The 72,089-nt window shown below is 36.5% G+C and overlaps 3 protein-coding genes and 1 pseudogene across 4 annotated transcripts in view; all 4 read left to right on the forward strand.

Annotated features, from left to right (window-relative positions):
- Positions 1-35,880: 35,880 nt before the first annotated feature.
- On the forward strand, positions 35,881-38,056 carry LOC113288858 (AP-2 complex subunit sigma-like). Its single transcript, XM_026537988.1, has 6 exons — positions 35,881-36,084; positions 36,173-36,271; positions 36,360-36,410; positions 37,122-37,295; positions 37,393-37,452; positions 37,769-38,056. The coding sequence occupies exons 1-6, from the start codon at positions 36,082-36,084 to the stop codon at positions 37,808-37,810; spliced, it is 429 nt and encodes a 142-aa protein (XP_026393773.1). The 5' UTR covers positions 35,881-36,081; the 3' UTR covers positions 37,811-38,056.
- A 407-nt stretch (positions 38,057-38,463) lies between these two features.
- Positions 38,464-47,498, forward strand: LOC113291309 (annotated as a pseudogene).
- Positions 47,499-49,997: 2,499 nt separating this feature from the next.
- On the forward strand, positions 49,998-50,795 carry LOC113286046. Of its 2 annotated transcripts, none has more exons than XR_003329076.1 (2): positions 49,998-50,343; positions 50,468-50,795. XR_003329076.1 is itself a non-coding variant. In XM_026534765.1 (2 exons), the coding sequence occupies exons 1-2, from the start codon at positions 50,068-50,070 to the stop codon at positions 50,665-50,667; spliced, it is 471 nt and encodes a 156-aa protein (XP_026390550.1). In that variant the 5' UTR covers positions 49,998-50,067; the 3' UTR covers positions 50,668-50,795. The 2 variants fall into 2 exon arrangements, 1 of the variants encoding a protein (XP_026390550.1); XM_026534765.1 differs by having other exon boundaries at positions 50,473-50,795.
- A 7,845-nt stretch (positions 50,796-58,640) lies between these two features.
- The window catches only part of LOC113288859 (transcription-associated protein 1-like), a 21,873-nt gene continuing 8,424 nt past the window's right edge, over positions 58,641-72,089 (forward strand). The window contains exons 1-24 of the mRNA XM_026537989.1: positions 58,641-58,935; positions 59,067-59,872; positions 60,068-60,193; positions 60,275-60,360; positions 60,571-60,679; positions 61,344-61,439; positions 61,552-61,614; positions 61,724-61,783; positions 62,029-62,097; positions 63,255-63,336; positions 63,469-63,521; positions 63,601-63,699; positions 63,790-65,022; positions 65,430-66,419; positions 66,529-66,864; positions 67,507-67,765; positions 67,851-68,073; positions 68,167-68,566; positions 69,092-69,241; positions 69,362-69,583; positions 69,695-69,916; positions 70,658-71,311; positions 71,648-71,911; positions 71,997-72,089. The exon at positions 71,997-72,089 is cut by the window's right edge and continues 258 nt beyond it. Coding sequence (XP_026393774.1) covers positions 58,857-58,935; positions 59,067-59,872; positions 60,068-60,193; positions 60,275-60,360; positions 60,571-60,679; positions 61,344-61,439; positions 61,552-61,614; positions 61,724-61,783; positions 62,029-62,097; positions 63,255-63,336; positions 63,469-63,521; positions 63,601-63,699; positions 63,790-65,022; positions 65,430-66,419; positions 66,529-66,864; positions 67,507-67,765; positions 67,851-68,073; positions 68,167-68,566; positions 69,092-69,241; positions 69,362-69,583; positions 69,695-69,916; positions 70,658-71,311; positions 71,648-71,911; positions 71,997-72,089 — 6,774 coding nt within the window. The 5' untranslated portion in view covers positions 58,641-58,856. The remainder of the gene's footprint in view (positions 58,936-59,066; positions 59,873-60,067; positions 60,194-60,274; positions 60,361-60,570; positions 60,680-61,343; positions 61,440-61,551; positions 61,615-61,723; positions 61,784-62,028; positions 62,098-63,254; positions 63,337-63,468; positions 63,522-63,600; positions 63,700-63,789; positions 65,023-65,429; positions 66,420-66,528; positions 66,865-67,506; positions 67,766-67,850; positions 68,074-68,166; positions 68,567-69,091; positions 69,242-69,361; positions 69,584-69,694; positions 69,917-70,657; positions 71,312-71,647; positions 71,912-71,996) is intronic.

Here is a 72,089-nt window from a genome sequence, read left to right on the forward strand (position 1 = left end):
AATTCACAGACGTGAACTTTCCGCTAGTATGCGTGCGGGTACGCGTACTTTAGGTAACCGCGGATGAGTTTGGTTTTGGTTTTCAAACTCAGCAGAAATTCACGGACGTGAACTTCCGCCAGTATGCATACGGGTACGCATACTTACCCAGTTTCCTATAACCTTTTTGTATACACACAAGCATGCATACTTTAGGCTCCCGGTTTTGAACTTATACACGAATGTGCGAACACACTATGCTTATATCCAAAGATGGTTACAGGATTCTAAACTCTTTATTTCAGTCATTGAAACATTCTTCTATAATGACAATAGTCGTTTTCACACACTCTTAGCATCAAAGCAATTTTCAAGATATTGAAATAATCATTATCGAAACATTCCAAGTCTTACACCAAATGATTGTATCACACAAACCATGTAAGATGCTACTCGGAAATTTTCTCATGATATAGGAAGAACTTGGTCGAAGCAAAAGCTTACAAACACATATTTCGAGAAATATGTAAGCGAGATATACTCAGCTCGAAATCTCAAATGTGTATAGAGGAAACTATATCATAACACAACTTATGCCTCAATATAGGAGATAGAGTAGAAATAGACATTCCAAGTGATATATGAGTTTAAGTATCCACATACCTTTTTTCGATGAAGTTCCACAAGCTCTCCTTAGTAGTTCTTCGTCTTCAAGTGATAAGGGTCGTGAAGTCTAAGCTCAACTACACAAACTATGTCCTAGTCCGAGACATCTATAAATAGGCTAGAAATCAAGACTTATAGTTTTGATCACTAACATTGACAAACATGCTTGAGATAACAATGCATGCGAGTTCGACCGAGCAGTTCTCTAACAATCTCCCCCTTTGTCAATTTCAGCGACAAAACTATCAATACATATGGATTACAAAATAAATAAAAATTGTAGCTTCTCATCCAAATGCTTGATCTCCTTGGCATCTTCAACACGACTCGAAATCTTCGTCACTTCCAATTACTCCATGATCCTAAAGGTTGTAAGTTCAGCATCATAGTTGTTGAAGATCCGAAGCGATAACAATGAGAAAACAAATGCTCTCAATCATTGTTATACAGTGTCATAGTATTATTACACAACATCAAAGTTCAATCGTATCACAACTTTGACAACATTACTATGGTGATATGTATCACTCCCCCTTAGTCAATACTTCCTCTCGGCATGAAAACCACTCCCACTTACATAATGATCCGTAAACCATATGTATTTGTAGTGTCATACTACACATTAATTCTCCCCCTTTTTGTCAATATAAACTGGCAAAGGTACGAAAACTAGTGGGATCCTCATGAAATTTTCATAGAGATACTTCATGACCAAAAGAGAATATCATATCAACTTATTTAGATGTCATCATAAAGCCGAAGATAAATGCATTCATCAAGGAGTTTATAAAGATACAAGATAACCCCTATAATATTCCACAGCCGCACTCCCCACAGAGATTTGGCAGTGAAGCACGGGTTCAAAAGGACCCCTCCCCCATAAAATGTCATTCCCGAAAGAACAATAAAGGCGACCTTACTTTCACAAGAAAAGAAGGTTTTCTTTGGACAAAATCAAATCACATGAAAACATGAATTTGAATCCAAAGTATTCAATTGAATTATCCACAAAAGAATTCACGATTAATCCAATCGAAGTGCACAATTAAATTAACCACGATAAAACCCATAATTAATTCAACCGGAATTACAAAACTAAATTAACCACAAAAGTGATCAATTCAATTGGTCATGCTCGTCATAAGAGAACTTACAGAGCAACAAATAAACTGACCACAAGAGAATGATCAATTCAATTAGTCATGCTCAAACATAAGAAAACTTATGGAGCAACACAGTATATGCACAAAAATGTGGATCGGAGATCGACTAATACTACAGAATAGACAATGATTCATTATATTTTCCATCACTATTTGCACAATGACATATAATATACTTTATCCTTGCAAGCAAAAGTTTTATCCTTTCTTCTATCAAAACAATGACATAAAAGGCTTTAACTTTTGTAATGTCAAAGGTTCGTTTTATCTTCTATCAATACTTTCATACCGGCATAATTAAGATAACTTTTGAAAAAGTATGGGACGGTCACAGGTTCACAGATGTAAAAAAACATATCCCATAAAAATTTGCAATATATAAAATCATAAAGATTAGAATTGCAAAAATCATCTTCCAAATAACTTAGAATTTAAATAAATAAATCTAAAAACATTGAAGATGAAAATTGTTGGACATAGCTATATGTACTCACAATAATGGCTATTCCAAACCCTAGTTATTATTCTAAAAAACCTAAAGAAGATTTACTAGAAAATCAAATTTCCTTGAGAACCTCATACCTTTCAATAAATCCATCATAGAAGGTGTCACTGATTTCCTTCACTCTTCTGACCGTAAAAACTCCATGTTCGTGACACAGTCCATGATGAGCTTCTTCTAATTCCATATCAGAATATTTTGATTTGCAAGGATTTTGGCCTGACCATCTAAGAGTTGATTTATTTTCAGTTGAAGATTTGCAAACTCGATCTTTGAATCGTTCTGAAAACGAGTTAAATCCTTGACAGAATCATCAATCCAGGAGTTGTGGTCCTTCATTGCAAACATCTTCTTTAGAACCAGCTCTTGAATCGACTCGCGTTCTTGAGTGTCTTCCTCCATGTAAAGATGCACAATCTCTTGAGATTTTGCAGAGTTCTCCATGTAATTTTTTGTTAGGGATGGAGAAAACAAAATATGTAGAACATATACATATGTGTTTGTAAACAGGAGAAGGAAACCCCTGTTATGGAAACCCTATGGACTCATTAGAGGAGGACACGAACGTTCATGGAGCGATCAGCAGAAAGAACACAAAAATAAAAAATATTGTACAATCATACTTGAGCATTCCTCAATTATCATCCTTGCAACTCCCAATCTAGATACAAGGATGAAAATACCTGGAATTAGGTGGTAGAGTGAGAAATAATCTCATTACGATCATTGGGGAAAGAGTTGTAAACAACATCAGAATGTTTAACCTTTGTGTTCCTTTCCTTTCTTCAGTTGACTTTCATCCCATATGAGTAGGACACAAGCTGTTTAACATATCCGTCAGAAAGATTTCTCTGAGGAGAAAATCTAGGACCTCTTGAGATTGGTTCAAGAGGATCAGGATTATAGAAATCCATTTCATAGACTTTGATTTACCAGACTCATTTTTATACACACAGGGGATGTGTTCATTAGTGGCACAAGAATTTATACCATTGAGATGAACATGTACCCTGTGACTATTTCTCGAAAGGAAATCATTTTTATAAGAGTTCTGGTTTTCTGTAGGTAAGAACCTCTCTTTAGATGTCCTCCGACGATCTACTCCAATGACAGTATAAAGAAGTAATTTATGCAGAACAAAAATCTGTTTCTTTCTGGCAAAACAATGAAGAGCATAGTGATTCTTTCTCCCACATAAGGAACAACATCGTGGATTAGAGACATGCTTGCCTTGATCCATAACTTCTTCTGCCACATGAAAATTTTGCAAGTGATTCACAGTGGGTAATATTGGAATAATCTAAATCAATATGCCTCGATGAATTTGCTAATTAAATTGATATTCTTTAGAAGAACTATTAATACTATGTAAAGCCTTGTGAGAAACAGAAGAAGGTGCAGGAGATGACTTTTTCATCAAAATAAAGTTTTCTTTTTTCAAGGTGTTCTCGGGAAAGTTGAAGAGATGCGACCAGTTTCTCTTTTTCAACACGATAGTTGTTTATTTCTGATGAATGAGCCTTGACCAAACGCTTTTCTCTAATTGAGTCTCCTCTAACAGTATCTTCAAGAGTACTAATCTTTTCACGTTGTAGAGTAGTTTCTTGAACCAGTTGTTCGATGTCGTTAGAGAGAGATTCAATGAAGATATAGAGTTCATGTTCCCTCTCAAGAGATTTCTCAAATTCATCCATAATCTGATCATTCTTTTATTTAAAGAATCTTAATTTTAGAAACTTGAAGATCAGCACGGTTTTTTAATGATCTGGTGAGTTCCATTTCAGGTTCTGACATTAATTCACTGAACTTGTTTTTCCCTCGGGATTCGGAAGAATCTACTAAGGAGCTATCCTTTGAGGCAAACCCAAGTTTTTTGTAATCAACATCTTTGGAAGACATATCAATATGTGTTATCTTATGAGATACTTCTTAGGTCCTCAGAACACAGATTGCTACAAACACAGACTTGTAAGGTCTTTAACGTGTTTGCCTTCTCTGATACCAATTGAAAATGTGTGGGTCTAACAACCACACCCAACAATTCATTTAGCAATCTGAGAGGACTTACTCCAATACACTTTCTGGAGAATCAACTAGACAGTTAGACTCAATCTAGAATAAAGTATATCAAAGAGTTTGATATCTCTGACTTTTAATTCAATCCGCAATCAGCAAATAGAAATCAGCGAGCCCGATTGAATATAAGAGGAATTACTTGAACGGTACCAAAGACCAATGTTCAAGTTTCAATCAATGTAAATCAACAACCAAAGGTTGTATATTCTAATTGATTGATCTTAATGCACAACCTGTGATATTTCAATTACATAACAAAATATAATATGGAAAAGAAATAACACAGACACCAGAATTCTGTTAATGAGGAAACCGCAAATGCAGAAAAACTCCGGGACCTAGTCCAGATTGAACCCCACACTGTATTAAGCCGCTACAGACACTATCCTACTACCAATTAACTTCGGAGTGGACTTTGATTGAACCTTAATCAATCTCACACTGATTCAAGGTACAGTTGCGCTCCTTACGTCTCTGATCCCAGCAGGATACTACGCACTTGATTCCCTTAGTTGATCTCACCCACAACTAAGAGTTGCTACGACCCAAAATCGAAGACTTGATAAGAAAATCTGTCTCACACAGAAAAGTCTATAGGATTGAATAAATTTGTCTCCCACAGAAATATCCAAGAGTTTTTGTTCCGTCTTTTGATAAATCAAGGTGAACATGAACCAATTAATAAACCGCACTTATATTCCCAAAGAACAGTCTAGTATTATCAATCACCTCACAATAAACTTAATCGACTAGCGAAACAAGTTAATGTGGAATCACAAACAATGAGACGAAGGTGTTTGTGATTACTTTTCTATCTTGCCTATCGGAGATATAAATCTCAAGCCAATTTTACAATTGCACTCAATCACGATAGAAACAACAAGATCATATCACGCAACTACAAAAAGAATAGTTGGGTGTGGCTTCACAATCCCAATGAAGTCTTCAAGACATTAACCTACAGGTTCTCTAGAAAAAAACCTAAGGTTAAAGGAAAATCGACTCTAGTTATGAAACTAGTAACACATAGGATGTGTGGGGATTAGGTTTCCCAGTTGCTAGAGTTCTCCTTTATATAGTTTTCAAATCAGGGTTTGCAATCCAAGATTCCAAGTTACCTTGGTAACAAAGCGTTCAATATTCACCGTTAGATGAAAAACCCGATTCAACCAAGATAATATCTTTCAACCGTTAGATCGAACTTAGCTTGTTACACACAAATGAAATGTAACCTCATTTAGGTTTATGTAACTGTACCTAAACGTGTACACCATGTTGGTTCACAAATAGTTAACCGAGGTTAGCCATATGATTACTCTCATATCAACCTTATTTATCTTAACCATAGCAAGTTCAAATGACTCAAATGAAACGAGTTAAAGAGTTGTTCAATTGCTATATTCTCATGGATTTATACAAGAATATAATTGAAGCCAAATCGGTTTGATTCACTCGAATCAATACATGAACATTATATCCACGGTTTATAAAGATTGCATTCCTTATTGATAAATGTTTTAGGTTCATGTACAACCAATCTTAGAAAGTAACCACTTAAGTATACGTACGGGTATGCTTACTTAGGTAACCGGATTTGAGTTTGTTTTAGTTTTCAAACTCAGCAGAAATTCGCGGACGTGAACTTTTCGCCAGTATGCGTACGGGTACCTGTACTTTAGGTAATCGGATGAGTTTGGTTTTGGTTTTTAAACTCAGCAGAAATTCACGGACGTGAACTTTATCCAGTATGCGTACGGGTACGCATACTTACCCAGTCTCCTAAAACCTTTTGTATACACACAAGTATGCATACTTTAGGCTCCCGGTTTTGGACTTATACACTAATGTGCGAACATACTATGCTTATATCCAAAGATGGTTACATGATTCTAAACTCTTTATTTCAATCATTGAAACATTCTTTTGTAATGACAATAGCCATTTTCACACACTATTAGCATCAAAGAAATTTTCAAGATATTGAAATAATCATTATCGAAACATTCCAAGTCTTACACCAAATAATTGTATCACAAAAATCATGTAAGATGTTACTCGGAAATTTTCTCATGATATAAGATGAACTTGGTCGAAGCGAAAGCTTTCCAACACATGTTTCGATAAATATGTAAGCGAGATATACTCAGCTCGAAATCTCAAATGTGTACAGAGAAAACTATATCGTAACACGAATTATGTCTCAATATAGGAGATAGAGTAGAAATAGACTTTCCAAGTGATAGATGAGTTTATGTCTCCATATACCTTTTGTCTATGAAGTTCCACAAGCTCTCCTTAGTAGTTCTTCATCTTCAAGTGATAAGCGCCATGAAGTCTAAGCTCAACTACACAAACTATGTCCTAGTCCGAGACATCTATAAATAGGCTAGAAATCAAGACTTATAGTTTTGATCAATAACTATCACAAATATGCTTGAGATAGCAAGGCATGCGAGTTCGACCGAGCAAATCTCTAACATTCTTATATTCAATCGGGCTCGCAAATTCCTATTTGTTGATTGCAGATTGAATTGAGAAAGAGAGATACAAAACTCTTTGATATACTTTTTATTAAGATTGAGTATGAGTGTTAGTTGATTCTCTTGAAAATATATTGGAGTTTGTCTATTCAGATTGCCAAACAAATTGTTGGGAGTAGTTGTTAGACCCCGATTTTTCAATTGGTATCAGAGCAGGAAAACAGGCTAAGACCTTATAAGTATGTGTTTGAAGCAATCTGATTTTTATGGACAGAAGTGCTATCTCTATAAACGTACCGCCAATCTTTGATGGCACGAACTATTTATGGTGGAAAATTGCTATGCGTGCTTTTATACAAGCCCGAGATTTTCAATCTTGGGCTCGTACTGTTAATGGCTATAATCCTCTATTAGTTATAGTAGACGGTGTAACTGTTGCAAAGGATATTGGTGATTCTAATGATCTTGAGATTCTATCTGTAGAGAAAAATTCTAAAGGATTAAATGCTATAATCCATGCCATTACCCCAGATATTCATCACCACGTGAATACGTGTAATAAATCTAAAGATGCTTGGGATATCTTAGAAACCGTATTCGAAGGGAATGCCGCAGAGAAAGAAGCAAGGCTTCAAAATCTAGCTTCTGACTGGGAAAACCTTCACATGTATGATGATGAAACCTTTGATGAGTTTAACCAAAGACTTTATCAAATAGTTAAATCCTCATATTCATTAGGAAGAACTATTCTTAAGAAAGTTATTGTGTGCAATATTCTCAGGTCTATACCATCAAGATACGAGTCTAAGAAACATGTCATCGAAGAATAAAACGATCTTTCTACACTCTCCACAAATACTCTTGTTGGAAAGTTAAATATCTTTGATAATGAACACCGGTCTGGAAAAGAAGTGATTTCTTTTAAAGCTGCAAGAAATTTTGAATCCTCTACGGATAAATATGGTTCGCCAGATGCTAAGGATGTTACTCCACGACAATTTAAAAAAATCTTGAGAGACAAGAAAAAGAGTTTCTCTAAAGGTGCAACATCTTCTAATGATGATGTACAATGCTTTAACTATCGTGGTTTCGGGCACCTTTCTTCAGTATGTCCGAGCTAGAGCCATAGACAATCGGCATATGCAACAGCTTTGCCTACTCTCGATGATGGACCCGAATATTATGACCACCAAGAGTACGCATGCGAGGTTGCATTAGCTTCTGGAAAAATTCTTTCGGATACTGATTCTGATTCTGACGAAGAAGTGTTCCATGTAGATCCAGTTGCTCATAATCTTCTTAAGGAATGTCATCAGATACTCTGGGAAGATGAAAGCACCATTTTCAGTGAGAAAGTTAAATATGACAGACTTCGTAGTTGGAATAAAGACTTGCAAGACCAACTTGATTCTATTGGTGCAAGATATTATCTCAACGAAATACGAACGCTTAAAGAAGAAATTGCCGGAAGTCGAGATCGAGAAATAACACTTCAAGCAAAGCTAGATAACTTGGAAAACATTGAGATGAACTTATAATTTTATTCGGAACGAGAAAATCTCAAAGTTCAATGTTAATCATCCAATAATGATCTAGTTATTGCGCTCGAAAAGGTCAAAAGGTTAGAAGAAGAAAACTCGAGCTTAAAAGAGAGTTTGTCTAGAAATAGAAGCTCAGAAAAATTAACCTTAATATTGGGAGCATGTAGAATTCATCGTGATATACGAGGATTGGGCTACGAAGGAATAGACGCTCCTGGTATTTGCAAAGAGGTAAAAAATTTCAGAGCTAAAGATTCTTCTAAACCAAAACCTTCCACGGTTGAAAAAAGTGAAGTATCTCTACCAACTGTCGATTACGAAAAGAGGAAATTATGTCAAGCTCCAAAGCAAGCACATACACATTCAGGTAACACTAAACATAACTTTTTCCATTCTACTGAACATTGCTTTTATTTTGGAAAACCAGGTCACTTGCAAAGGAATTGCAGATATCTTAAACGAGATAAAACCATATCTGATTCTGTTAAGATGACAAGATCTGATGTTCCAAACTGGAGATAAACCGAGTCTCATTATTTCAGTTCTTCTAGTATTACCTCCAAGAAGTTTCATAATTATATTGAGGAGAAAAATAAATACGTTGCTCCAAAAGCTACTCAGAAAGGGGTACCAAAGAAGATCAATAAAACAACGAGTACTATTAAGAAGGATCTCCCAGACAAGAGTTCGACAAGGGATAACATCTTAAAAAGGTATGGAACAGTTATTGAAAGTTTCAAGGAAGTTGTTAAATTCCTAGAGTCCATGCATGATTTTGTTTCGAATACCTGTGGTGAGCAAGATTTTGTTCACCTCTACACAACCTGATTGTGTTGGAAGTGCATCCTCACCAAGAAGCCCTAGTAAATGCGGTGAGGATTGAAAAGGAATTGGGGCGCACATATTATGTTGGGTAATTTTTGCATATGTGGAACAATTTATGGTTTCGAGATGAGTTTAAATCGCATACCAAGTTCATCTTTACTCGTGACGAAAGTCATGTTGATTATTTCAATAACTTGAAAATCGCTTTGATGAAAATAGTTTGTGAATAACAACTATTTTAACATCCTCCAAGAAAGTTTCAATGATTGAAATGGGAGTTTAGAACAAGTAACCATGTTTGGATATAAACATAGTGTGTTCTCATATTTATGTAAAAGTCCAAAACAGGGAACCTCAAGTATGCACACCCGTAAGCGTACCAACGGTTGTTGGAAATACGGGTTAGTATGCGTACCCGTACGCATACTGGCGGAAGTTTCACGTCGTGAATTTCTGCTGGAGTTTGGAAGTAAAAACAAACTCAATCCGGTCACTTAAGTATGTGTACCCATTTGCATACCTAATCAGGTTACTTTCTAAAATCGGTTTGTACATGAACTAAAACATTTATATAATAAGGAATGCAATCTCTTGCACACCGTGGCTATGATGTTGATGAATTGATTCCAGTGAATTATAATCGATTTTGCTTCAATTTTATCTTGTATACTTCTATGATATCTAAGCAATTGAACAAATCTCTAACTAGTTTCATTTGAGTCATTTGAACAAGTTATGGTTAAGATGAATATGGCTAAATACCACGTGTATGATTCTTAATTACCTAACTTGATTTGTGATTGAAATTCTTAAGTATAACAGGTTAGAAGAAATAATCAAAGCCATTGGATATTGGTTTTTATTGTCAAAGAAACTTTTTCATACACTTATGGTAACCATTCTTGGTGTAAATCCTTGTGGACAAGGTTGTTATTCCTTCTAAGCATATCAATTCTTGTTTATACAAGTTTGTATCTTAGAAAAGATGATCACAATACTTGATATTCATGATTGCATATTGTATATTACCATGAGATAGTTCTATTTTTTAGTAACACAATCTCATGAGAGACTTTCAATGATTGGTCCTTAATTAGCTTGTATTTTCTTGTGGGATTTCTAAAATCCGATATATAAATCCTTCTCTCTGGACAAATTTCATTCTTGTTGATTCTTTCGGAATGACATTTTATGGGGGAGAGTTCTTAAATGAACTTGTGCTTAATTGATATATCTTTGAGGGGAGAAGCGGTTGTGGAACATGTAGGGGTTAACTTGTATCTTAATAAACTCCTTGATGAAGTCACTAAGTTTGGGCTCTGTGATATCATCTAAAGTAAAGTTGATATGTTTTCTTTTAGTCATGAATAATCTCTTTGAGAATTTTATTATGATCCCACAATTTTCGTACCTTTTCCAATTTATATTGACAAAAAGGGGGAGAATTACTTTGTAGTTCACACTACATATACATATGGTTTACGGATCATTATGGGGAGTGGTTTTCATTGTGAGATGAAGTATTGACTAAGGGGGGAGTGATACATATCACCGTAGTATTATTGTCAAAGTTGTGATACAACTAAACTTTGATGTTGTGTAATAATACTATTATGGATCTTCAACAAGCACAGGATGAACACACGCATAGTTGAAGAACCAAGGAAATCAAGTATGTCGGATTTTGGAGCTGTAATGCTTTTAACAAGTACAATCCATATGTAAAATGGTTTTGTCACTAAAATTGACAATGGGGGAGATTGTTAGAGCATTGCTCGGTTGAACCCACTAGCGTTGGTATGTCAAGTTAGTTGAATTTTAGTTGCCAAAGTGCATTCTTTATTTAGTATACTAAAGATAGTTTCAGACTAGATTAAGTCTAAGAAGTAGAATCGAAGCTATCCTTGATGGATGGAGTTTGAAGACTACAAGAAGACATCAACAAGGACTTCATCAACAAAGGTATGTGGTAATTGATTTGTGTAAAATTTGTGTAAGCTTCGTAAGGTTGTTTTCCATGTCTTTTGTTCATCGTGAACAATAGTGAGGTAGAAGTATTTGTATTGGGGATCACAAAGCCGAGTTTTATTTAATCTTCATGATTGATCATACAACTTGTAATCTAGGTTTTTCACCTCTTGTCTATTATAAGGTTTTCTCTTCTCATATAAAACCATTCAAGAGTTGTTGATCATAAACCCTAGGTTTTGATAGATTTCAGTTTCCGATCGTATACCAACACTTGTTAGTCGAAATCGGAAGCTAAAAAAAAACTTCGATTAAGGTATCTCGTAAAAATCCTTAAGAAGTTTTAAACATCATATCTCTAGATTTATTCTAGTTGTTCTTGTTGTATAACTATTAGGGTTTTCTTAACTTGAAAATTGATCTTTGGAATCGCCCAAGTTCACTTATGAAAATCAGGTTCACGGACTCCTTGTGTGTATGCATACTGATTGTAAGTTAAAACCCTAATCTACAAGTTTGTTTCGGTATCTATACTTTTATCTGGTAGTTGTTCGAAACAAACATAAGATTTCCAAAACCTTGATTTACATCTAAAGGGAAATCAAATCGATGTTTTGTGAAAACAAGATATCGAAAAATATCAACCGTGTTGTTGTATCTTTTGAAGAGAACTTTGTTCTGCCAGAAGATTTTCAGAAATAACTTCTAAAGAGAATTTGTGTTCTGCTAGAAGTTATACGAGAAGAATTCCTAAAGAGAACCGCTAGGAGTTCTATAAGCGCTTGAATACAGCTTAAGCAGGTATTACATCTAGTCTGAATAGGTAGTAGGAAATTGGTGTAACAACTTATAATCAGTGTGTGTTTATTCTTGACTAGGTCCCGGGGTTTTTCTGCATTTACAGTTTCCTCGTTAACAAAATTTCGGTGTCTGTGTTATTTCTTTTCCGCATTATATTTTGTTATATAATTGAAATATCACAGGTTGTGCGTTTAATCAATCAATTAGGAAATATAACCTTTGTTTGTTGATTCAAATTGATTGATCCTTGAACATTGGTCATTGGTACCGTTCAATTTAATTTTCTTATATTCAATCGGGCTCGCAAATTTCTATTTGTTGATTGCAGATTGAGTTGAGAAATAGAGATACAATATTCTTTGATATACTTTTTATTAAGATTGAGTCTGACTGTCTAGTTGATTCTCTTGAAAGTATACTGGAGTTTGTCTATTCATATTGCCAAACGAATTGTTGGGTGTGGTTGTTAGACCCCCGCTTTTTCAACCTTGGTAACAAAGCATTGACGTAGCTTGTTAGACACAAATGAAATGTGCCTTTATTTGGATATGGATAACCGTACCTAAACGTGTACATTTTGTTGGCTCAAAAAAAGTTAACCGAAGTTAGCCATATGAACATTTTCATATCAACATTGTTCATCTTAAACACAACTAGTTCAAATGAAACTAGTTATAGAGTTGTTCACTTGTTTATATTCTCATAGAAGTATACAATAATTGAAGCAAAATCTGTTTCGATTCACTCGAATCGGTTCATGAACATTATAGTCACGGTTTGCAAAAGATTTTATTTTTTATTATATAAATGTATTTGTTCATGAGTATGTAAACATATAAAACCAATTTTATAACTTAACCCACTCAGGTATGCAAACAGGTATGCATATCTAAGTTCCCGGTAATGACCTTGTTCGCCAGTATGCAAACGGGTACGCATACTGTCGTTCATGAACGGACTCAGTTGAAATCAGTACGCATACGGGTATGCATACTATAGTTCTCGGACTTCAATTGTTGAATCAGTACGCATACGGATATGCATACTACATTCTCGGACTTGGAATACACTTGCAACAGTTAGCATACAAGTATGCATACTGTTTTATATCCAATCAAAATTGTTCTAAACTACCATTTCAATCATTGAAACATTCTTGGAAGACGAGAATAGTTGTCTCACATAAACTATTAGCTTTAAAGCAATTTTCAAGTGATCAAATGATCGATACGAAACATTCTTAGTCTACATCAAATGACTTTCTCACAAAAATTATGTAAGATGTTACCAGCCGATTTTCACATAATCATCTTTTGACTTTTGTCAAGAATAAAAGATGAACTTGGTTAAAGCGAAAGCTTACCAACACATATTTCGAGAAATATGTAAGCGAGTTAAAATCAGCTCGAAATATCAAATGTGTATAATGTAAAGTCTATATAGCTATACGACTTTTGTCTCAATAGGAGATAGAATAGAAATAGACTTCTGAGTGATAGATGAGTTCAAGTCTCCACATACCTTTTGTTGATGAAGTTATACAAGCTCCCCTTAGTAGTTCTTCGTCTTCAATCGATGAACTTCGTGAAGTCTAAAGCTCAACTTAACATTCTATCCTAATCCGAGACATAGCTATAAGTAGACTAGAAATCAAGACTTATAGTTTTGACAACTAAACTTGACAAACAAGATTGAGATAGCAACTTGCGAGTTTGACCGAGCAGTGTTCTAACAATCTCCCCCCATGTCAATTTTAGTGACAAAACCATAATACATATGGATTACAAAACAAATAAACTTTGTAGCTTCTCATCCAAATGCTTGATTTCCTTGGTTCTTCAACATTACTCGAAATCTTCGTCACTTCCAAGTACTCCAGTGATTATGAACGTGTTCAACTCAACATCATAGTTGTTGAAGATCCATAGGCATAACAATAAGAAAAAAATTGTTCTCAATTATTGTTATACAATGTCATAGTATTATTGCACAATATCAAAGTTCAATTGTATCACAACTTTGACAACATTACTATGGTGATATGTATCACTCCCCCTTAGTCAATACTTCAACTCGACATGAAAACCAGTTCCCCTTACATAATGATCCGTAAACCATATGTATCTGTAGTGTGAACTACACAATAATTCTCCCCCTTTTTGTCAATATAAATTGGAGAAGGTACGAAAACTAGCGGGATCATAATGAAATTCTCATAGAGATACTTCATGACTAAAAGAGAACATATCAACTTTGTTTCGATGATTTCACATAGTCAAAACTTAGTGTATTCATCAAGGAGTTTATAATAGAGTTACAAGAAAACTCCTACAATATTCCACAGCCACACTCCCCACAAAGATTTGGCAATTAAGCACAAGTTCAATTAAGAACTCTCCCCCATAAAATGTCATTCCCGAAAGAACAACAAGAGCGACCTTACTTTTGTAAGAAAATAATGATTTCTTTGGATGTTAACAAATTACATGAAACATGAATTTGTATCCATAAAACTCAATTAAATTAACCACAAAGGAACCTCAACGATTAATTTAATCAGAAATGCTTAACATAAGAAAACTTACGGAGCTGTACAATACTTTCACATAGAAGTGGATCAGGGAAAGATCAATTCTGCAGAATATTTAAAGATTCATTATATTTTTCATCAATATTTGCATAATGATGTATCATAGACTTAATCTTTGACATCAAAAGTTCATTCTATTTTCCATCACTATTTGCATAGTGATACAATAGACTTATCTTTTGACATATATGGGACAATCATAGTTCATGGACGTAAACACACATATCCCATAATATTATTTGCAATATATAAAATCAATGAAGATTAGTACTGCAAAATCATCTTTCAAATAAACTTTAGAATTTAAATAAATAAATCTAAAAACATTGCAAGATGGAAATCGTTGGCAATAGTGATGTGTAATCACAATATATGTTATTCCAAACCCTAGTTATCCTTCTTAAAACACAAGAATAAATTATCACAAGAAGTTTACTAGACATTAAGACCTCTGAAAAATTCTTTATCGTCCCCGAACTCCTTGTCGTCAACAACCATTGGAACATAAGGTTCATGAAGAAAGGAGTGAATTCCAACAAACCTTCTTGGCTGATGCCGAACCAGGGCCTTCTGAATTTAAAGATTTCTTAAAACAATAGCCTTTTTTTTATTGAATCTCCTTCTTTGTTTCTTTCAACTCCTCAAGAACACTAGAAAACTTCTGAAGATTAGAGGGGATAGCCCTTGGTTTCTTCATATTCTTCTTGTTTCTCTTTAAAGTTGTAGAGGAACGAGATTTATCTTTTTCCTTCATGATTGATGGCTTAACAATCATATTAACATCATTTTCATCAGCAGACATGATGCTTGGATCTCCATTTCAAATATGGGATTGTGAGATACACAAAGCAGACTCTACAAGCAGTCTTGTTATAAAAAAGAGTTTTCAAGGAAGGAAAAAGGAATGTAGGGTTACAGAACCTTTATACAAGTAAAAGGATTCACGTACGACCAATTCACATCCATAAAAAAGGATGAATTATCGAATTTAACCTTCTTTCAATAATCAAAAGGGAAATCCATTTCAATACCAATTTATGATATGAAAAGATTAACAGAATTCCAGAAAACCAAAAGAAAACAAAACAAACAAATTTTCTTTTCTTAAAGCCTGATTTGTGCTCAACTCTTGTCTCTTTGACCAGGAACATGAGAAAAGATGCACCTTCAACACGATCGAGTTGTTTAAAAATTAACTTTTTCACAAAATGTTTAGCCCTTATTCTTTTTCGAAGAGGTCTAATCAATTCTTTAGAAATTAACTTTTTCGGAGAAGAATTAAGTTTACTTACCTCAGATAAATTAGACTTCTGAACAAGTTTTAGCTTGTTTGCTAATCGGTTTGCTATCCGTTGAATTTTATTGACATATCTTATTTTATGCTTGTACTTGAAACACATAGAGAGTTCATGACCCTTAAAAGTACAATAAGAACATGTCAATGTGTAGGACGGTTCAGACACCATAGCTGAGCATGCTGCTAAACAAATTGCGGTACATGTGAAATAGAATTTTCAGTAGACATGGAAAAATTCATTTTGTCCTCCATAGTGGTTGACGAAGTTTCTCCAGGAAGAATATAAAGATGGATGTACATATTGCTACAATTATCAAAATCAATATTTTCACCAAGGAGTGCAGCACTTGACTTTTCATCATCGTTCGAATCACAGTGATCAGACATTTCATCAAGAGTTACAGCAAGACATTTGTTCCCATTGTATTTTCTACAATTTGGAAATTCATATGAAAAATGACCAAAACCTTTACACTTGAAGCACTGTGGAATATCCTCTCCATCAGTGTCGATGGAGTCTCTGTTTTTAGGAGGGGCACGGTCGTGAGGTTTGACTGATGACTTGGGTTTATCTCTGATGAACCGTTTACTTCTCTTAAACATAAGATCTCTAAACTGTCTTGTGATCAGTGAAACTGAGTTGTCAAGATCTTCATCTGATGAATCAGTCTCAATAGGATCAACTACGGAGTTGCCAACACTTTTACTTTTATCAAGTAATTTAGTGTTCTTTTGTGCTTTGAAAGCAATATCCTTTCCAGATTTGGATGTATGCTCGTGATCAAAGATCTTTAACTCCCCAACAAGAGTATTTCTGGAAAGTGTATTAAGGTTATTTCCTTCAACGATGGCATGTTTCTTAGAATCGTATCTAGCTGGAAGCATTCTAAGAATTTTCATCACAATGTCTTTTTCAGGAATAGTCTTACCCAATGCAAAAGATGCATTAAAAATTTCAGACACTTTGTAATTAAACTCATCAAAAGAATCTTCATCAGCCATACGAAGGTTTTCCTAATCAGAATTTAGGTTTTGAAGCGTAGCTTCTTTCTCAAAGGAATTTCTTTCGAATATAGTTTCTAAGACATCCCAAGCATCTTTAGACTTAGTGCACGTAGTCATATGATGCTGACGATCTGGCATAATGGCTTGTATGATAGCATTTAAGCTGTCAGAATTTTGCTTCGCAGCAAGAATCTCGTCAGTCTCATACCTACCAATATCCTTTGAAACAGTTACATCGCCTTCTTAAGAACCGAGGGATCATAGCCATTAAAAAAACGAATCCATGATTGAAAATCACGTGCTTGTAAAAAGCCACGCATAACAATTTTATACCAAGAGTAATTCGAGCCATCAAAGACTGGTGGTACGTTTATTGAGATAACACTTCTGTCCATAAAGTCAGATTAATACAAACACAGACTTATGAGGTCTTAAACGTGTTTGCCCGCTCTGATACCAATTGAAAAACCGGGGGTCTAACAACCACACCCAATATTTCGTTTAGAAAATCTGTATGGACTAACTCCAATATAATTCCAAGAGAATCAAAGACAGTCAGACTCAATCAAGGAAAAGATATCCAAGAGTTATATCTCAATTTCTCAAATCAATCTGCAATCGAACAGATAGAAATATGTGAGCTGGATTAATATGAGAAATAACTTGGATGGTACCAAAGACCAATATCCAAGCGTCAATCAATTTCAATGAACAACCAAAGGTTGGATTCACCAATTGATTGAACTACGCACAACCTGTGATATTTCAATTATATAGAAAATATTATGCGGAAAATAAATAACACAGACACCAGAAATTTTGTTAACGAGGAAACCTCAAATGCAGAAAAACCCCGGGACATAGTCCAGATTTGAACACCACACTGTATTAGGCCGCTACAGACTCTGGCCTACTACAAGTTAACTTCAGACTGGAATGTAGTTGAGCCCTAACCAATCTCACACTGATTAAGGTACAGTCGCGTCCCTTACGCCTCTGAATCTCAGCAGGACTCTACACACTTGATTCCCTTAGCTGATCTCACCCACAACTAAGAGTTGCTATGATCCAAAGTCGAAGACTTGATAAACAAATCTGTATCACACAGAAAAGTCTATTGAATAGATAAATCTGTCTCCCACAGAAATACTTACGAGTTTTTGTTCCGTCTTTTGATAAGTCAAGGTGAAGAGGAACCAATTGATACACCAGACTTATTTTCCCGGAGAACATCTTAGTAATATCAATCACCTCACAATAATCTTAATCGCATGGTATCGAAACAAGATATTGTGGAATCACAAAGAAGGAGACGAGGAGCTTTGTGATTACTTTTTATCTTACCTATCAGAGATTAAATCTCGAGCAAATCTTAGAGAAGATAGTACTCAATACGATAGAACAAAGTAAGATCAGAACACGCAACTATAGAGAAATTAGTTGGGTCTGGTTTCAGAATCCCAATGAAGTCTATAAGTCGTTAACCTATAATGATTTTAGGAAAAACCTGGTTAAAGGAGAATTGACTTTAGTCGCAACTAGTATCAAACAGGAGGTGTGGGGATTAGGTTTTCCAGTTGCTAGAGTTCTCCCTTATATATTCTTCAAATCAGGGTTTGCAATCAACGTTACCTTGGTAACAAAGCATTCAATATTCACCGTTAGATGAAAACCTGATTAGAGTTAATCTAATATCTTTCAACTGTTAGATTGACTTAGCTTGTTACGCACAAATGAAATGTGCATTCATTTAGATATGGGTAATCGTACCTAAACTTGTACACTTGGTTGGCTCAATGATAGTTACCCGAAGTTAGCCATATGAACATTTTCATATCAATCTTTTTCATCATAAACACAACTAGTTCAAATGACTCAAATGAAATTAGTTATAGAGTTGTTCAACTTTTTATATTCTCATAGAAGTATACAAGACACAATTGAAGCAAAATCGGTTTCGATTCACTTGAATCGATTCATGAACATTATAACCACGATTTGCAAAGATTGCATTCCTTATTATATAAATGTATTTGTTCATGAGTATGTAAACATACAAAACCGATTTTAGAACTTAACCCACTCAGGTATGCAAACGGGTACGCATACCTAAGTTCCCGGACATGGACACATGGTCTTGTTCGCCGGTATGCAAACGGGTACGCATACTATCGTTCATGACCGAACTAAGTTGAAATCAGTACGCATACGGGTATGCATACTATAGTTCCCGGACTTCAATTGTTGAATCAGTACGCACACGGGTATGCATACTAAATTCCCGGACTTGGAATAAACTTGCAACAGTTAGAATACAAGCACGCATACTGTGCAATATCTAATTAAAGGTTAATTATTATAAACTCCCATTTCAATCATCGAAATATTCTTGGAAGACGAGAATAGCCGTCTCACAAAAACTATTAGCTTCAAAGAAATTTTTAAGTGATCAGATGATCAATACGAAACATTCTGAGTCTACATTGAATGATTGTCTCACATAAATCATGTAAGATGTTACCAGGCGATTTTCACATGATCATCTTTTGACTTTCGTCAAGAATAAAAGATTAACTTGGTTAAAGCGAAAGCTTGCCAATACATAGTTCGAGAAATATGTAAGCGAGTTAAACTCAGCTCGAGATATCAAATGTGTATAATGTAAAGTCTATATAGCTATACGAATTTTGTCTCAATAGGAGATAGAATAGAAATAGGCTTCTGAGTGATAGATGAGTTCAAGTCTCCACATACCTTTTGTTGATGAAGTTCCACAAGATCCCATTAGTAGTTCTTCGTCTTCAATCGATGAACACCGTTAAGTCTAAATCTCAACTAAACATTCTATCCTAATCCGAGACATAGCTATAAGTAGACTAGAAATCGAGACTTATAGTTTTGACAACTAAACTTGACAAACAAGCTTGAAATAGCAACGCTTGCGAGTTTGACCGAGCAGTGCTCTAATAAATATATTGACATCTTATGAACATTCCAAGAATCCAGGTACATATTGAATGTTTGCAGAAACCTGCAGATAACAAACATATTGAAGATGTAAACCAAGATTAAACTTTTTCAGGATTAATTATGAATTTGTATTGGTCCTTTGCACAAGAGATCGACCATGGGATCGGTCCTTACCAGGGATCATACCTAAACTTAGAATCGGTCTTGAATTCAACTTTCAACAACGGAACAAGTTTCATAAGTCTACTTCTTTTAAATATGTTTATGAAATTGCTTTCAAATATAATTTCATGGTTTCAATTCATCCCGAATTTCAATATATCAAAGAATAACCAATTACCAACTAGTGTCATGTCAATCTACGAAGTTCATAGATAAAATATACTTCGTAACTCTATAATATATATACTCAAGTTGTATAAAACAAGTAGTATATCCTTCCTTGGTACTTTGATCATAATAATGACCAAGTCACCAATATTAGATACAACTAAACAAACTCTACTTTATATGTTATGTTTTTAATGAATATAAATTTGAAATAAAAAAAAGATAGAAAGGGGAAGTCAAGTTTATTGTTAATAACCTCGAACTGAATGATGATGATAATACATCTTCAGGTTGTTCATGAGTAATTAGAGCAAGACTCAACATTTTTATATTTCTAGTCTATCCTAACGAAGTTGACTCTAGTAATCAAATCAAACATCTTCAAGTTTTGGAACTAAATTTCACAATTAAACTTGACATACCAATGTTTGGTGGGTTTAATCAAAAAAAATTTAATAGTTGTAATGCTTACCTTTGTCTGAATAGTTTAACCAGAAGAGGGCGAAAAAGAAGTGAGTGTTTAAGGGATCAACGGATGTGAAGTGCGAAATCACACATATGTTTTACAACAGTTTTGAACTCAAATTTCGATTCTCAGAGGTATGTTTGCGTAAGATATGAGTAATAGGATAATATTAGTGAAAGTTTATGTGGAACCCATGCTTCCATCTTAGGTATTTAGAAACTCCTTATATTTAGAATTTCATATATGAAACTCATAAGTAAGTTTTTCACACATAAAATAGTCTTCTATATTTACAAAAACAAGAATTTCAATAATAAGCCAACTAATAGGTTTATGATCCTATTTTATCAATAAACACAAGTAAGCTTTTAGAATGTCATTTTTTTAAAGTAAAATAGCCAACTAAAAGGTTTATATCACTATTTTATCTCCCACAAAAATTATCTAGATCCGACATTATGAACCTAGCCTGTTCGCATAAAAATGCCTACGAAAACAACAAAAAATTATAGAAGAGTTATGTTCACTTTTTGCTTGGTTATCATGTCAGCGTGTTTAGCGTGAAATTTTTTTTTTCACCTTTTTTGTGCGAAAAATAATCATTTTTTATTTTCCTTTTATTTGAAATTTTTGTGTTTATCTATGGTTCTTCATATCTCCAAATTAGGTAATAATTTAAATCTTTTGAATCTCTATTCTCCATGGATTATCTAGGTGATAACATGGAATATATTCTTGCAAATAGTTCCGCAAATCATCAATATAATCACAACTGGTGGATTTTCCCTCATCAAACTCTTTTAATGGGGACTAAATTTCGTACAACTGAACATTTCCCTGCTAAAAAGGATTTCTCTGCATCGATTGATCCCGTAACTATGAGAAGCATAGTATTAGAGTTACGTTTATAGTTTTTACGATTTTGGAGGGAAAGATAAAATGGGAATATGTAGAAGTGTGAGCTGTCCTAGGAGTGTGAATATGAGATCACGTGAATACTGAGTCCATGCACGTGACATTGATTATACTGTCACCGTTTGTAAGACACTGAATATGATTAGATTTCGTAGTTAAACAACCAATTAATCAAAAACATCTGTAATGATAATGAAACTTAACATATTTTCATGAGATAAAGCAAGATTTGAATCTCAAAGCTTTCCTAAATAGCGCTTTCTTCCTGGTTACTACTTATTACCAACATGGAGTATTTTTTAACTCATGTTGCATTGGCCTAGTGTTCTGTTAAACCCCATTTTCCCCTAAAATCTGAACAGATTCACGTTGTTGTTGTTTTTGTTTATATTGCAGTATTTAATCATTTTCCATTTCATCTGGTTGGTCGAAATCTAACGTCTTAAGGAAATTTGATTGATGATAAAGCATATATGGGTGCACCAGTACTGTTATACACGTAATTATGGAAGTTTCTATTCAGCTCATGAAATCATTCTAAATTGTTATGTTCAACTATTTGAATCTAATGGGGCAATATTAGGAGACTGGTTGTTATGGATGAAGCCTAGCTTACATTAGTACAATACTCTGTTTCACCTTTTAATCGTCATAGAGCATTATTTCTTCCCAATACCTTATATGATAGATGAATATGAAGAGTTTCTCTTCCAACATTTTTTATTGGGATGTCCATTTTAGTTCGAAAGATTAATCCCATTTGTATTTCTCAGTGGTCGGGAGATGCCGAGCTGACAATAGGTGTTACAAATGTGGGCTAACGTATAACAATATTTTACCATTTCACTTACAAGTTGGTGAACAAATATAAAATAAATAAAATGGGTCCTATTTGGGTTTAAAAAGTTATTAATATTTGTAATGGCTCGTATTATGCAGATACAACAGTCCGAGTTTGAAATAAATACATCTGAAGGAGGGTCATTAAAAATGTGTTTGGAGTGTCGAAAAGAAGATTGTATTATGCTAGAAAAGAAGAACCACCTACCAGCATCACCTATGATGCAAGTCTGGTAATTATGTTTCGTTACCTTTTAACATAAAATGAAAAAGAAGATGAAGAATTCTCAAAAGGTGTATTGTATTAAACATCAGCAATATTATATCATAACAGTAGAGCATAAATTTCAATTTACATTAGTAATATGGGAGAAAAATATTTAAATTATGATCGTGGATCCCAAATTGAGGATCCCAAGATGAGCAAAACTTTCAAGTTACCCTGAACCCTCGAGTAAATGCTTCCACCGCCGGTTGACCAAAATGAGGATCCCAAATTACATGCACAATCGATCTTACATGTAAAGGGTCTTTTACCTATGACTCAAGATTTTCTTGCCAAGCTACATGAAATAGATTTCCAGAAGTCCAAAGAAAATTATTGCTAACTGCCCGAAGTGAGAAGCAAAAATATTCTGATAAAGACGTTCCTCAGTAATATCATCATGACTCCCAAAGTCATGTTCGGTAGCAATATCAAACCAAGTACGACGATTAGTGGTATGATAGTTGTAGTCATATGTCGGGGTTTGTATGAGTACTAATATTAGACATGAGAATAAATACCGATATTATTATATAACAGTAAATCGACCCTAAATTATAGTAGTATAACAGGTACAAAATTACAATTGTCACACACAAAAAACACGTGAAATTTTGGGAAGTTAGTGAAAATATATTAGGTTATAGTTATCATCTTGCTAACTTCGGAAGAGGTTAATATTTGAGATTGATTCATTTGCTATTCTGAGCAACCACATTTATGTTCTTTCATTTCCTAGTAGATTGCACATAAATAGTTTTCTTATTTCACAAAGTACAAGATTTGCAACTAGCTATATAATAGTACTAATTCCAATGGGATGTTGTACATATTCTGTATTATATTTATGAACAACAATATGTTTGTCTTAGTTATAGATAAGTTATTTATTTAGTATCATAAAAGAATATCAAGATAGAGCTAATTTTGGAAACGAGCATTAATGTGTATAATTCGATTTCAAAAATCATTCATCTTGTTTCCATAACAAGCCTTGGTATAAACACTATAAATAGTTGAGTTATGTTTTCTTACAAACTCCTCTAAGAACATACCAAACTGTGTGGAAGTTATCGAAGAACGAAACAATCATCGTCGCAAACGGTTATTGAAGAAGAACAAACTCTTAGCACAACACAAGCAGAAATGGCTCTGATTAGGTACTTTCATATCAACTCGATACTCAAAATTAGGTTTTAACAACAAGCATTCACTCAAAAATTGTTTTTCTTAAATCAAAGTTTTATGGGTTTACCAGAATCGGTCTACGTTAATGCAGTTGTATACCGATTGCTTTCAGGCAACGGTCGTTGTTCATGCCAACAACCGCTTGTTGTAGATGTGGTTGATGTGTCATATGTAGAGAAATAATCGTGTTTCTGTTGGTTATTTTTTATAGAAATCGAATTATTCCTATGTTCACATAAACCAATTATATATCCTGTGAATTCTAGATTTCTAGTCCCATAATCGGTTTATGTAAATGTCCATATAAACCGATTCTTAGTGGAGAAAATTCCCAATTTTTTTGTATAATTTTTTTACCTATAATCGGTTTTTATAAGTACTTAGATAGACCGATTCTTTTGTTGAATAGTTACGAACCGGTCTTTGTGGAAGTATCGTGCTAACCAATTCTGTACTTGGATTTCGTAAATATACTTACATTTGATTTTTGTTTATGTTGTATCCCCATAATCTCTAGGGACAACAAGAAAAACTAAAAGCAAGACGAAAAAAGAGAAAAGAAGAAACATGATCTTGCTTCTCCTAAGAGTTTGGAACCTCGTCAAAAAGACGAAATTTATTTGGCTGCTTCCCACGTAGGGACTCGACAAAGCTTAAGGGATCCAAATCAATGAAGAAAATCCAGTGATCATGCCAACACACGAACAATCTGAATCTCGTATAACAAGTGAAGAAGAATTTGGTGAAGAACAAATTGGTAATGAAAAAGTTGTTGAAGGACAAAAGTGGCGACGAAGAATTTGATGAACAAGGAGGAAAAGAAGATCAATAAAAAGGTTAATAACAACAAGGAGAAGGCTCCAAATCGACCACCAAAGGTAAAGAAAAATCTCCAAATGGACCACCGAAAAATAAAGGGAACCACATGCCTGAGTCAGAGAAGATGTTCCCTTGCAGCCCTAATGATCGTGTTTATGGGTTACCTGGTGAGAAAAGAGAGTTGTTTTGGAGGCACAAACAGAGTTGGTTTGTTGTCGTCTGTCATACCATAGTAACTATCTCAACCTTATGTTATGTTTCGAACTTGTATTGAGATAAGAATTTATTATCCGTTTAGTTTTTTGATTATTGTATATCAGTATGTGTCGAGTTGTGCGTCCTCTTAAGCCGGAACGTCAACGAGTATAATGGCCTTATGGGCACCGAAAGAAGACGCAAAGAAAGTCTTCGATCTAGTTGACGCTACATAGTTTTTGGTTGCAGTCGAGAATTCAGTGTTTGGATATGAAAAACCTTCTATTTCTGCCTTCACCAAGAGATTTTACGGGAAAACGGATACTTTCCATCTTTCGGTTGGCTAAATGACAATAACTCTAAATCATGTGCAGTTGATTACTGGTCTAAGCATAACCGGTAAAGCCGTGATAAGGGACGACTACGTGAATGAGCTTGAATGGAAGAAGACTTACGAGTTACCCAAGAGGATGTTCGGTAGGAATCAGGAGAAGACTAAGTCGGAGATGCTAGTGGGTTCGGCAAAGAGAGGTCATTCATCAAGGACCGAGATAAAGCAACTCTGGATTACATTCCTTGGTCCCTACATGTTTCACATATTTGTTTGATACGATTAACAGAGAGGCCCTTCATCGATGACCGATATAGAGCACTCGATGTTCTAGTGCATATTGTTACTCCTTTATGATTTTATTAATGGTTTTGACATGATTTGTTGAATGTTTGTTGTTTGAAATGAAAATACAAAAGACGAATCAACATTGTACAAACCAAGTAAGAGCATGTATAGGGTAAGGAATAAAGATTAAGGAGAGTGAATAAAATATTGCATATTTGAACATTTTGGAAGATGAAAATGCTGGTGCATATTCTGGGGAAACGGTGGAAAAGACAAGGTCAAACAGAAAGAAATTTACTTCGAAAAAGAGCATTTGGGGTGAATCAAACACCAACCAACATGATACTGGCGGTAATAATGTCGGCGAAGAACGACCTGCTAAACCAGGACAAGGTGGTTGTAGCGGTGGACGTGGTCGTGGTCATGGTGGGGATATTGATTGTGATGAAGATGATGATGAATGAATGAATTCTTTGTTTTCCAAACTTATGTCTTTAACTATAGATAATTACAGAGTCAAAACTTATGTCTTGAATTTATGTTTGTTCGGATTATGTTATGTTATTTTCGTTAGCCCATCAATTTATGACTCTGGTTGGTTTTGAAATTGTTGTGTTTACCTAAGACAAAATAGAAAAACTATAATTTGGGAAAAAAATACAGGAATTCTGGCTGGTTATTTAGTACCTTTATAAAAACCGATTATAAGCTTTCACAAGAATTAAAAGTTTAGAATCAGTCTATATAGTTTACCACATATACCCATTTTGTGAATTCAATCCCTTATGTTAGAGCATAGCTCGGTTGAACCCACCAAGCGTTGGTATGTCAAGTTTGGTTGTCATATTTTAGTATCAAAACTCATCTAGAGTCGCTTGATTAAATACTAGAGTCAACTTCGTTTAGGTTAGACTAGAAAGTATATGAATGTTGAGACGTACTAGTATTACTCCGAAGACCCTAAGAATGATAAGAAGTAATGACTACAAATACAACATCATCTTTCCACTTGAGGTTAGTAATATTGACTTGATCTTGTTTATATTCCTAACGTATCTTTCAGGTCATGCTATATTGAAATATAACATGCGAAGCTGTATATATTGTATATAATACTCAAGTGGTGAGGCTTGGTCATAATTGTTAGAGCATTGATCGGTCGAACTCGCATACGTTGCTATCTCAAGCATGTTTGTCAATGTTAGTGATCAGAACTATAAGTCTTGATTTCTAGCCTATTATAGATAAATCTCGGACTAGGATAAAAAGTGTAGTTGAGCTCAATGACTTCATGGCGATTCATCATACAAGTAGAAGAACTACTCAAGGAACCGGTGGAACTTCTCGACAAAAAAGTATGTGAAGACTTGAACTTATCTATCACTCAAAAGTCTATCTACTATATTTTCTACTCTTTGAGACAAGAAGTCGTATGCTATATATATAGACTTTGATTATACACATTTGATATTTCGAGCCGATTATACCTCGCCTATCTATATCTCGAAATATGAGTTGGCAAGCTTTTCGCTTTAACCAAGTTTATCTTTACCATTTGACGAAAGTCATGATATGTTTCAATCATCTTGAAAATTGCTTTGGCGAGAAATGGTGTAACAACTATATAACGTCCTCTAAGAATGTTTCAATGATTGAAATGAGAGTCTAGATTACATAACCAATGGTGGACATAAACATTGTTGTGGAAACACATTTATGTATAAGTCTTATTCCTTGAACCAAAGTTTGCGAACTTTGTTGATCAAGAGAACCGGAAGAATGGCGTGAGCCAAGTCCGCGAACTGCCGAAGTTCTCAAACCTGAGAATTTCGGCTGGAGTTGACAAACTACTTGAGTGAAACTAAGTCCGCGAACTCAGTCCGCGAACCCAGTCCGCGAACCGGCGAAGTTCTCATATCCGAGAATTTATGCTGGAGTTTGTAAATTATGCCTGATAACTTAAGTCCGCGAACCTAGTCTGAAAACTTGAGAAGGTTATATATCTGAAGATGATTTCTGAACTTAAACTTAAAAAGACTAAGGAATGCAGTTTGCAAACCGTGGCTATAAAAGTTCATGAACCGATCCAAGTGAATCAAAAAATCTTTTTTTCGATTGTGTCTTGTGTAGTACATGAGATTTCCTTGCAATTGAACAACTCTCTAACTAGTTCATTTGAAATCATTTGATCTAGTTATAGTGAAGAAGAACGTGCTTAATATGGAATGCTCATATGGCTAACCTTTTGGTTAACTATTGTTGAACCAGCAAATGCATACCTTTGGGTACGGTTAACAAACCTAGAAGCGTGCATTGTCAAGTGTGTGTAACAAGCTAAGTTTTCGATCTAACGGTTGAGAAATATTAGCTTGAATCTAAATCAGTTTTTCATCTAACGGTGGATATTGATTGATTTGTTACCAAGGTAACCTAATTGCAAACCCTGATTTGAAAGACTATATAAGAGGGACTCTAGTATCTGTGCAAAACTAATCCCCACACCTCACGTGTGATACTAGTTTGCATACTAGAGTCGGTTCTCCTTTAACCTTTGGTTTTCTTCTTCTAAAACCAGGTTAACGACTTAAAGACTTCATTGGGATTGTGAAGCCAGGCCGATACTACTTTTATCGTAGTTGTGTGATTTGATCTTGCACCTTCTATCGTACGAGTACAATCAGATTGATTGGCTTGAGATTAATATCTCCGATAGGCAAGATACAAAAAGTAGTCACAAACATCTTCGTCTCATTGTTTATGATTCCGCAACATCTTGTTTCGCTACCATACGATTAAGATTTTTGTGAGGTGATTAATTTATCTAGGCTGTTCTTCGGGAATATAAGACCTTATTATCAATTGGTTCTTGTTCACCTTGATTATTATCAAAAGACTGAACAATTTTAGGGTTTTTCTGTGGGAGACAGATTGATCCTTTGATAGACTTGTCTGTGTGAGACAAATTTGTTTATTGTCAAAGCCTGCGATTTTGGATCGTAGCAACTCTTAGTTGTGGGTGAGATCAGCTAAGGGAATCAAGTGCACAGTATCCTGCTGGGATCAGAGGCGTATGGAGTACAACTGTACCTTTGATCAGTGGGAGACTGATTGGGGTTCAACTACAGTCCAGTACGAAGTTAGCTTGGAGTAGGCTAGTGTATGTAGCGTCTTAGTACAGTGTGTGTGTAATCTGGACTAGGTCTCGGGGTTTTTCTGCATTTGCGGTTTCCTCGTTAACAAAATTTCTGGTGTCTGTGTTATTTCAGTTTCCGCATTATACTGTTTTATCTTTATAATTGAAATAATACAGGTTGTGCGTTAGATCATAAATTAGAGTAATTCAACCTTTGGTTGTTGATTGTCATTGATTGATCCTTTGATATTGGTCTTTGGTACTATCCAAGTTATTCCTTGCATTTGATTAGAACTCGCAGTTCCTGCTTGATCAAATCAAATCAAGAGAGATATAAACTCGTTGATATACTTTTAATTGATTGAGTCTTGTTGATTCTCTTAAAAGTATATTCGAGTTTGTCCATACAGATTGCTAAGCGAAATATTGGGTGGTTTTGTTAGACCCCCGCCTTTTCAATAATAGTATGATAAAAGTGTCAAGGAATACATTTTACGGAGTATAAACGCTTATCTTTTGGAACTTCGTAAATACGACACTGACATAATCTATTGTATATAGTTATTGGATTATGTGTGCATTATATAGGTGTGATTTCATCCTAAAAAACTATGGATCTTTACATGAGTTTAAGGAAGTAGATATATGAACTTGTTTTCATAATCTAAATGGAAATCATGATTGGTCTATCTATTCATTGAATATCTTTTGGACTTTGGTAGAACCTATCTTAACTTTGTTGAGACTTGAGGTATAATCAGTCATAGCTATATAATATAGCTAGTTGTAATCGGTCATGAGTTACATTAAAATTCAAGGTATAACCGATCACAAGCTATATTGGAATGCAAGTTGTAACCGGTCATAAGTTACTTTTGGAACCAAGGTATAACCGGTCACAAGATGAATTGGGAAGTTAGTTGCAATCGATCACAAGCTACCTTTGGGAAGCAAGGTGTAACCGGTCACAAGCTAACTCGGAAAGCAAGGTGTAACCGGTCACAAGCTACTTTGTGGATAAAGGTGTAACCGATTACATCATGTAATGTGAATCATGTTATAACCGGTCACAACATATTTTGGAGTAATGGTTAAATCGGTTTCTTGTACAAAACCAATAACCATGGTTCACATATTTCTTCATGGTGTGTGTGAATTAGGGTTTTGGGTTTGTCAAGATGAGAAGATACCATATGTTGACATATTTGAACATGTACATAACTCTTATTTTTCAAATATATTCCTTGATACTCAAGGTAATACCTAGTCCGAAAAAGTGAAAAGCAGTTAATTATGATTTTCATCATATATGTTTTAATTACCAGCAATTAAAGCATATCCTTTGGAAAATACTATTAGTTAATGTGCTAGACTAATAATAGAAGTTTTTCAATGAGAGTTTTTGGAAATGTTGGTTAACATTAATTGGAAATAGGAAAACCGAATTTAGGTACTTTAATGCATATCTTGATAATATTTTCGATTTTGGAATTTTCATGTTGTCCAAACAACCTTGGTCTATAAATACTTGAATTTTGCATTTCTTACAAACTATCCTAAGAGCCATGCAAACTTCATTTTCTGTTGTTTCTGGTGGAGCCGTCTTTTCGAAGAGGAAAGTACCCTAATTAGGCGAAATCTCTTACGACCACTCTTTTAAAGACTTATGTGGGATCAAGAAGCTGTACGAGTACCGTTGGTGAGAATCTAGATAATTGCAGTGTTATTAGTTTCGATTATTGATTTGATTGACTAACGGTTGTTGTAAATTTGATTGCACCTAGTTTGTTTATTCTTGAGAACATTCTCTTCTGATATAAGGCTCACTCAAACTAGATCAAAATAGCAATGGGATCTTTAGAACCATCTTCAGATCTAAAGACATCTTGTGATAATCTGTTGTTAACAGACTCTGTTCTGGGCGTGATTGATCACAAGAAGATTCAAGTGTTGTTGTGCAGGTATTTGAAGGCAATAGAATATTTGAAGACGAAGAAGAATTCTTATTAGTTTTCTTATCTTGTGGATTTAGTGCACAAACCTTGATAGGCTGGGATCGAACTAGAATCGGTTTATCTTTGATAGACTTGATTGATTATGAAAATACGAGGGTACCCAAATATACCTCAATCTAAAACTTTTCCACCTCTAAGTCCTTTCTCCGAAAGTGATTTTCTATGGACTGAGTCGAGACAATACAACAAATCGGTTCAAACTTCATGTGACCGTCTATGGATACGAGATCGAGACAATACAACAACAAAGTATGTTTACTTGATAAAAGGTTCGGACTTAACCAAACACAATATGATTGCTTATCAAGTAAATAGGAATTAACATTTGTGTAATTTACTTTAAATTATAATAACAACAATTATAATTGCGGAAAATAAAAGTAAATGACACAACAAGATTTTGTTAACGAGGAAACCGAAAACACAGAAAAACCCCGGACCTTGTCCAGAATTGAATACTCTCAGGATTAAGCCGCTATACAAAATCAAACCAACTTCGTATAGTTGAGACCAAGAAACTAAACCTATCGTTCACCTAGTTTTGTCTGTATTCCCACGCCTCCGACCTATAATAAGTCACGTACTTGGAACAATTTCTTTGTTTTGTATTCCAAATAGTAAAGGAACAACAAATCTGTTTGGTATCAACTCTTTTCAACCAAGTGATGTGAGTTCGACAAAGGCTCTTCTGTTTATCTCAATAAACTCCTTCGTCAGGTTTTTAGATTTATCTTATTATCAACTAACGAAGTAATTGTTAAGATTTTGTAATCAATACTTTTAATCACAAAGAATTGTATTAATGCTGATCTACACAACTAATCAATATAATATACCACAAGGATAAACCGATTATAGTTGGATCCTCTTTTACTGTAACAAGTATTGTGCACACCAAAGATTATGAATCCCAAATAAGAAATCTTCAAAATCTTCTTTGTCTTCAAATCTTCTTTGTCTTCAAATCTTCTTAGATCTTCAATAAACACCTGCACACAATCAACTTGAATCTCTTGTGATCAATCACGCACAGAACGGAGTCTGTTAACAATGGATTGTCACAAGGCGTCTTTAGATCTACAAACAGTCTAAAGATCCCCGTCGAAACTTCGATCTAGTTTGAGTGAATCTTATATCAGAAGAGAATATTATCAAGCATAAACAAACTAGGTGCAATCAAATTTCAACCACTGTTAGTCAATCAAATCAATCGAAAACAAAAGACAAACCGTAATTATCTAGTTTCCCACCAACAGTACTAATAGAGCTTCTCAATCCCAAGAAAGACTTTAAATTGCGCGGCCGTAAGAGATTTCGCCTGATTAGGTTACTCTCCTCTCCGAATAGGCGGATTCACCAGTAGCAGCACAACTGAGATAAATCTTGTTGAACGAGGATTAGTTTGCTCGAAATGCAAACTTTCATATTTATATACCAAGGAATTTCCAAAACCGAAAATATTCTCAAGATATGCAATATATTCCAGATTCGGTTTCCACAATTCCTGGAAATGCTTTGTCCAAATATTGGCCGAAAATCTCTTGGAAAATATCCAACTAGTAAATGCACATTACTAATTTTCATTTTCCTAAAATAAAATTAAAAACCTTAAATAAAAGATTCTCAATTTATTTTATTCGATCTGGGATTTTCTTCCTTTAGCTATTAAGGAATAACTTTGAACAATTAAAGATAAGCGTTACTGCACATGTTCAAAGTATGTCGACATCCTTAGTTTGTAAGTTCTCTTTCATACTTATAATCTTGAAACTGATTTGCCACACTTCCAAATAAGTTTAGAATTGGTTCATCTGGCTTTCAAGAACTATGTGATTGATCAAGAACACTCAATCACAAATCATGGGTTTCACGGTTCTACCAGAACAAGTTTCGGTTCTACCTCCATGTGAGTAATGTGCATGGTCACACTAGCTTTCCAAAATTCGGTTGACTAGGTACTAGGATCGGTTCCCCACATATATATGGTATCTAACTTGTACTTGCTGCACATGTCCATAGGATCGGTTCCCCTTTCTGCTAAAAACTTGTTGCACCTCATACAAGGATCGATTACCCTTTGTGATAGGTTGCACCTCTTACTAGGATCGGTTCCCTTTTACCCAGAGTCAGTCATACCAATAACACAAAATCGATCATACCATCTCAGGTGATTACTTAAGATCGGGTTCACTAATAAAAGTCATACCAATACAAAAGTCAGGCCTTTGTGAATAGTTTTACCAAGAACATAAACAAGTCATGAGCGGTTATACTAATCACACATATTGGTAGTTCAAAAGATATGCAATGAATAACAATACCAATAATACCTGGCGATTTCTCTCTCGATTCACAAAACAAGTTCATGAATTTACTTCCTTAAAACAAATGTAAAACATTGTTTCCTAGGATGAAATCTTCACTTTATACCCATACATAATCACAATAGCATTCAAACGATTATGTAAATGTCTTATCTACAAAGTTTAATTGTTAAGCAATAAACCTCGTATTGTATTAATACTATGTCTAACTAGAGTATAATCCTTCATGCTTCGCAGTTTTGTTTTCAATATGCACGACTTGAAAGATACGTTAGGTAATGAAACAGTTCAAGTCAAATATCACTAACCTCAAGTGGAAGGATGATGTCGTCGTTGTAACTCCTTACTTCTTTACTTCTTCACTTCTTCAAGTCTTCGCAATACTTGTAATGTCTCATATCCTAATACTTTCAAGCTAACCTATACGAAGTTGACTCTAGTACAAAATCAAGCGACTCTTAAATGAATCTTGGCTCACTAAAATATGACAACCAAACTTTACATACCAACGCTTGGTGGGTTCAACCGAGCTATGCTCTAACAGATTAGTTGCGTGAGATTCACATCGCTTTATAGTTTGTCTTTGAGATCTATATTTATTGATTGCGAATATATAGTTTGATTATTTTGACAGTCAAAAGATAAATCGATCTAACCAGACAAAGGAGTTTATTAGATTAAACAGAAGAGCCTTTGTCAACAAATCAACAATATCTTTTAGCAAGATTGTTTAGAGTTCTTACCAAACAAATTCTTCCTTTGATGTTTGGAATACGATCCAAATGACTTGTTATTCACATGCGTGACTCTAGAAGTCGAAGGCGCAGGGATATTGACGAAACTAAGTAGCTAAGGGTAGTCTGCTTGGTCTCAACTATACGAAGTTGGTATTAATTCTGAGAGTATTAAAAAACTGGACTAGGTCCCGGGGTTTTTCTGCATTTTCGGTTTCCTCGATAACAAAATCTTGCTGCGTCATTTACTTTGTTTTCCGTATTATAATCGTTATTATAATTAAGTAAATTACACACGTACGTTAATTCCGTAACACTTGATATGGATCCTACATAGTTTCAGTTATTACTGAACCTATTATCAACTGCACACTTTGTTGTCGTATCGTCTCTGTTGTCGTATCGTCTCGATCTTGTATCCATGGTCAATCACACAAATGACCTTGTTGTTGTGTATTGTCTCGATCTCGTATCCATAGACGATCACACGAAGTGTGAACCGAAATTGTTGTATTGTCTTGAATCTATCCATAGACTATCACATTCGGTAGAGGACTTATAGGTTGATAAATAAAAGATTGTGGTGTATTTGGGTACCCCCGTCTTTTCACCTTATTTCGTCATGGTTCATAATCGGTTTACATGGACATCCTTATCGATCGTTCTGGAAAAAAGATCACCAAATTTTTGACTGTCTACCAAAATCGGTTTATGTGGTAACCCATAGAATCTGATTGTTTTAAGAAACAACACTACTTTATGTTTTTTTAGATTAGAATCGGTTTAAGTGGGCATTCCTATACAACGGTTGTAGTAAGGAAGTTTTTATACGATTTTGCCAGAATAAAATAGGTCTGTGTGGACATACTTATAAGCCGATTGTTCGAATTGATTTCAAAATAACTAGTCGTCGAGCCTTCATCTATATAAAGATAACCTCTTTATCAATCACATTTTGTCCAAATCTTATAACTTTTAGCCACTCATACTTTATCTACTACTTAAATAGGGTTTGAAAAATGGAATGGGAACCAGAAGAAGATATGCAGCTCGTGAAATGGTTTATTCTCGTCTTCCACGAACGTACGTATGATGTTTATTCAATATTTTGGAAGTGAGTCAAAGAGTTCTATTATGAGCGCATCAGGAATCTCAAAAACCGTAAATGGAGAAACTTAGCATTTGAATTCGCATACATCAAAAATACAACTCGAGAGTTCGTTAAATCATCCATAAGCTTATCCTAGTGAAAAAGTGAGTAATCCGACATTTTTGTACGTATCACATCGTTTAATGTTTTCACCAAACGTGTACTTCATTTAATTTCAGCTGGAGTTATTTAATGTCCTACAATGAATACGACATGAGAAAGAAAAAAATCATTCACGCGAAGGAATACGGGATGTTGGTCAAACATGCTCGGAGGTTCATTGACGATGCATTAATGTACAAGATTCAAGAATACACATACTAAATTACCTATGTAATGCGCTAATTTCCTAAACTATGTAATACGTTGATTTTCCAAAAACTATGAATGTATATTTGGTTTATGAAAGTATGAGACAATTGGTCTATACAGCCTTCGGTTCCTAAAAACGGTCTATGTAGTAAGTTATATACACCGATTCCTCGTGTTTTTCGTGAATGAAGAACATCAACCCAGGACCGGTCTACAAATACATGAACATCCACCGATTCTGGGTTGAAATTTTTACAAAAACATTTTTTTTCCATGTTTTAATGATCAATTAACATTAATTGATTTCTAGTTTAACAAGATTAAATATTTATTAATCATCCAAATTAATACCAGTTAAGGGATAAATTAACCATAAAAAAAAGATCGTAAAAGGATTTTGATTTTACTTCATAACTTGTTTTTATCTTTTAGTGATTGGTCCGAAACTATCCAGGAATTTAAAACCATGATCTATAACAATTAATCCTTTTGGAAATGATGGTCCATCATCTGTCTTATTGTCGATTTTGTCGAGGCTCTGACAAACCGGCGTAAAAATCTATTATACATTTATGAAAATTTCTAGCTGATCCAGGACGTACCTGGACAAAAGGCTTCAATTATCGGTTCCATAGGGAAGTCAAACGGAAGTCATGGATACCAATAAGTGTGTGACACATCACTAGGGAAGAGCATGCGGGATAAATTTTGGGTTGCTGATAGCATTTTCGATCTAACCCCTTATGAACCAGCTGATTCCTGCGAAACTTCCATTGGCAGAGGAACAGAAGACGGAAAAGATCTAAACCAGAACAAAATCAGAAACACATTTTGTTCTCCTTACAAACCCTAGATTCTCGTAACGTGCGAGATTTTCACCTTTTTACGACAATCATTTCTCCTTGTTCTAGAAATGGTAAATTCAAGTTCATCAATTCATTTGCTGAAAAAAAGATTACAAACCACCATTCCTGCTTCTTTTAATTGTTTATATGTTACTGCAGATTCGTTTCATATTGTTGCAAAATAGACAAGGCAAAACTCGTCTTGCAAAGTACTACGTTCCTCTAGAGGAATCTGAGAAGCACAAGGTTGAATACGAGGTAAATTCCACAAAATCTTTCGATCTAGTCTGGTTTTTTCATTATAATTGTATCCATTAAGGTTTTTGAGTTTGATTTCACTTTACAGGTTCATCGTCTGGTGGTTAATAGGGATCCCAAGTACACGAATTTTGTCGAGGTTGGTAGTTTTTGAGTGTTTATTATAATTACACATGGTTCAGCATATTTTGATTTCATTTACATTTCGTTGAACAAGTAATGAATTGTCTAGTGGTAGTTATTTGGTTAGCTTATTGCATATATGTTGCCTAGAATACGATCTGTCGTGTGAGCCCCGAGTAAAGAAACTTATTGGACTAATTGATCTCTTTGGAATTCCTTCCCCATTGTCCTGAACATGAGCATGTCGTAGGACTTGCAGAATCTTCGTTTTGGATATTTGAGATCAAACGTGTAGAATATGTTCAAGACAGTACTTATATTCTTCTTTATGTGAACTTATTTTGGAACTTTCAGAGCCAGCTAGGGTTTGCAAAAGAAACAGCTCTCCAAGACTAATAGGTTCTATCTCCAAGTATGCAAATTTGTATTTTAATTGGTAGATAAAATTGTATTGCCAGCTAGCCAGAATGCAATTGTACCTCAAGATTTAACTTTGAGGCCATTTGGAGTACCATGTTAGTTCTTCCTTTTGTTTTTAGTTGAAATGTAATGTACTGGGTAATATCAATATGCCACTATTGAGACCTCGTACAGTTCATCCATGTTACATATATTACCTTTGTACGTCTGCAAACACTTTAATGGCATTAGCTTGGTAACTCATAAGACATCTCATGGTATTATATATAAAAGGTTACTGAGTTTAAAACTACCCCGATTCTTGCAGTTCCGTACAAACAAGGTTATCTACAGACGATATGCAGGACTGTTTTTCTCCATGTGTGTTGATATAACGGATAATGAGTTAGCATACTTGGAGTGCATCCATTTATTTGTCGAAATATTGGATCATTTCTTCAGTAATGTTTGTGAGCTAGATTTGGTTTTCAATTTCCATAAGGTTTGTACTTTTTTTTTTTTTGTCTTTGAATTGGTAAATTATTCTCCTGCTTAGTTATTGTCATCACTTGAAATAATCTACTTTTTCTCTATGATAGGTATATCTAATTCTCGATGAATTTATTCTGGCTGGAGAGCTCCAGGAAACAAGTAAAAAGGTCTGTATGCATAGTATATCTTCCATTCAACTCAATTTCTCTAAGAAAAAGGTCTGCTAATGTATCTGTTTGAAATTCTTTTCCTCTCTATATCAGTGACTAAATATTAGGTTAATTTTCACACCTAGTCGTAAAAGAAAATATATATCTTTCTGATGATGAACTCTAATTTTAAAACCATTGCTGTCTACTAGGGCCTTCTCAGAGATACTGTATGAACAGCATGTCTGTTGCTCACAATTTTTTCTGTCCTGATAGAACATTAACTGAAGCAGTAGAAGTTATGTCTAAAATGCTATATTACTTACACTTGCAGGCTATCATTGAGAGAATGGGGGAGTTGGAAAAGCAAGAGTGAGAAGCCTACGTTCAAGATGAGCTTGCTGTCCTGTTGTTGTGCATCACAGTTCAGTCCTATCTGCAATTTGTTAATTCGATTGTATAAGTAATTAAATGATATGAATGTCAAACAGGACTTATTTATTCTTGTGTCTCAGGCAGTATTATTGTTATTATTATTCAGAGTAAATCAAGTACAAATGTCTATTTCTTCCACCTTGATGTATATACATGTTGGTGAAATGTCGTTATTATTTCTGCTTAATGGTTTCTTCCGAACTAAATTCCATTTGCATTCTATGAAGATGCTTGAATTGGATTTTGTTAGTTTCGCCATCAGACTCAATTATGTACCTCTCCATAGTAAAACTTTGACCTCACTATTCTACTTGTTTGCCTTGCGCAAATCAAAGAAAGTGTTCTTTTTTACAGATGCCTGTTATTCTGTGTACACGAAGTGTAATAATATCTTTTGGCACTGAAGATTTTTGCTTTTTAGTTGAGAACATCTTTCTCATATACTTTCTGATTCTCCAAGGCTTCTGTTTTGTCTTAATCAATTTTTCTTTACAGTTTATAATAAATCACCTTTTTGATGCATTTTTCAATTGCCCTTCTCCTGGATTTGCTTAGTTCAGTCTCATATCTAAAACGCAACTTGTCTCTCCTCTAATGGCAGTTAATCTTCCTTTAGTTGCTGTAGCAATACTTTTGTTGGCAGTTGTGTGCAATCAGGCAGGTGATAAGTTAGACTTGATAATTTTTGGTTATTTTGAAAGAAGTATCAGTTTCTAATTGCTGACTTGCACTGATTTTTCTTTCACGGATTGTTACGACTCTTTAGATCCGCATGGGAATATTACTGTTACTTTCGACATACATAAATGGACATCAGATGGCTATATGGTTAGGCTTGGTATCTTCTTTGAGTTACTTCAGCTAGTTTTTGAAGATTTTATTCAATACTTTGTACTTTGTGACCGACTGATATTTGTCGAAATAAGTCACCCTACTCTCTGACAATTTTTAACTGAAAACATCACAAGATTCACAACTAACAGGCTTGTTAAGAAGAGATTTATGTTACCTCAATATATGATTATATACAGAGTTATGGTGAACAATGCAGGCAAGAGTGACTATCCAGAACTACTACCAGTATCGCCATGTGGAGAAGCCAGGTTGGGCACTAGGATGATCGTGGCCCAAAGGTGAAATAATATGGTCAATGGTTGGTGCTTTTGCAACACAACAAGGCAATTGTTCAGCTTTCAAGAATCAAATGATTCCACATTCATGCAAGAAAAAATCCAACCATCGCTGATTTAATGGAAGATGCTAAAGCAGAAGAAAGATCAGAGAATTGTTGTCATGGAGGACTTCTTTCTGCATGGGCAATTGATTCTTCAAAATCCTTTTCTAGTTTTGAAATAGTAGTTGGCAATTTGGAGGGAAATTCTTCTGGTCATATGCCTCGGAATCTCACTTTAATGGCTCCCGGACCTGGTTACACCTGCGGAGCATTTGGAGACACCGACCCCACCGTTTATCTAGACAATGATGGTAGAAGAGAAATGCAAGTTTTCAGTAAGTACAGTCCCATTGTATTATAGGATAAGCACTCATAGCTAGTTTTAGCCTGAACAGGCTCAATCTGACCTGGATGCATATTACTTGAGACCCTGCCTCAGATACTGGCTGAAATCAAGTGAGCATTGCAGGGACTTGGAAAGCAACATGTACTTACTCTTCCTTCATAGCTAACAAGGCTCCGGTTTGTTGTGTTTCTCTCTCTACATTTTACAATCCTACTATCACTCCGTGTCCCCGCTGCAGCTGTACATGTAGACTTGCTGCCGACAATGGTGCAGGCTCCCGCTACCTGTATCTTTAGGTTATAGTAAAGTCTTTGTGTATTTTAAACACTGCAATAAAAATGTAAGACACGATGCATTGATTGATGCAGTAATGGCTTCCCATCCAGTGATCTGGACAGTAACAACAACTTACTACAATGCACTGATCACATGTGCCCGATTCGGGTCCACTGGCATGTAATGAGGAACTATGATGGTTATTGGAGGGTAAAACTTACTGTAACAAACTATAAATTTGGCACAAGCTATTCCGATTGGAATGTATTGGTGCAACATCCTGGTTTCAAAATGTCTCCTTCAACTTATAGCTTCAACAGTACATTGCTTCCATCTTTGGGCTTTGAAGGTAATCAATCTTTAGACTACACCATTCCAGGTTCTATATAGACAGACTTTAGAATACATTGTTACTACCATTATTCTAGTAGCAACAACCAAACGAACAAGATCATTGGATCTAGTTCTAAACCATAAAACAGCAAGTAGAAGATGAATTTAAATAAATAAATAACAATAGTTTCACACAACCATAATTTACGTGGTTCGACATCGGAGTGTCTACATCCACGGGGGGGTAAAAGAGTTTTATTATGATCTTTATCTGTTACAAGGGTGATGAACCCCATTAATGATGATGATGTTCAGTGAAAGTTTCAATAACGAAGGTATAACGAAGATGTAACGAAGGTATAACGAAGGTTCCGAAGGTATAACGAAGGTAAAACGAAGGTTCCGAAGGTATAACGAAGGTAAAACGAAGGTTCCGAAGGTTCAAAAGGTAAAACGAAGGTAAAACGAAGGTAGAAGATAGAACGAAGGTATTAATACTACCCAGCTATTATTCCTCTCTTCAGAGGTATTGAGTTTCTTACTCCTCTCTCTTTCTTCCACCTTCCAATCCCCCTTCTCTCTTCCTTATCTTCCCCTATTTATAAGGAAAAGGGATGTTAGTTATTTACAAAAATGACATCCGCTTAGATTTTAAGCTAACTTAGAACTGATTCGGTGTGCGCCGTTGTATGCTTATATCCAGCTGCGACTTCTAATCAGCGTCCACGTGTACGATGCATGATTTGGTATATACAATTTGCCCCTTTTCTTGAGGGTCGATGATAAGCGATCCTTAAGAAAAATTCCTCTCACCATAATCGTTCATGCTTCGGTTGTTGTTTCCTTCGGCCGCTCCTTGTCGAAAGGTTCTGTACTCTTATCGTACTGGTACAAGCACTCTTCGTGGCTTGTTCTTTGTTGGTATTTGGCATTTGACATTTTCAATACCCGGCTTGGTGCTTGTCCGTTGCATGCTTCAAGTTGAAAATGCTTTGTGAGGCCGGTTGAGCAGCAACAACCTATACATCGTAGCGTCGACAACTTTTACTTCATAGCACCGTATTATTTGGGGTCACAGGACCTCGTAGGATTACTCAAATTTATCTGGCACAAAAATGTAAGTGGACAACATTTCGTATCAGTTTTTTGTATTATAATAAATAAGGTAAATTCATCTTATGAGCAGTAACAAATTTATTCAAGTATTTGTATGGTTTGATTTTGCCCCTGCATTGTGGGGAATCGTAAATCCATTGTCGCTGAGGTAAGATGAGTGTTTGAACCTGTCACCCCGTTGGCCAATCTCGGGCCAGGAGATTACCGAACGGTGGGGGTTGAAAATCTCCCGGAGACGTGGTGTAAAACTGAATGTTTTGCAAACACCCGTTCCGCTGAGCTGCCAAAGGCATGTCATGTTGGGCATCTCTTTCTTATGGAAGCCTTCCCCCTGGTCGTACACTCATAGACGCTTATGGGGGAGTCCGGAGAGATTACGTGTGAACGCTTTACCCAGTATGAAGATATGAGACCGGTGGTGCTTGCCCCGGTTCTCCATTATATGCATTAGTATCCAAAAACGTATCCAATTTATGGGAATGTATGCATTATTCAGAATTGAAATGTATCAAATGCATATAACAATGTATGTTAATATAAACAAGATGCAAGGAGTCTAAATATTTGCAAACTCTTTTGTTGGGTGTGATGTATGCCCCGTTTTGGTTTTGGAAGCTGGTTGCCGAAGCTTGTGAAAGCAAAAGTAATCGCCCCGCTGCTGTCAATGGTTGCAAGGCTTATGCTATATGTGTACCCCTTGTGATTGGGACAATAGTTGTCTTCGCGCCGCTGGGGTGTGTGGATATGTATTTCTATATACAAATTTGGCATTGTTGGGCTTGAATTGCATCCTTTAATTATTCCAGAATTGAGCCTTGTAATGGTCAGTGGTGGTGCGCCTTCAGCTGCGTCCCCTAGTTGAGCAGATGCTAGCTACTTTGCTAACTGCTGCAAATTGAACAAACTCACACACTGTTGATGGCGCTGATGAACTTTTCTCATCCTTGTTGTGCCTTTTCATCCTTGCTTCGGCTTGGGTGTGATGAGTCTACATCTTATAAATCAAGTACCTACACATAAAAACCGAAAAGAACTTGGGAGTTTACACTGCATCCGTGGTTACTTCATCTTCTCCTACATATGAGCTTTGGGCATGTGAGGTCTCCCACAAAATTCTCAAATCATGTAAACTACGACAGTCTGAGGAAGTATATATAGTACGACAAAGTATATATATACTGTCATGATTGTCGTACTTTGCATATGAATGGAAGTATAAGAATCATTCTTATAAACAATGAAGCATCAACTCTCATATCATACTAAGCATTGATGCTTAATGTAAGGCAAGTCTATCGTACTGATACAAAGCTTTCGTCATTAGCTTCGTAATTTGAAGGTTTTGTCATCAGCTTCGTATTTTGAAGCTTCGTACTTAGCTTCATGTTTTGAAGCTTCGTTAATTATGATGACGCGTTTTGAAGCTTCGTCCTTAGCTTCGTGTTTTGAATCTTCGTCCTTAGCTTCGTGTTTTGAAACTTCGTGTTTTGAAGCTTCGTCCTTAGCTTCGTGTGTTGAAGCTTCGTCCTTAGATTCGTGTTTTGAAGCTTAGATTCGTCCTTAGCTTCGTGTTTTGAAGCTTCGTTAATTATGATGACGCGTTTTGAAGCTTCGTGTTTTGAAGATTCGTCCTTAGCTTCGTGTTTTGAAGCTTCGTGTTTTGAAGCTTAGCTTCGTCCTTAGCTTCGTGTTTTGAAGCTTCGTTAATTATGATGACGCGTTTTGAAGCTTCGTGTTTTGAAGATTCGTCCTTAGCTTCGTGTTTTGAAGCTTTGTGTTTTGAAGCTTAGCTTCGTCCTTTAGGGTGTTGTTGGTGTTGCTTTACACGCAGACAGATGCTCCCTTCGCCTAGGTGAGTATCTATGGCCGCCGGAAGAGATATTGTCCGGTTATTCAGAACTTTTTGTAATCTGCGCGTCCTTCTGAACTTTGTGAAGATTGTGTCATTATTGAGCAGCTGGATCTACAACAAATTTGCATTATCGGAATGGAGGATTGGAGCCATCTATCTTGCTTGGAAGCCATCTTCATGAACTGACTTCCTCCGTAGCTTTACTGTATATACACAACATTGCTTCTTTTCATCCTTTGTGAAGACTGTGTCCGCATTTGATTATTCTTACATCTCAGCAACAACACTAGGCAGCGGCTTCAGGTCGTTTTTATCTTGAATTGCAACATTTAGCTTGGTGTCTTGTTGCTCTGGAAGGTACTCAATCCAGCCGTATCATCTACTTGCCTAAAAATGGAGAAAAAATAAGTTGATTTTGAGTTGGAATTGTGACTTCTCTCGAGTGGTTCTTCACTATCATAGCTTGGTGATCTTCAGCTTTGCGTCGATGAACTTTGGATATTGTAACAAGACTCTAGCTCTTCGTTTTCACAGATCATTGTCGTCGGACCATGAATCTTCGTTTGGTGTTGCACCAGTTTTGATCGTTAGTAACAAAATTTCACACCACCATCGTTGGATTTGTTCTTCGGATTTTGTATCATCGTTCCCAGAATTTGCATAGCGGCTGTACTGCAACATTGGGTCGGACGGAAGCTAGCTGGGAAATCGGAGCTGAGCTAAGCTGCATGCGCTTTGTAATCGCCATATGAAGACTTCGAATGACTCCACAAACTGAACTTTAGATTTTAGGATATCTTGTGCATTCCAATATAGGGTTTGAACAGCATGGCATGACAGTAACTTTCGAAGATTACTTGAACTGCAACTTCTTTTAGTCGTACTCCGGTTCTTTTAGCTTGGCGATCTATCTTGCTTGGAAGCTACATCATCGGATTAGGGGATCGTAGCTATTGTCCAAGGAAGGGACCGAAGCTGCGTCATCGGGGTTATCAACGTCATCAGATTTGTTCTATAGATACTTCTGTCTTTGAACTTGCTTGCACCATCGGGTGGCCTTTGGTTGGTAACTAATCCTTTGTGTCAGGACCCTGCACTTGGATCGCCAGCGGGATGTTGGTTGATGTGAGCAGCTTGAATGTCAGGTGACTTGTACGTCTTCATTGTACTACCTTTTGGATGTAATGATACTCCTCCTCAGAGATTATGTACCTACATAAAATCAGAATTGAAACAAAGGGTCTTTTTGCTTGGCTTGATCGTCCCGGGACTTTGCTTCATCGGCACCAGCCCTTGCCTCTTTGTCTTCGGTATTTGTATCATCGTTATCAGCATCGTCGGTTTGCTCACACCTTTGTCATTAGTGACGTCATCCAGCTTTGGTCCATCATCTTCGTATTTTGGCTCTTCATTTTCGGCCTTGGATCATCGTGGCGAGGCTTTGTCTCTTCGTCATTGGAATTGAGACATCACGGCAAGACTCGTATCTTCGGCATCAGTCTTTGTTTCATTGTTATAGTTTGCGCCAACATCGTCGTCGGACTTGAGCTGTGCTAGGCTTGGGTTACGTAGAGGGACTTATATGTGCACGGACCAAGCTTTGAATGCCTTCGTCATCCACAACCGACTTTGGACCATCACTGCAAGACCTTGTACCACCTTCGTCGTTTGAATTTGTATCGAGTGGATGATCGGGATTGCATATTCAAACCAAGCCTGCGTTGTCAGACTAGGACTACATCTTCGGACCAAAACTGGGCTTCGTTTTCGCACGACTCTGCACCATCGTCATCGTTGGCCTCCAACTTTGGTTCATCTGCGCATAACCTTGTCTCATCGGCTGACTTTGATTTGTCTGCATGAGGATTTATATCATCGGTCTTCTTGCATTTTTTGTCATCCTGGTTGGCCTTGGCTTCTTCATCTAGCTTTGCAGTCTCGTCTTGTTTGTAGAAGCATCATCGGCGGTTAGCATGTACGAAGCATCTATATCATCGGCGCCGCAGGCTTCGGATAATTGCAAGTTGCTCGTACGTCGAGTCATACTTGGTTCATATTACAACATTTCTGCACGTTGGCTTTTACAGCTCCAAATTTGCAGCAGCAGTGACGATGTCTTGGCTTCATGGTGGCTTAGCTATATCTTTCCACAATGACGGGTATTTGTTGTGAGTCACAAACCTGCATAGAGAATGAACACGGAAACTTGGACTGACTGAATCCATTAAAGTAAATGTATCACGATATCAGCTTGTATACTTCGTTCTATTTGCATGTCAACTGCATATTTTGGTGACTTTGTATTTCAGGTAGCCTGTGTATTCAACTTATACGAGTTGTTGGACTTCGGGTTCACTTGGATCATCCATATTAAACTTCGTATCATCGTTGGCGGATTAGTGGGATTAGCATCACTCCTCATTTGGTCGGCATCTTTAACTGAGCTAGTCTGCACCTGATTGTCCTCATATTGCGGCAGCAACACCGGTGAGTCAGCAACGGCTTTAGTTTTCTCCAGTTGAAGCTGAGTCTTCGCTGGTACTGATTAGCTTGCATAGCTTTTCTAACGAGAGACTTTGACTTATCATCGTTGCTCCTGCTGCTAGTGATAATTTGAGTTGATCTGTATCGGAGTGTAAGGAATATCCTCGCAGGGCCGCCTATCATCGTAGGAACTGCATCATTGGATTTGTACTGTGGGTGAGCTTTGTACTTGAACTGCTGGTCCCTACCTCCTAATGAGTTGGTCTTCACGTCGGGAAGGTACATCATCATATTATGGGAATGTAGCTATCATCGTCATAGTCTCGGCTGGTACTGATTAGTCTGCTCCTACAAACCTTTTCTAATGAGAGATCTGTTTATCGTACAATCACAAAACTTAAATAATCATTAGGTAGTTAGCTTGGCTATATAAAGATGGCTCAATCCCAAATTTGATTAGTTAATAATCGAAAGCTAAAGGTTCGAAATCAACGGAGAAATTTCACTCATCCAATCATGAAAACCATAGGGATTTCGAAAAATAAATGGAGTTGGGATAAAAAACAACAGAACTATGGCTCATACTTTTGGAGAAAACATTATAAAGCGCTACAGTTCATTGAATCACTTTTTCAAATAAGACAAAGACAACGTAAGAAGTTCAGTTCAAAACTTAGTTTTCTATTTTAACCAAAATCAAAATTTGTGCTGCAAAACATTCTTCACATATGTAATCAATTGACATATTTAATTTCATGTAAATGTAAATTTGGCTGAATAGAAACTCTTGACCGAAGTTCAAGAAACAAAGAAGACATTCGTTTGAAGAATTTCACTAACACCCGTCAGAGAGATTTTAGTGAGAACCCAATTGAGAAAATTTCATAGAAAAATAAAAAATAAACAGATCGGGAACAAAACCCACTTTACAGTACAAAGCAGTATCAATCAAAAATCAAAAATTTCAGGAAATTGATAAAAATGTTAAAAGATAATAGATCTGTACAGGTAGAATAAATTCTTTACCTATAGCCTGTTTCTAGCGCCAAATTGTTACTACCATTATTCTAGTAGCAACAACCAAACGAACAAGATCATTGGATCTAGTTCTAAACCATAAAACAGCAAGTAGAAGATGAATTTAAATAAATAAATAACAATAGTTTCACACAACCATAATTTACGTGGTTCGACATCGGAGTGTCTACATCCACGGGAGGGTAAAAGAGTTTTATTATGATCTTTATCTGTTACAAGGGTGATGAACCCCATTAATGATGATGATGTTCAGTGAAAGTTTCAATAACGAAGGTATAACGAAGATGTAACGAAGGTATAACGAAGGTTCCAAAGGTAAAACGAAGGTTCCGAAGGTAAAACGAAGGTTCCGAAGGTATAACGAAGGTTCAAAAGGTAAAACGAAGGTAAAACGAAGGTAGAAGATAGAACGAAGGTATTAATACTACCCAGCTATTATTCCTCTCTTCAGAGGTATTGAGTTTCTTACTCCTCTCTCTTTCTTCCACCTTCCAATCCCCCTTCTCTCTTCCTTATCTTCCCCTATTTATAAGGAAAAGGGATGTTAGTTATTTACAAAAATGACATCCGCTTAGATTCTAAGCTAACTTAGAACTGATTCGGTGTGCGCCGTTGTATGCTTATATCCAGCTGCGACTTCTAATCAGCGTCCACGTGTACGATGCATGATTTGGTATATACATACATCACTCTTTGTTTTCATGGAATTCGATTCCTTGTATGATAAGGTAGCTCTTTTCTGGGGCATTGGTCACTACAACAGCGAGCTTCCGCAAGCCAAACTGAATCAAGAAGGATATGTGACAACCGAGATACTTTTGGGCAAGGATGTTAAGTCATTTACACTGAGAAATGGATGGGCTTTTCCTTGAAAAGTTTCTTTTAACGGCAAAAACTGTGTAATGCCTCTTCCCGATGATTTTCCAATACTGCCTAGCAGTAGCTTCATCTGGAAACCAAACACTTACCACCTTTTATTACTTTTCGCTGTCCTCTTTGGAAGTTCATAAATTTTTGTGTGTTGTTTGCATATCAAGTAAAATCTTTTTCTTTGACATCTTATTACCGGTAATAAGCAAAAAACTAAAATAAAAAATATACTCCTACTCATTTTATTACACCTCATGATTCTCCGACCAATGACATCTCTTAAGGTTACCAAAAAAAAATACTATTTTTGTCAGAAAAATAATCAAGCATAATATAAAGAATCAAGTATTTTATATTATTGCATTTTTAATCTACATTAAAATCTCGTTAAATTCAACTTCTTATAAATTATTTCATGACAAAATCAGAAAAAAAAAAAAAAAAAAAAAAAAAAACCCAAAAGGAGAACAACCTTTTGAAAATGGCTCTCAAAATCAATCTATTGTTTTGTTCAATTTTCATCTTCTTGTTCATCATCCAGAGAGGTTCAGGACAATGCGTACTGGATGATATAAAAATTTTACAAGAAAAGTCTGGCTTGAAATACCAAGGCGTAGACGAATACTTTGTCAAGATCGACCATGTTTGCAAGTGCAGTGTAACGAACTTGGTTGTGGATTGTCGTAACTTTCAGAGCACTGAAACAATAGACTCTGCAACATTGGACTTGTTACCTGATGCTGAGTGTTTGGTCGGTGGTGGTCGAGATCTAGCAGCTCCATTTCTCTTCAATTACGCGTGGTATAAACCTTACGAATTCATCCCTAAGAGATTCACCTACCACTGTAACTAAACGAAAATGTCTTTGACATAGTTTATGTAGGAAAACTACCTAAGTCTGTTTTTTGATTTCTTTCTTTTGCTAATAAATGAAAGGGCATACATAATTATAAATCGTACCAAGATTGAAATCAGAAAGTTATATATCTGATGTGATGATATTTTTATTATGATATCCTAGAATGCAATAAACAGTATTTTGATTTATTTTAAGGATTTGTTCTCTGTTACTGGCCTTATGACATTAAACATTTGAGCGCGGAACGTCTCAAATGCAGTTTTGTCCTTGAGAGAAATTGCCATTTACATTCCCAAACTTACATGTCAAAGCTGTTATATGACAATGGCGACTGGTTGCGAGACCTCCTATAACTTCAAATCCACGCCTAAAGACATTGCTATCAATGCCCTGATCACATTTGCTCGATTCACGAGAAGATCCGACTCAAACTGAAAAACCAACTGTCTGAATCTGACTCAAATTAGAAAACAAACGGTCTGAGTCAGCAGAAAACAAACGCCTTCTTGTTGTCACAAACTAGTCCGATTGGAATGTTTGGGGTCCAATTTCCTGGTTTCAAAATGTCTTCTTCAACTTATAGTTTCTACTTCCAACAGTATATTGCTTCCATCCTTGGGCTTTGAAGGTAAAAGTTTCTTTTAACTGCGAACTGTGTAATGCCTCTTCCTGATGATTTTCCAATACTACTAGTGGTAGCTCCATATGGAAACCAAATATTTTACCACCCTTTGTTACTTTTCACGGTCCTTTTTGCAAGTTCATAAATTTTGTTCTTTGTGTTGTTTTGCAAATGTCTACTTATATCAGGTAAAATCTTTTTCTGTGACATCATGTTATCAGTAATAAGAAAAAAATAATATTCATTTTATTACACCACATGATTTCCGGACATATGATATCTCTAAAATTACAAGAATGAAAATATTTTATATTATTGCATTTAATGTACATGAAAATAACGTAAATTCTGTCTTCTTATAAATTCGAACTAAAGTCAGGAAAAAAAAGAAACACAAAGAAGTGAACAACCAGAAAAAAAATGGCAGTCAAAATCAATTTATTGTTTTGTTCAATTTTCATCTTCTTGTTCATCGTCCAAAGAGGTTCAGGAGAATGTTCATTCGATGACATAAAAATCGAACAGCAAAAGACTGGCTTAACACATCAAGGCGTGGACGAATACGTTGTCAAGTTTTACCACACTTGCAAGTGCCGCATACTGGACTTGGTCGTGGGTTGTACCAACTTTCAGAGCACTGAAACAATACACCCTGCAACGTTGGATTTTTTACCTGGTGGCCCTGATGTTGAATGCAGGGTCGGTGGTGGTCGAGATATTACAAGTCCGTTTTTCTTCAATTACGCGTGGTATAAACCTTATGAATTCATCCCTAAGAACTTCAACTACGACTGTTAACTCCACAAGAATGTCTTTAACATACCTAAGTCCGCTTTTCTGGTTTCTTTCTTTTGCTAATAAATGAAAAAATGTCGTACGTCATTATAAATCGTATCAAGAATGAAATTCTATAATATTTTGCTGATAAATGAAAGATTGTGTTCAAGGTTCAAGTTTGGTATTATCTTTATAACAAAGTGTAAAAGTGTAGTAATAAACATTAGACAAAACACCTATTTTGCAAGAGAATATATTATCTTTCTTACACACAAGGCAAAGAAGATACGAAAACCAAAACCTCCTTAACAGACCAATGAACACAGTACCTAAAAGACTTCTTTCCCTTGCCAACCTCCAGAAATCTAACATCCAGCATAAAGTTGGAAAACCGAAACAAAAATCATTCGAATGTTATCTTTAGCAGCAACTCCGGGACATTCGCTGTCCAATGCCAAGGCTAATTCTCGGACCAGAAAGACGCACCCGTCTTTGGGTCTGGTGCGCTGCAACAATCTGCATGATCATAGCTATCGCGGTGATAATCACGGGGGTCGTCGTATTCGCAGGCTACATGATTATGAAACCGAGAATCCCTTCTATGAGTGTCAACTACGCTTTTCTAGACAGGCTAAGCTACGATCAGTCAGGACAAGTGACCATCCAGATATCTCTAAACATCAAGGCAGAGAATGAAAACATGAAGGCAGATGCAAGCTTCTCCAATGTAAGTTTCCTCCTCAATTTCCATGGATTCAAGATTGCCGAATTAAGGGCTGACCCGTTCATCCTGCCTAAGAACTCCTCGGTCAATCTTGCTTACGCTGTTCCATCCATGTCAATTCCATTAGAACAGGATGCGTGGGAAGACATGGTCGCATCAGTGAAACAGGATAAAGTATCATTTAGTCTGAAAGGCGATGCAAGAACTAGATGGAGGGTAGGTATTATAGGGCCTGTCAAGTTCTGGACTCACTTATCCTGTCAACTTAATTTCTTCGCTAGCAATGGCAGCAGTATAAAAACTGATTGCAGTTCCAAGTCTAGATAATCTAAAAATTCATCCAGTTATTTCTTTTTGCTGTCCTTCTAGGGATAGTTCATAAACTTTTTTAGTATTTGTCATTTGAAACTGTATGTATATTACCAAAGCATATCAAGTACAGTATAATTTAAATCCTTTTTTTTTCCTTGTTGATCTTGCAAATTTTAACAACGGTCCGAATCATACATTCGCACCCATTATGATGCGTCCGATCACCGGACCAAATTTGGCTTCGTCGACTACTATCATTTTCCACCTTTTTGGTGTTGTACCAAGAAAAGTATCTGCATATAAGAGCCCTATGTCAGAATGGGGCATGCTGTAATTTCTTGTTTTAATCCATAAAGAATCTGGTGTCCAAGAGTTTTCAATTCAGATTATACGAGTCCGACTTTACCAAGGTGCTACAGTGACATTCGTAAAATTGAGCACGCTTAATCAATCATTTCTTGTCCATTTTGTGGAGCTCTTAATTTTTCCCCACTGGTGACGGACCCCAGCTGACATGAATATTTTTAGTTTCGGAATGGTAGGATTCATTTCCATCTGCCGGATCTCCGGTGACTATATATATCCCCCTTTCATATCAATCCTCCTAAATTATAGGCCTTGGTAAATACCCGCTAGGCACAGCATCGAAGTCTATATAAGCACTTAGAGCGTCCACAATGGTACGATCATAACCAAAGATCAAAGACCAAAACAAACGATCAAATTTGAGAGTAGTCTGGAGTGTGACGTTAAGGCAATGGAGTATATTTAGTCGAGCGGATGTATAATCTACGCTTGCATGTGGAGCGTTCGTATAATCTTCGTCCCGAAGAGGCGTAGATATAGTTTACGCTGGTTGTGGGGCGTTGGTAAAGAATACGCTCGTTGTGGGGTGTACATATAGTTAACGCTCGGAGAAGGGACGTAGGTATAATCTACGCCTGGTGTGGCGGACGGGTAAATCAACGCCTCATGCAGGCGTACGTATAATCAACGCCTCATCCAGGCGGACGTATAATCAACGCCTCTTGTCAGGCGGACGTATAGTGTTCGACTTGTATTGACACACGTATCGAGCACGTGTGGCATTAAATCCCAGACAAAGAGAAACCACCACGTATAGTCCACGTGTTCACTTGGCCTTTACCCTAATCTTCTCCGTCTTCTTCTTTTCTTTTCTTTTCTTCTTTTCTTTTCTACCTCCTCTTTGTTTCTACCGCCCACAAACACAACTTCTAAACCAACACATCACAGTAACTAGCAGGAAAAGAGAAAAAAAAAACGAGATACTTGATGAATCCCGGTTACAAAAGAGGTATGTTTCTTTTTTCTTAATCTCTTTTGTTTTATCCATATTGTTGTATAATTTATTTAGGGTTTTATTTGTTAAAATTAGTTTATATAAAATTGGGTTTTAACGAATAAATATGAATATGAAATTGATTAAATATAATTGGGTATGTGTGTTTTATGATTTTAGAGATTAATATGTATGTGAAAAAAACCATATTTGCTGCTTATGTAAATTTAGTTAAAAGAAATTTTAAAACAGTTATAGAAGATAGATTTAAAAATTTTGGCTACTGTAAAAATTGGTAGTTATGTAGATTATGTGTGTTATATATGTAGAAGAGATGATTTGTACATATGTGAATATGGTTAAAAATAATTGAATTTGTATTGTTTTTTATTGAATTTTGAGGTGATTAATTTTAGTTGTTTTTTGGTTTATTTTTGATGTTCATGTGAATTAGGCTAAAAGATTTTATGAAATTTTGTCAAATATGTACAACACTTAATTTGTGGGTTATATAGATTAATATGTGTTTTTACAATTCACGTGGTTATGCCAAAAATTGTAGTTATGTAAATTTTATGTGTTACATATGTAGAAGAGCTAATTTATATGTATGGAATTGATTTTTTAGTGATTTTTATGGAATCTTGAAGTGATTAAATTGGGTTGTGGAATCTTGTAATGATTTTCGAAATGCATCGGTGACGATTTAATTTGTGTTCGTAGAATTATAGAATTTGGAATTGATATAGTTTGTGTTAAGGATTTATAGTATTTGGAATATAAATGGTGATGGACTAATAAAAATATGAAATAATGAGGGTTGGTCTTTTAATAATGTAATTGCATCTATCTTGTGTGTGCATAGATGTTGAACAAATTCACAGCGCGGTTCAATGGTCGCATGAAGACGAACAAGAAACAAAAATTTGTAGCCGAAGAGGATTATAACTTAATCACTACTGGTAAAATTAAGGAGGTTGATATTCCCCGGTTAGGGAGGTTTCCTATACTGCAAGATGATAAACCGCACGCTACTTGGACATCACATTTACAGGGGAGCACAAATTGAAGTATCAACATCGTGGATCTCTGGCATCGGTAATTCATCACTATCAAACTATTTCACAACACTGTCCTAGAGCTAAATATATTATTGAAAAAGCGGGATGGCAAAATTTACTGAACATACAATGTAGCGAAACCAACCATTCAATGGTTGATTATATTGCTGAGCGGTTTTGGGATACAACAAACACTTTTCACTTCCCATTTGGTGAGATGGGATTCACCCCCTAGATTGGCTCATGTTGACTGGACTGAGTATCGGTGATGGGCCTGATGTTCCTTATGATTCGGGGAAGTACCAATTTGAACATGTTCGTGAGCATATCTTTCCGGATATCCAAGATGTCACGTTCAGTCCAAAAGCACCGTCGTGGGTTTCAAATTCAATTACAATTAAATATTTAAGGTCATATTTCTTCGAAGACAAGTTGGTTGCGGGCTGAAAATGATAGCACCCTTGCTCATAGAGTAGCAATTGCCTTTTTCATGTATGTTTTGGGACATTTTTTCTTTTCTAATGCAAAGACCTATATTGATGCTGGATGGTTAGCTGCTTTTGAAAATCTTGATGTAGTATCCACGTATGACTGGGGTGGTGCCGCGTTTTCGAAATTGTATGCGGCACTCCGTTTATCTGGGAGGAGACAGAAGGCACTATGTGGTCCATTCCAAGTATTAGAGGTATTCATTTAATCTAGTTATTTCTCCTTTCATTGTTTATTTTGTTGCTAAGTTATTAAATTGGCTAATTATTTTGATGGAGTAGTTTTGGGGGTATGAATACCTGGGCATATGTCGACCAGAAATCCCAGAGGCGAGTACAGAACAAAATGGCTGTATCTTCTAAATGGAATGTACCGAAGAATACAAATGATATTTTTCGTTGTAGGGATTTACTGAGTAAGCTTGCTGAACAAGTGACATGGCGCCATGGGAATCATACAGAGAAGTTCTTGCATCTGATATGGGATGCACGGCTACGCGGCTATCAGACTCGAGATATATTTTCTTACATGGGCATTGTGAGTTAATAATTAAATTTTATTCAATAATTGTTGTTAAATGCCAAGTACCTTTTTTTTCATGGTTTTGTTTCTATATAACATACTTACTAAATTCTTATTCCCTTTCTAACTGTACAGCACAACATGTATCTTGGTGAAAGGTGTTGGAGGCAAAACCATTGTACTTTCGCTGTTCCTATAAGACTACACACAGTTATAGGGGATATCGGCAATATTCAAGCTGAACGCCTAAAAAAGAAGGTTTGGTCGATGCAACAGAGATAGTGCAAGTTGTTAAAGATTATGATATATTTTACAATACTGGAGAATGGTAACCAACTACAAAGAAGATTATGTGACTCATCCTATTTGGGAAGCCCATACATATGGGTATGTCGGTGACTTGTATACGGAACCAATTGAACAACCTGCTGAACATGTACATATCCCTCCTCCACATCTATTATCCCACGTAAGTGTACTTTCGACTTTTTATTGTACGTTCGATTTTTTATTGTATATTTGTACTTATGTATTTTTTTTTTCTTGACAGCATGAAGCTTACACATTATTTCAAGAAAATGCTGATTTTAATCAACAATTTCGCGATTTTACATTAAAACAAACGAAGGAGAGGATGGACGTTATTATGTCGAAAGAAGCAGAAATACAAAGGCTAAATAATGCGAACGTTGATTTGCAACAACTATCTTTTCCGTATGCCACACTGTCCAACCTCCCCTTGGATACGGTTCCTTTTCCCAAACAATGCCACCACAAGTTTGGAGTGCTATGAATCTAGGATCACCTTCAACAATGTCCTCAGTCAATACCACTCCGAGAACGCACATGCCTTTTATGGCACCAAGATCGTCGACTTCGGATACTGATAATAAGAATGGTTAATTTGTTATGACTATTTAGATGACCTGTCTTTGGTGTTATCTTTTCTTATCTTTTTGTGTAGTCATGCTAGACCTACTGATAGTTATATGCTTATCTATTCTTTCAGCGACTAGTCATTTCAAGTCTACTCTGTTTGATGTCATTTTAGTAGTCCTCTGAAGTTTGAGCGAGTAGTCAGTGTGTATAGGATTTTCACCGTCCATTCTTATTGTATAGTCATATCAGGTCACTGACAAACACTTTATCTTTTTTGGAAAACACTTTATCTTTTTTGGAAATCAGTACCTCTCTTCTGCTGTCACTTTAATGCTCTTGAAAATGGGTTATAAATTAAAGACCTGATCACTCAATATATGAATAACAATACCTCTCTTCTGCTTCATATAGTAATGGAAAACTATGAGAAAACCGCTCATTATTGCTCTTCTGTTTCTTCTTCATCTTCTTCTTCTAACAGTAGTTTTTATTCCTCGGATGATGATGCAATAACAATTATGCAAAATAACATGGCGGTTAGGTTGGGAGTCCTTATTACAAATTCAAAATGGCCTCAAACTCGTATCAAAATACCAAGAGATCGTGAGTCAGGGGCTGAACTTCTATGGAACGACTATTTTTCTCCTTACCCAAACCAACCACCCAATGTTTTTCGCAGAAGATTTAGAATGCGTCGACAATTTTTTAACCGAATAGTGGAAGGTGTTACCAATGCAGACAGATATTTTGTTCAAAAGCCCGATGCTTGTGGAGTTCTAGGATTAAACCCTCATCAAAAAGTAACAGCAACAGTACGAATGTTAGCTTACGGATGTGCGGCAGATGCAATAGACGAGTACTTACGCATAGGAGAAACCACTGTGCTGGAAGCTACTCGTAGGTTCTGTAAGACGATTGTAAATGTGTATGGGAAAGAATATTTGCGTGAACCAATGGCTGGTGATATTGAACTGTTGCTCAAGCAAAACAAAGACCGGGGATTTCCTGGGATGCTGGGTAGTCTAGATTGCATGCATTGGAAATGGGATAAATGTCCATCGGCAGAATCCGGGGCTTACACCGCGTATAAAGGGAGCGAAAGTATCGTGTTGGAGGCAGTGGTGTCGTATGACCTATGGTTTTGGCATGCTTTTTTTGGTATGCCCGGCTCTAACAACGATATTAATGTTATGAACCGTTCATATGTTTTTCAAAGTCTTGTAACAGGAAAAGCACCGCCGGTGAGCTATGAGGTGAACGAACATTCATATGATATGCCGTATTATCTAGGTGATGGCATATACCCAGAGATTCCTACTATTATTATGGCCATTAAACATCCTGTTGGTAGGAAAAAGGAAATATTTTCATGGATGTAAGAGGGTGCAAGAAAAGATGTTGAACGGGGATTTGCTGTACTTCAACAACAATTTGGAATCATCAAACAACCTGCAAGAATGTGGAATCCAGATGTGCTTGCCTATATCATGAAAACCTGTATTATCTTACATAATATGATAGTCGAGGATGAGCGTCTACCCGGTGACTGGCCACATGTTTATGAACAACGTAGCAACGCAGCACCGGTTAATATATTAAGAGGCAATAGTGACGAGTTTTCCCAAATTAGAGCTGAGCAACGCCGACGTGCAATGCGTAACAAAGATGCACATATTCGCTTGCGTGATGACTTGATCGAACATATATGGGTAGAATATGGGAATTAAAAATTGTCGTTTGTCATTTCCTTTGTATGTTAACTTTGGATAATAATAAAATAATTAACTTTGGACAAATGATTTTGTTGTACGTTCTATTATCTCTTTGTATCTAACCATCCTCAAGTTTTAATTAAGGTCGTATGTTTCAAAAAAAGTAGAAATTTAATTAAAATCAACGGAAGTAAACTTAAAATCCAAAAATTACATAATAATACGGCTAATTGTTCAGATAAAAAGAAATATTAAAACATAATAATACTAATAATACTACTAATCACTAAATAGGAGAAATAAGTAAGATTTGAACTATTCCGCCTTTGTGTTAAGATTGGTTTCTTTTATTCCGAACTATGTCCCAGTTTTTGAAGATCCATCATAATGATGCGACATTCTTCGTCTTCAGCTTGCTTGGCTATTTTTGCCGCATGTTCAGCTTGTTTTGCTGCAAACTCTGCTGCACTTTGTTCCATCTTGAATCTTGATTGTGCTTGGTAATGAGTATTGAAATTTTGTTGTTCTTTAATAATTATTCCCATCAATTCCTCTTGGTGACTGGATCTCTCTCTCCCTGTTTTCTTCAATCTTTTTGCTGCTTTTTTCCCCATCTTACGGAGATATGTGTTCTCTATGTATCCCCCATCTGTGTCGTTACAAGTCTCTCCTTGGGTTGTTGTTTGCGGTCCTTCCTCATCTTCCTCGTTATTCTCGTAAGTGTCCAAATCGTGAGTCGTATCGAATACAATTCGATCGCCGATTATATTTTATATTTTCTAACACAATTGGATAGTACTCTTCGTACTTAAATTTTTTCCCATCGTTGCATTCCTTGAACCTCTTGTTCACTTCTTCAAGCTGTTAATGTTTTTAAAAACACTTAAGTACATGGGCGCTTATTAAATATTAGAAAATAATTGTTCAAAAAATCAAGCATGCTTACTTTCTTTTCAGGACCCCATCCAGTATGATATTCACCTTCCACTTCTGCCTCTTTTGCCGAAAATAACGCCACATCTTTACTTATTCCCTGATATCGCTTTTGCCAGGAACTCCAAGACCGCTCTGGATTATTAGATAAATGAAGTTCAATATCATCCTTGATACGAGTCCACAACGTCGCCTCTGATTGATCAGCTCCAACACTAGGATCTTGAGATATAGATAAATGAATTTTACACATTGTTACATCTTCGATTGTCGTAAAATTTGGACCTCGTGCTGTTCTTGGTGCCATTGTAAGCGAAATGCAGAAAAATTTCCAAATGATTTGAAAGCAGAAATAATATTTCTTCTTATTGGTGTGATAGATAGTTTGAAGTATTAGTTGTGGGAAAATGTTACAGGATTTCATGTGTATATATAGGTGTTTCCTCAGTAAATTTCCAACGTTCGAAAATGTCTTCCAAACTTTCCAACGTTCCAAATTACCCAACGTTCGATTTTCTTCAACGTTCGAATTACCAACGGTATAAAAAAATTTCAGAAACAAATTTGTCTAATAACGTTTTAAAATTTTCTGAAGCTTTAAATGGGGCGGAGCTATTAAGTCCGCACAACAACAGGCGTTAACTATACATACGCCGGGCTGGGGCGTTGATGTAATCTTCGTCTCACTGGGGCGTAAAGTTTATGAACGCCTGGCGTGGGGCGTAAACTTTAGCAACGTCCCATCGGGCGAACATTTCAGCAACGCCTCATTCAGGCGTAACTTATATACACGCCTCTTTGTGGGGCGGTGACTTTACGTACGTTTCACAACAGACGTAGTTTATATACACGCCCGATGACAAACGGTGATTATACATCCGCTCCACTATATATAGTTTTGGTCTTGGTCCCAGACCAAATATGGTCCGGAATTTGGTTATGGTCCAGCTGCGTCTCGTCCCGCTGCGTCTCGTCCGCTTTTAATCTTTACTCCGTCCCGCTGCGTCTCGTCCCTGGACCATAATTATAGGTTTGGTCGTCCACTGCAGTTGCTCTTAGTGTCGGGGATCCCAGGCAGAACCAAGTAGCGGGAGGGATCGTTTTTTAGAAAACTTCTCCGCAGAGAAGAAGAGAGAAAACAGTCCAGTCTCTGAGAAAAATACAAATAGTCAGTCCTCTTTGTTTATACCCAAAAATCACAAACCCTAGAAATTCATGAACACCGAAATAACGAAGTCGGAGTTTCTCAATTTCGCCATTTTGTAAGTAGAAGAAGTAGAAGTAGGGTTTTAATTAAAACCCCTCTCTATGCAACAACAACTCCAAAAGATGAGTCCAATACAGAACTTCGAACAACATGCACGGACTCTTGTTGATCCTGATCTTCGTAAATTTCAAAACCCTAATTCTCTCTTTTGATTTTATTTTTTTACTATTTCTGAGCGAAATTAGTCTTGTTTATTGGTATTTTTGGTAATTTTTGCTGCGGACTGATGATTTGATTTTTTGTGAAATCAGCAATTCAAACGAGATTGCTTATGGCGATGGAGGTTAGAGACAGTCTAGAGATTGTTCATACAGCGGAGTATCTTAACTTTCTGAAATGTTACTTCAGGGCATTCTCAACAATATTTACACAGATAACAACGCCTCAATTTACTGATAATCCTGAACACAAACTTAGGAATGTCATAGTTGAGGTGCTTAATCGTCTACCACATAGTGAGGTTCTTCGCCCTTTTGTTCAGGACTTACTGAAAGTTGCTTTACATGTACTCACTGTGGATAATGAAGAGAATGGGTTAATTTGTATCCGTATTATTTTTGATCTTTTAAGGAATTTTAGACCTAGCCTAGAAAATGAAGTGCAGCCATTTCTGGATTTTGTTTGTAAGATATATCAGAATTTCAGAGCGACAGTTACTTATTTCTTTGAAGATGGGGGTGGAGGAGTAGCAGCTAGCAGTGGAGGTAGTGGTGGTGGGATAAGTAGTGGTAGTCTTAGTATAAGTGGTAGTGGGAGTAGCATCATGAGTGGTGGGTTAGGGTTAGATGATACTAAGATGTTGGACGCCACAAGTCTGGGATCAACTGTATACACGGGTAACAATGGTCAGCTTAATCCGAGTACTCGCTCATTTAAGATAGTTACTGAGAGTCCTCTGGTGGTGATGTTTTTATTCCAATTGTATGGGCGGTTAGTGCAGACCAATATTCCTAATTTGTTACCTTTGATGGTTGCTGCCATATCTGTACCGGGTCCTGATAAGGTTCCTCCTCAGTCGAAGAACCACTTTATTGAATTAAAGGGTGCACAGGTTAAGGTAATATACTTATGTTTCATTGTGTTAATGAAACCATTTTTTTCTTCTATTTTGGTTTTAAATTCAGCAGCTACTCTAAATATTCAAGGCCAGAACTTTTGTTATCCATATTGTCTACTTTCTAATGAAACTAGTTTTAGTGTAATCCATCTAATGATTGGTGGTGGTTAAAGCTGTTTTCTCCATTTATTGCAGACTGTGTCTTTTTTAACGTACCTGCTGAAGGGTTTTACTGATTATATCAGGCCACATGAAGAAAATATTTGTAAAAGCATTGTAAATCTTCTGGTTACATGTCCTGACTCTGTTTCCATCCGGAAGGTATGAGATTGGCTCATGTGACTCATTACTTGATTTTTATGCCTTCTCTCCTTGATAGTTAACTGTGCCAAATTGATACAGGAATTGCTTGTAGCCTTAAAGCATGTTCTTGGAACAGATTTCAAGCGGGGTTTGTTTCCTTTGATTGACACACTATTGGAGGAGAGGTAACACTACTTGGGATTTATGGAAATCTCCATGTAATGAATTATCTTTTATGATGTGAAAATTGATTATTTCGGGTTTGCAGTAGAAATATTGACTTCATTACGTAGTGTACAACTTCATTTGTTAATGTTTGGGTATGGGTAATAGTTTTATTTTCAAGTCTCGTAACTGATTTATTTTTGTTAATTCATGCTATTTCCATATTTTAGGGTTCTTGTTGGAACTGGCCGGGCATGCTTCGAGACTTTAAGACCATTGGCTTACAGTCTACTAGCAGAGATTGTTCATCATGTCCGGGGAGATCTTTCCTTGTCACAGGTATTTCCTTTCAGACAGTGAACACTTTGTGCTGCCACGCATGATTTCATTTATATCCTGTGAGCATTTTCTATTTTGTATTTTTAGATTGAGACATGGGATTTATGTTTGTGTTGTTTACGCTGCTTGTGATTCAGAACAGTTTCCATGGTTTATTCTTCTTTCGAATCTCATTAATTCCAGTTCAGAACTGTGTGTGTTTGATGATTTGATATCAGAGGATTTCTCTCATTTCCATCATGGACTAACACATTCTACTGATTTAATTTTGATAATTTTACGAAGTCTACTTGCAGTATGATTAAACTAAAATTCTTGTCATTCTGAAAACTATTAAGATATTTTTTTTTTATCGCATTATGATTTGGTGCTTGATAAGTATATGTTTGGTGCTTAATAAATATATGTTTGGTGCAATTCACCAACTGTACATTGCTTCTGACGATCTTTCTTATTTGTAGGCTGTGTAATTAATCATCCCTTTTTTAGGTTATATCTTCTTACATGCTAAGTTATTTATGCCATCATATATTGTAGTGTAATTTGATCTTGCAAGTATCGAGTAGCAGAGGTTGGCCCACAAGGGAATATTGGTTATATAAGTTTGGGCTTGTTTGTTAGTAGGGATATGTGGACTTAACGGGTTTTTACTCTTATGCTGCAGCTGTCGCGGATCATATATTTGTTCTCAAGTAACATGCACGATGCTTCCTTGTCCCTCAGTATTCATACCACTTGTGCTCGCCTAATGTTAAATCTGGTATGAATATGACCTCTCTCCTTAAAGAGGATGATATTTATACGACGTTGCTATTCGAACTTGCTTACTGGTATAATTCAAGAAAATGACGAATGTGTGTTTGGCTTTCTAGGTGGAGCCCATCTTTGAGAAAGGTGTCGACCTGCCTACACAGGATGAAGCGCGGAGTCTGTTGGTATGGGTCTTTTTATCTGCATATTGAACGAGAGCGAAGCTCTTTACTTTTGGTGTTGAATCATGGACCTCATTGTTAAATATTTGTATATGGAAAATTTTCTTTTCAGGGGAGAATTCTTGATGCTTTTGTGGGGAAATTTAGCACCTTTAAGCGCACCATACCACAGGTACGCAACATTACCATGAGGAGAAGTATACCCAACAATCTTTTGATCTTCCTTGGGTTTATCAGTCATCAGTTTATATTATGCTGAGAATCTAACCCCATATCAATCCTTGTGTTTGATCACTGCTTCAGTTTTATTCAGTCTGAGTTATGGTATTTTTCTGGTTTAAGTAAATATTTTTGCTTGCATTCTTGTTATGGTAGTTAATCTTAATCTGAATGAAAGTGTTCTATTACTTGGACTAGCTGCTGGAAGAGGGTGAAGAAGGGCGGGATCGATCCACATTGAGGGCGAAGCTTGAGATCCCTGTTCAGGTTAGTGCAATGAAAAATTGCTCGAAGAAAGTGTCTTTGTACAATTGCTTCAATATGCGATAAACTAAATTGCGGTTTAGATGCTTTCATGACTTGTAGGTTCTAATTTTCTCATAAACTCTCAGAAGTCAAAACTCTCCCCTCATCTTCTGTAACTTGTCAAATGTCTCAGCTTTCAGTGGTTTCATTAGTGTATCAACAACTTTTTTCATACTTGAAACCTTCAACTCAATTTCTTCATCTTCCACCAAATCACGAAAATAATGAACTTGATGTCAATGTGCTTTCTCCTCCAGTGAAACACTTGATTCTTTCGTAAAGCTAAAGCCATTGCTGGCTTATTATCACAAATTATAGTTGTATCACAAAGTATAGTTGTTGCCTTGTAGAAGTCTCTTGCATCTGATTGTTATATGTTGTTGTAGCCCTGTATAACTCTTGCATCTGATCAAACTCTTCAACTAGACGCCATAACCAAACAACTTGACAAGCACTAGTGGACCCAAAGTTATATTAGTTGGGTATGAGTCTTTTGTCGAAACAGAAACGTCTTACTTTGCTTTTATATAGTAATAGCATGTGAATACATAACTACGACTTCACAACTCTCATGTTATCCCCTTCAGTATTTCATTAGCTATGGAGCATGTAATATTTATGTTCTTCTATGTGTGAGTTTTTCTCAACATCGTTGTCGCCGTGGCTGTGTTTATTTTGTTGAAAGAGGTAGCGTAGGATGTCTTGGCATGTTGTTGTGTACTTCACTGTTGTATCTCGTTAAAAGACAAGTCTAGAGTAACATGCAACATTTGGTACACTAATGGTTCTCTACCATGTTTAGGTACAAAGTAAATATCAGGTGCCGTGGTTGGTTTAACTAGTATCACGTTTACTTTGATTGTTAATTTGATTTGGCCTTAAATAACTTCAAAGCAGATTTTCCAGTTTGATCTCTACCATGTTTAGGTACAAAGTAAATATCAGGTGCCGTGGTTGGTTTAACTAGTATCATGTTTCACTTGGATTGTTAATTTGATTTGGCTTTAAATAACTTTAAAGCAGATTTGCTTTAAAAAGATTATCTGGTGCTGTATTATCTCCTAAGCTTAATTGGTGCTCGCTTTTCATTTCCTATTTGACATTGGATCTGCTTGCAGGCAGTTCTTAATTTGCAGGCTCCTTTAGAGCATTCTAAGGAAGTTACGGACTGCAAACATCTGATTAAGACCTTGGTTATGGGTAAATATGTCAGAACCCTGTTAGCTACTGTTTTTGAATCTTTAAAGTACAAATTTGATGACTACTTAACTTATACTCACTGCTGCTGTTTGTAATGTTACGTGGCGCTTAACTACATTTACTTGTTTGTAGGAATGAAGACGATAATCTGGAGTATCACACATGCCCATCTACCCCGAAATCAGGTTAATAGAACTTTCAAGTACCAGCTCATACATGTGTGTGTTTCCATCATTATATAATGTGCCACTTTTTACGGTTCAGGTTTCACCATCAGTACATGGAGCACATCCCCAGATGCAGGTTCCCTCTTCATCCAGCGTACCAGTTAACCAAGGGTTTAAAGGGATGCGAGAAGACGAGGTATTAGTAACAATCGGATTTATCATTACCCTCCAAACACTCTCACATACTATTCCACTGACTATGTTGTGTTATTATCAATTTTTCTAGGTCTGGAAGGCATCTGGAGTTTTAAGGAGTGGTGTACATTGCTTGTCTCTCTTCAAGGAGAAGGATGAGGAAAGGGAAATGCTTCATCTGTTTTCTCAGATTTTAGCTATTATGGAGCCTCGAGATCTTATGGACATGTTTTCGATGTGCATGCCTGAGCTCTTTGAATGCATGATTAGCAACAATCAGTTGGTTCACATATTTTCTACCCTTCTGCAAGCGACGAAGGTGTTTAGACCATTTGCAGATGTTTTGGTCAATTTCCTTGTCAGCAGTAAACTTGATGTATTAAAACATCCCGACAGTCCTGCAGCAAAACTTGTTTTGCACCTTTTTAGGTTCTTATTTGGTGCAGTTGCCAAGGCTCCTTCAGACTGCGAACGTATTTTACAGCCTCATATACCTGTTGTCATGGAAGCCTGCATGAAAAATGCTACAGAAGTTGATCGTCCATTAGGTTATTTGCAGCTTCTTCGTACAATGTTTCGTGCACTAACTGGAGGAAAGTTTGAACTTTTGTTACGAGACTTAATTCCTACATTACCGCCTTGCTTAAATATGTTGCTCTCTATGGTGGAAGGTCCCACAGGCGAAGATATGAGGGATCTTGTGCTTGAGCTTTGCCTGACCTTACCTGCAAGGTTGAGTTCCTTGTTGCCTTATCTTCCACGTCTTATGAAGCCTTTGGTATTGACTCTCAAAGGAAGTGATGACTTGGTGAGCTTGGGTCTAAGGACGCTTGAGTTTTGGATAGATAGTTTGAATCCTGATTTTCTGGAACCCAGCATGGCAAACGTTATGTCAGATGTGATTTTAGCTTTATGGTCTCACTTGAAGCCGGCACCACATCCATGGGGTGGAAAAGCATTGCAACTTCTTGGTAAGCTTGGTGGTCGTAATAGACGGTTTCTCAAGGAGCCCCTTGCACTTGAATGCAAAGAAAACCCCGAGCATGGGCTCCGTTTAATTCTAACATTTGAGCCATCAACCCCATTTTTGGTGCCTTTGGATCGTTGCATTTCATTGGCTGTGGCTGCAGTATTACAGAACAACGGCAACATGGATGCTTTTTACAGGAAGCAGGCGCTAAAATTTCTACGTGTATGCTTGTCATCTCAACTGAATTTGCGCGCAAATGTAACTGGCGAGGGAATGTTGCCCGGAACATTGGCTGCATTGTTGGTTTCTTCAGCGGATCCATCCTTGCTGCGGTCTGATAATGCAGACGATAAGGTTGGTTTTTATACGACTTTCATATCCTGTGGAAGTCTACATATGTCAACTGGTTCGTTTAATCTTTGTTTCTCATGCTGTTTTCCTGTTTATACGGATCATTTAAAAAAAAGAAGCTAAGTAGTTTTCGCATGGAATTAGGAAATGGTAGCTTACCACAAAGCATAAAATGCTATATTACACCAGTAAAACTCAAGAAGAATCACTGCGCTTTGATTTCCGCTGGTATTACATTTTTTTTTTTGTTTTTTTGATGGTTTGCCTTGCTGCTTGACATTTCTGTTGCTCTGCTATGGAAGGGAATTGTTGTCCTATCTTACTCCTACCGAACTTATATGTTCTTGGTTGAATTAGAACTTGGAACATTATTGAACTGAATTCTTACTACTTAGTCCACTGTTTTGTAGGCTGATTTGGGCGTAAAGACTAAGACACAACTTATGGCAGAAAAATCGGTGTTTAAGATTTTACTGATGACCATCATAGCTGCCACCGCAGAACCAGATCTACTAGACCCGAAGGATGATTTCATCCTAAACATTTGCCGCCATTTTGCTATGATTTTCCATGTCGATTGCTCTACAACTAATTCACTGGTTGCCAATGGGCAGCTTGGTTCAACCCTTTCATCTGGAAGTAGTAGGTTAAGAAACTCAGCCTCTTCCAATCTTAAGGAGCTGGATCCTTTGATATTCTTAGATGCACTAGTGGATGTTCTAGCAGATGAAAATAGACTCCATGCAAAAGCTGCTCTTAACGCCTTGAATGTGTTTGCTGAAACACTTTTGTTCCTTTCTCGTGCAAAACATGCCGGGGTACTTACCACGAGGGGAGGTCCTGCAACTCCCATGATGGTTTCTAGCCCGTCAACGAATCCTGTATATTCACCCCCACCAAGTGTCCGGATCCCCGTATTTGAGCAGTTGCTGCCCCGTCTCTTGCATTGTTGCTATGGAAGCACATGGCAAGCCCAAATGGGAGGTGTGATGGGTCTTGGGGCTCTGGTTGGTAAAGTCACAGTTGAGACCTTATGCTTCTTCCAAGTGAGAGTAATTCGTGGCCTAGTTTATGTTCTTAAAAGGCTTCCTTTGCATGCTAATAAAGAGCAGGACGAGACAAGTCAAGTGCTCACTCAGGTTCTTCGTGTTGTAAATAATGTTGATGAAGCAAACAGTGAGCCCCGAAGACAAAGTTTCCAAGGAGTTGTTGAGTTTCTTGCTGCAGAATTGTTTAATGCGAATGCTTCTATTGTCGTAAGGAAGACTGTGCAGTCATGCTTGGCACTTTTGGCTAGTCGGACTGGTAGTGAGGTATCTGAGTTACTCGAGTCTCTGTATCTACCATTACTTCAACCACTTATAATGAGGCCATTGCGGTCCAAGAATGTAGACCAACAGGTAGGATCTTCTGGCTGATCCTGTGTTCCTTTTTGTTTTCGCTCTTTCTAATAAATATTGACTTAATTGTTAGTGAACCACATTGTGAACTATTTCTTCAATTGTGCAGGTTGGAACTGTCACAGCTTTGAATTTCTGCTTGGCATTAAGACCACCGCTTCTTAAATTGACACAGGAGTTGGTTAATTTCTTGCAAGAAGCTCTGCAAATTGCAGAGGCTGATGAAAATGTTTGGGTCGTGAAGTTTATGAATCCAAAAGTAGCAACTTCTTTAAACAAACTAAGAACAGCATGCATTGAATTGCTCTGTACAGCAATGGCTTGGGCAGATTTCAAGACAGCAAACCATACGGAATTACGTTCGAAGATCATTTCCATGTTTTTCAAGTCTTTGACATGTAAAAACGCGGACATTGTTGCTGTTGCAAAGGAGGGTTTACGACAGGTTTGTGATTCATTTGCAACTTATTGATGCGTTCTTGTTTCTCCTATGCAAGCTCAGCCAGCAGCTAGTCTGTTGTAGGTTACCTAGTTGGACCAACCAATTGATTGACATCTAGAACCAGTGCCCTTCTAAACCAAAAATAAATGGAAGGATATTACCTTGTAAAAGGACCCAACTTGTGGCGTGAATGCTCTGTCAGTATTATTTTGTCTAGCTATCTCTTAGCTGAACCATCCAATGGTGGTCCTTCAGTCATGTGCTTCAGAGTTGCCTCACTTCTGTGAACCATGTAGTGATTTGTCACAGATAATATCTATTGATTCTACGAGAATTTTTATGAAAGCGTTTCTTGAATGTTGCTTGTTTCATTGTTTGGTTTCTAGTTTAGTTTATTCAGCAGCAAAGGTTGTCCAAATATCATGCTCATGGTGTGAATATATTAGATACTGATCACGCTATGTGAGTATTATTTCATCTAGCTGTCTCGTAGGTGGACCATCTCATGGTAGATCCCTCAACCACGTGCACCAGAATTACCTCACCTCTATAGACCATCTAATGACTTATTTCTCGTATATTAAGTTAAGTTTGTTTACTATGTGAACTTAATGCTTGCTTGGTTTCTGATTTGTTATGGAATAGGTTATTCAACAGCAAAGGTTGCCCAAAGACCTGTTACAGAGCAGCCTCAGACCTATTTTAGTTAATTTGGCAAATACAAAAAGTCTCAGCATGCCTCTTCTGCAAGGTCTGGCCCGTTTGCTTGAACTGTTGTCTAACTGGTTTAATGTTACCCTGGGTGGTAAGCTGTTGGAGCATCTTAAGAAATGGCTGGAGCCTGAAAAACTTGCTGCATGTCAGAAAGCGTGGAAACCTGGCGAAGAACCAAAAGTTGCAGCAGGTTCCCGTCAAATCTTTGCAAGTGTATGACTAATCCATGTGTTTGACTGGCCTAATGAGTAACATATGGTGCTTGTTTTTTGCAGCTATAATTGAGCTTTTCCATCTGCTCCCTCCTGCAGCAGGGAGATTTCTAGATGAACTTGTAACACTGACAATGGACTTGGAAGGGGCTCTTCCTCCAGGACAATTTTACAGTGAAATTAACAGTCCATATCGTCTCCCACTTACCAAGTTCTTAAACCGTTATGCTGCAGATGCAGTCGATTATTTCCTTGGTCGGCTAAATCAACCACGATACTTTAGGCGGTAAGGGTAAAGGAATACTGAAGTAACATTTGGCATGGCTTTAGTTTTGTGCCGATAAAAAGTAATGATCTCTTTTGTTTTTGTGCATGTTAGGTTCATGTACATTATCCGTTCAGAAGCTGGTCAGCCCTTACGAGAAGAGCTTGCTAAATCCCCACAAAAAGTTCTTGCAAATGCCTTCCCTCAATTTTGTCCAAAGCCTGAACCATCGATATCAGCTGAGTCAACAATGTCATCAATAACCCCCCCTGCCGTGTCCATGATTGATGAGAGCCACGATACGTCTATGCCTGATAATCATGCTGCTCCTCCAAACCCAAGTGCTAGCTCTGAGGCCTATTTTCAGGGACTTGCTCTTGTATCAGCTTTGGTTAAATTGATGCCCGACTGGTTGCCAAATAATCGTGCAGTTTTTGACACCTTGGTACTTATTTGGAAGTCCCCGGGTAGGATTGCTCGTTTGCACAACGAACAAGAACTGAGCCTGGCACAAGTAAGTATAGTTGTTTGAGTTCCCCTCATTTTCCATGCTCTGTACTATGCTACCCCATTGTTATTTGTTTAAGGCTATGGTTAAGATTGATATTCATTATAAATTATAATCCAGTGTGCCCAACTTACACTGTCCCTAATGGAATGTCGGAATGTCTACTGCTTTGTGACATGAACAGATGGAACAAGTATATGCGTTTTCATAATAGCTTGTGGATATTCTGATATGTGTAGGTTATAATACTTTGGCGAGAAGTTATCCCTTTCCACCAAGATTATGCTAAACATTCGACAATAAGCATAGATCTGTCACATTTCTTGGAATCTCAATACGCTCACCGAAAACTTCTGAACCAGCTTCAAATTCTGTAGAAGATATAGGGCAACAAATTAGTATCTATATCTCATCTAGAAGTGCAAAATAATTGTAGACATGGCAGTTGAAGGTTATCCGAGGATAGTTAGTTAAAACTGTGGAAGATGCCTTTGAGTTTGATTTGTATTCTCTTTGGAATCTAAAATGCAGGTAAAAGAAAGCAAGTGGTTGGTAAAGTGCTTCTTGAATTACTTACGGCATGACAAGGGTGAAGTCAACGTCCTCTTTGATATGCTCTCCATATTCTTGTTTCGCACTCGAATAGATTACACTTTCCTGAAGGAGTTTTATATCATTGAGGTATGCACAAATTTCAGTGTTGTGATTATTTGTGCCTTCGCAGCCTCTGTGATTGATTTAATTTGATATCTTAATATTTGTCGAGATGATGATACTAATAGACATTGTTATTTCTTTCAGGTTGCAGAAGGTTATCCCTCCAACATGAAGAAAACTCTTTTGTTGCACTTTTTGCAGCTTTTCCAATCTAAACAACTAGGCCACGATCATTTGGTCATTGCCATGCAAATGCTCATTCTTCCAATGTTAGCACATGCATTCCAGAATGCTCAAAGTTGGGAAGTTGTTGACCCGGCTATTGTAAAAACGATTGTGGACAAGCTTCTCGATCCACCAGAGGAGGTGCTTTCTCAATTCTCTAACTTCTTCGAGCAACAGTGTTCGGGCTTTAATCAGAATTCTCTTTTGATTTAAAGGAACTTCGCTTGTTTTGTTGCTCGTCTCTTATTGTAGGTTACTGCTGAGTATGATGAGCCACTTAGAATAGAACTTTTGCAGCTTGCTACTCTGCTTCTCAAGTATCTACAAAATGACCTTGTTCACCATAGGAAGGAACTTATTAAATTTGGTTGGAATCATCTCAAGCGTGAAGACAGTGCCAGTAAGCAGTGGGCATTTGTCAATGTTTGTCACTTCCTCGAGGCATATCAAGCTCCAGAGAAAATTATTCTCCAGGTACATGCACAATCATTAATTATGTTAAAATTTCTGTTCAGCAATTTGCATCTGATAGTCATGTGTTCCATGGGTGGGAATTACCTTTCGGTTCTGCATATCCTTGCACATAAGTATTAGGTTATTTTGAGATTTTCATTTGGTTCGACTGATAACTGTAGGCATATGAATCCTGGCAGATGCTTTGGGTTCATTAGTTAAAACAGGAATTTAGCACAGAAAGTATGAAGCAGTGGAAGTATGAAAGAGAAGGGAGTGTATGCCCCGCAAGTTCACATAACTAACCCATAAAGACTTGGTCACTGATATACAAAACTTCGACGAATAAGTTATCTACTGACTGTAGAACTTTGTAGGTAAAAATGAAGGGAAAATTCTACTTATTACTCTCTAATAAGCGTTGTTGCTGCTTATATATTTACACATGTTTAATGATGTATATATGATGGGAAACTGGTAGTTTTATCTAGATTACAGCATGATAGTTGATGAGACATGCTTATGAAAAAAAAAGTATTGTCAGATATGTTCCTAGTGGTGTTTAAGAGAAATAAATGTGCGTTAGTGTAAAATTTCGTGTAGAAGTCTTATCAAGATCCCCGTAGTAAATTCTTGCTTGAGTCCTGGACTTCTTATGATTTGCTAAATTATACACATCTTCTGTTTATCCTGCGACAATCAGTTGTAATCCTTTTTGGCCCTTGCATGAATACCATAAACTAACATTGTTTATGTGTGTAGGTTTTTGTTGCTCTTCTTAGAACATGCCAACCAGAAAATAAGATGCTGGTCAAGCAGGCTCTTGACATACTAATGCCTGCGCTTCCACGAAGATTGCCATCTGGGGATTCGAGAATGCCAATTTGGATTCGTTACACCAAAAAAATCTTGGTTGAGGAGGGTCATTCAATTCCTAATTTGATTCACATTTTCCAGCTCATTGTTCGCCATTCTGATCTCTTCTACATCTCTAGAGCGCAATTTGTACCTCAAATGGTAAATTCTCTTAGTCGGCTAGGATTGCCTTACAACACAACAGCAGAGAATAGGCGCCTTGCAATTGAACTTGCTGGACTAGTTGTCGGTTGGGAAAGACAGAGGCAAAATGAAATGAAAGTGATACCTGAAACAGAGGGTCCCAACCAGACAACTGAGGTTTCAAATCCGGGGTCTGTAAATGGAGACGTAAAACGAATATCAGATGGTTCTGCATTCTCTGATGATCTTAGTAAGCGGGTAAAGGTTGAACCTGGTCTTCCATCCCTTGGTGTAATGTCACCTGGCGGTGTTTCATCGATCCCGAATGTGGAAACCCCAGGTTCTGCTTGCCAACCTGATGAAGAGTTCAAGCCTAATGCTGCAATGGAAGAAATGATTATAAATTTTTTAATACGGGTATGCCATCTTTAACTTTCTACCAGAGGTTCTAGCACAAAATAGGTAATACCTTCAATATGCTGTTATAGACTTATTTGTGATTCCGGGATTATCCACCAACTTCCTGTTTTGATTTGTTTACTTTCGCCGATGTTCTAATAACGTGTTTAATTGAGATATAAAATGAGACCAGGGTTAAGCTACTTGTGTAGTCTTACTTCAGTGTTTCGGCCCTGCGCTTGAAGTGGTTGAATATGGTGTATCTTGAAAATAAATTTGAATTTCTCTTTGCATAAAGTTTTCATGTTAAACTAAAATATGTAAATTCACATCTGTTATTTAAATTTTAAATAGGTGGCTTTGGTTATAGAACCCAAGGATAAAGAAGCAACTTCGATGTACAAGCAAGCATTGGAGCTTTTATCAGAGGCTTTGGAGGTTTGGCCGACTGCGAATGTTAAGTTCAATTATCTCGAGAAATTGCTAAGCAGTCTTCAGCCATCTCAATCAAACAAGGACCCTGCGACAGCTCTTGCTCAGGGCCTCGATGTAATGAACAAGGTTTTAGAGAAACAGCCTCATTTATTCATTCGAAACAACATCAACCAAATCTCTCAAGTATGTATCTTCTCTTAATTATGTCACTTAATTTTGTGGTACAGCTGATATCTTTTTGTTGAATGATTTCTGTTATGTCATGTAGATACTTGAGCCCTGCTTCAACAGTAAAATGCTAGATGAGGGGAAGTCTCTTTGCACCTTACTGAAGATGGTCTTTGGTGCTTTTCCTTTAGAA

Source organism: Papaver somniferum, chromosome 6 (assembly GCF_003573695.1).
Source record: "Papaver somniferum cultivar HN1 chromosome 6, ASM357369v1, whole genome shotgun sequence".
NCBI classification, from domain to species: domain Eukaryota; kingdom Viridiplantae; phylum Streptophyta; class Magnoliopsida; order Ranunculales; family Papaveraceae; genus Papaver; species Papaver somniferum.

What these genes read in the sequence shown, in the direction of transcription:
- LOC113286046 (XM_026534765.1), top strand. Translation starts at nt 50,068, where the DNA reads ATGCCAAGGCTAATTCTCGGACCAGAAAGACGCACCCGTCTTTGGGTC. An exon ending in CAGATGCAAGCTTCTCCAAT is followed by an intron (nt 50,344 to 50,472) that starts GTAAGTTTCCTC and finishes CCATTAGAACAG; the next exon opens with GATGCGTGGGAAGACATGGT.
- LOC113288858 (XM_026537988.1), top strand. An exon ending in AGCACAAGGTTGAATACGAG is followed by an intron (nt 36,272 to 36,359) that starts GTAAATTCCACA and finishes TTCACTTTACAG; the next exon opens with GTTCATCGTCTGGTGGTTAA. An exon ending in TCCAGGAAACAAGTAAAAAG is followed by an intron (nt 37,453 to 37,768) that starts GTCTGTATGCAT and finishes TTACACTTGCAG; the next exon opens with GCTATCATTGAGAGAATGGG.